The sequence below is a fragment of the Lissotriton vulgaris genome, chromosome 3_1 (genome assembly GCF_964263255.1).
Source record: "Lissotriton vulgaris chromosome 3_1, aLisVul1.2, whole genome shotgun sequence".
In the NCBI taxonomy this organism is placed as follows: Eukaryota; Metazoa; Chordata; class Amphibia; order Caudata; family Salamandridae; genus Lissotriton; species Lissotriton vulgaris.
The window spans coordinates 874,993,440-875,065,528 of NC_141689.1; positions in this window are offsets into that span (position 1 = coordinate 874,993,440).

Genomic DNA, 72,089 nt, shown 5'->3' on the forward strand with positions numbered 1-72,089 from the left:
AAGGAGGTCTGGACTCAGGGGTCCCCTCGATTCTGGTCTCTGGTTTGGGAAAAAGGGTAGCGGGACAGTCTTGTTACCAAAAAGGTGGAAATAGCTCTCAATCCTCGAGCTCGGCGTTCTAGATGATCGGGCCGCGGCGGAGCCAGCAGGTCCCGAGATGGACGAAGGAAACGACGGTCCGCGGCGGAGCCAGCAGGTCCCGATGAGATGATGGTTGCAAACGGTCCGCGGCCACGCCAGCAGGTCCCGACGACGATGAAGGATCGGAAGGTTACGAAGGTTGTGGCAGCGCCAGTAGGCAAGACAAAGGTGCACAAGGCAGAGCTACGGCAGCGCCGGTAGTCCGTCAAGGATGAGTTCTTCTTTGCGTCTCTCGACTCCAAGATACAACTGCCCTCCTGCTCTGGAGCTGCCCCAGTTATAGGGCTGATGTTCTTTGATGTCCGGACCCTCGCACCTGGAGGTCGGGAGGTCCGGGATGAGGGTGTCCCGACACCCAGCAGGGGGGTGGAGCCAGCGCCCGGGGAGGCGATGGCCGGGCGGCACTTGGCGGGGGAGAGCCATCGACACCTCTTTCTCCCATTGACTTGCCAAGTAGCCCGCTCACCTCCTGGGTGGATGGTGGTGCCGGGATGTCTGAGGCCTGGCTAGGCCCAGGGTTGAGGTCGATCGGGGGCCAGGCGGCCTCGTGGTGGAGTGTCCAAGATGGCGTCCCGGATGGGCGCGCGGGCCAGCAGTGGATCGGGCCCACGAGGTCGATATGTTCGAAGGCAGGGGTCCCTGAGGGGACGGAGGACGTGCAATGGTGGTGTGTGGTACTTGCGTGACCGGGCTCGGGCCTGGTCGGGCCGGGGGAGAGCGGCCCTTCATGTGGCCTGTCCAACATGCGTCCCCCCCAGCTGAAGGCGGGGAGAGTTACCCATCCTCTTGGGGACTCTCCTCGTCGAGGCGGAAAAACCGGGACAGGCCATCCGCGTTGGTGTGATCTGGCCCAGGCCGGTGTTCAACAGTGAAGTCCATCCCTTGTAGGGAGATGGACCAACGTAGTAACTTCGGGTTTTCCCCCCGCATCTGCATCAGCCACTGCAGGGGTCGGTGGTCGGTCTGCACCCGAAAGTGTGTGCCAAAGAGGTAGGGCCGGAGCTTCTTGAGGGCCCATACCACAGCGAAGGCCTCCCTCTCTATGGTGCTCCATCGTTGTTCTTGTGGTAGGAGTCGTCTGCTGATGAAGGCCACTGGCTGATCCAGGCCTTCGGTGTTCACTTGAGACAGGACTGCCCCAATGCCATGGTCGGAGGCATCCGTCTGGACGACGAACTCCCTGCTGTAGTCGGGGGCCTGGAGCACAGGGGCGGAACACATGGCGGCTTTCAATTGTTCGAATGCTGTTTGACAATCTGCGGTCCAGTTGACTTTCTTGGGTTGATTTTTGGACGTGAGTTCTGTGAGGGGCCCCACTATAGTACCATAGTCTTTCACAAACCTTCGGTAATAGCCCGTGAGGCCCAGGAAGGCTCGTACCCGATCTGGCACGCGGTAGGCCCGGTGGCGGATAGGGGGGCTGTCCCCCGTGTCCACATCGTGCACACACCAGGAAGTGACACCTGGGGTGAGGGAGAACAGGCTGGCGAACTGTGATAGGAGGACTCGACACTCCTGGCGTTGCTCTCGGGTGAGGGCCTCTGAGAGTCGGACCCCATCCACGGAGCCGTCTTTCTCCCGAGTCCGTAGGAGGTCAGGGAGGGGCTCGGAGTCTTCTTCAGCCCCATTGTCTGTGGCCATCAGGAGGCTGAGTTCGGAACGCACAAAGTGGGGCTTCAGTCTGTTAGCGTGGAGGACCCGGAGGGGGTTCCGGGAAGATTCCATGTCGATGAGATAGGTGGCAGGACCCTTGCGCTCGACTACTTTGAAGGGCCCCGTCCACTTGTCTTGCAGGGCGCAGGGTTCGGTGGGGGACATCACCCAGACCTGTTGCCCAGGTTCAAATTCGATGGAGGAGGCATTCCGGTCATACCACTTTTTCATGTCCTCTTGACTGGCCTCTAGGTTGGCTTTTGCCAGCTCTCTGAACCGCCGGGTCTGGTTGCGGAGGGTTAGGAGGTACCGGAAGACATCTGGTGGGTTCTTGAGAGGGGGCATCTCCCAGCCTTCCTTGACTAGGCTGAGCGGCCCCCGTACTGGGTGTCCATACAGCAGTTCAAACGGGCTGAAGCCCAGGGACTTCTGGGGGACCTCTCGATATGCGAAGAGGAGGCACGGCAGCAGCACATCCCACTGGCGACGGAGGGGCTCTTCCAACCCCCGATCATCCCTTTGAGCGTGCGGTTGAACCGCTCAACGAGTCCGTTTCCTTGAGGGTGATAGGGGGTCGTGAATCGGTAGGTAACCCCGCACTGTTGCCAGAGGGACTTCATATATTTAGAAATAAAGTTCGTGCCTCTGTCGCTGACGACTTCTCGGGGGAAGCCCACACGGGAGAAGATCCCCATTAGAGCCCGGCCGACTACCGGGGCTGTCACAGTTCGCAGGGGGACAGCCTCGGGGTAGCGGGTGGCGTGGTCCACTAGCACCAGGATGAATCGATGGCCTTGTTTTGTACGCGGGTCCAGGGGCCCCACGATGTCGATCCCGACCCTCTCGAACGGGGTGGTGACCACGGGAAAAGGTTGCAGGGGGGCTTTTAGTTTGCGGCCGCTCTTTCCACTGGCTTGGCACGTGGGGCAAGATCGGCAATGCTGGTGTACATCGTTCCTCATTTTGGGCCAGAAGAAGTGGGTCACCAGACGACTGTAGGTTTTATCTTGACCCAGGTGTCCCGTCAGGGGGACGTCGTGGGCCAGGTTTAGCAGAAAGTCTCTAAAACGGAGGGGCACCACTAGTACTCGGCTGGCCCCCAGCTCCGCGATTCTTTGCTCACTGTACAGCAGATCATTGTCCCAGTAGATCCAGTGTGTTCCGGAGGTATCCCCTGCGCTTTGGGCGAGTGCTTGCTGGCGGAGTCCCTCGAGGGAGGGACAGGTCTTCTGTTCTTGGCGAAATTGTTCTTGCGTGGGCCCCCCCTCTTGAGGCCACTGGTCGAGGTTAGCGAGGTTTGGAGGTTGAGCTGGTTCTGGGGGGACGTCATGGTCAGTGGTTTCGGCCGGGGCGACCGGAGGCGGCGGCGCCGGCCATTCGGGTTCCTCTGGGCGGGGGTTGGCACGGGCGGCCATGGACCGGGTGGTGACACACGCCCAGTCCGGGACGCCTAACATCCCCAGGTGTTCTCTTCGTTCTACGGCTGCCCACGGAGAGCTTTCAAGGTCATTCCCCAGGAGGCAGTCTACGGGGGCATCGTCTCGGACCGTTACCTTCAACATGCCGGTGACCCCTCCCCATTCGAAGGGGACGCAGGCCATCCGGCACAGACTTTCCGAGTTATCGGCGGAACGTACAGGGCAGAGAATGTTTGGTAGATACTGTTCTGGGGTCACCAGGTGACAGCGGACGGCTGTTACACTGGCCCCGGTGTCACGAAGGGCTTCGGCCCGGCGTCCATTGATGCTCACCCATTGGCTGTACTTCTGGGTGTTAGCGGGTAGGGGGACCCGCGGGACCATGTCTTTCCCCCCTAAGCAGGCTAGAGCCATGGCAGCTGGCTCCCATTCTTGATGTTCCTGTTCATATTCCTCTTGTTCCTCTGAGATCTGTTCCTCCCCCAGAGCAGCAGCGGCTACTTGGCGGGGTCTTGGGCTCTGGTACTGGGGGCAGTTTGGGTCGTTTGCATAGTGGCCGACTCGTTGGCATCGATGGCACGTAACATTGGCTCGGTATCCCGGTCGCGCCGGGGTGCTGCCCCGGTTGGCCGGGGGGGTGGTGCTGGTAGCGGGGGCGACCGGGGCGTTGTCTCTTCCTCGTCCTTGGCCCCCTCCTCCTCCTCGGGGACGGTGCTGACCATTGTTGTTCCGGTTCTGTTCGTAGGACCCATTCCGGCCCACTCTGGTGATTTCCCACCGGTCAGCTTCGGCTGCGAGCTGCCGGGGATCCGTTAACTTGCTGTCGAGGAGGTGCTGGCGGAGTTCAATGAAGCAATTGTTCGACAGGTGCTCCCATACCATAAGATTGAACAGTTGTTCGTAGGTTGTGACCTTGCTTCCTTTGATCCAGCCCTCGAAGGCTCGGCTAAAATAGTTTACATAGTCCACCCAAGTTGTACCCGGGATGCGGGTGCAGTCTCGGAACCTCTGACGGTACATCTCGGGTGTGAGGCCATAGCGAGTGAGGAGTGCAGCTTCCATATGGTCATAGGAGGTCATCTGGTGGTCCGGGAGCTGTAGCAGGGCGTCGCGGCCCTCATTGAGGAATCTCCCCCATAGACCGGCTCCCCAATCGCTTCTATCGATCCGGTGTGCAGTCATAGCGATTTCATAGGCCTTAAACCATTGCTGGATGTCGTCCTCTCGGAAGTATTCTCGAACGACATCCTTGGGGATGTGTACCTTTTTCTCTGTTGCCCCTGGGGTGTGGGGTTGCTCGGACACCCCTACTTCTTTATTCTGCTTGCGTAGGTCGATCTCAGCTAGTTTTCGCTCGTGTTCATATGCCAGTCTCTTTTCCTCGAGCTCCCTTTGTCTCTGTTTCTCCTCTCTTTCTTCTCGGAGACGCAGGTGCTCTAAGTTGATTTTTTGTTCGGCCAACTTAAGTTCAATGTCCATTTTGAGCCGGGCCATTTCCAGCTCGTGTAGTCTGGTTTTTTCTCGTTCCTGGATCTCGTCTTGCGAGAGACCCGTTCTTCGCTCTTCAGGGGCCGTGGTGGTTTTTGCTGCGATGCTTTGATCAGGGGTTCCGGCAGCCCCGGTTTCTGCCCAAGATTCCAGGGCATGCTTAAAATCGTCTTTGGTACTTAGTCCGGTGGTAGCGATACCTAGTTCGATGCAGAATTGTTTTAGTTCACGATGGCTGTACTCGTCCAATTTCTCCATCTGGAATTTCTCGGTTGCTCCGCTTTCTTTAGTCGTCATCGTGATTTCGTCGTGGGGTAAGCTACTCTCTGTACGATTATGCGGTGATTCGGATCGCGCCGCTGGCCACCAATGTTAGACGGACCGGGAGGGTCGGCCGAGGATAAGGGGAGAGGTCTCCGGGGAGAGCCGTCTCCAGCGATCGTACAGACAAGTAACTTCCCCCCCACAGACGGACACCACACAAGGGTAAAGTTCAACGAGACTTTATAGGCAATTCTCTAAGTACGATGGAATGGTACAAGGAGGTCTGGACTCAGGGGTCCCCTCGATTCTGGTCTCTGGTTTGGGAAAAAGGGTAGCGGGACAGTCTTGTTACCAAAAAGGTGGAAATAGCTCTCAATCCTCGAGCTCGGCGTTCTAGATGATCGGGCCGCGGCGGAGCCAGCAGGTCCCGAGATGGACGAAGGAAACGACGGTCCGCGGCGGAGCCAGCAGGTCCCGATGAGATGATGGTTGCAAACGGTCCGCGGCCACGCCAGCAGGTCCCGACGACGATGAAGGATCGGAAGGTTACGAAGGTTGTGGCAGCGCCAGTAGGCAAGACAAAGGTGCACAAGGCAGAGCTACGGCAGCGCCGGTAGTCCGTCAAGGATGAGTTCTTCTTTGCGTCTCTCGACTCCAAGATACAACTGCCCTCCTGCTCTGGAGCTGCCCCAGTTATAGGGCTGATGTTCTTTGATGTCCGGACCCTCGCACCTGGAGGTCGGGAGGTCCGGGATGAGGGTGTCCCGACACCCAGCAGGGGGGTGGAGCCAGCGCCCGGGGAGGCGATGGCCGGGCGGCACTTGGCGGGGGAGAGCCATCGACACCTCTTTCTCCCATTGACTTGCCAAGTAGCCCGCTCACCTCCTGGGTGGATGGTGGTGCCGGGATGTCTGAGGCCTGGCTAGGCCCAGGGTTGAGGTCGATCGGGGGCCAGGCGGCCTCGTGGTGGAGTGTCCAAGATGGCGTCCCGGATGGGCGCGCGGGCCAGCAGTGGATCAGGCCCACGAGGTCGATATGTTCGAAGGCAGGGGTCCCTGAGGGGACGGAGGACGTGCAATGGTGGTGTGTGGTACTTGCGTGACCGGGCTCGGGCCTGGTCGGGCCGGGGGAGAGCGGCCCTTCATGTGGCCTGTCCAACACAGGTCACGAAGAGCTTTAAGATACATCACCCTACCGCAGGAGGAGATTTGGCCTTGCCGAATCTTAAAGCTTATTGGTGGGCTGCAATACTTAAATATAGCAGGGCACTTCTGATCCCAAACAAGGGGACCGTTCAAGAGAGGGGGGGTCCCAACTCCACAGGAACTTATCCTCGGTAAAGAAACGGGAGAACATCTGTGGCGATTGACTTACGATTGCCATTTTAAAAAAAGTTAGATTCAAAACCCTATAAGGAATCTACATTGCATGGAATCATGCACGTAAACTTCTCGGGATTGGAAGGTTCTCTTATTATACAACTTTTCATACTAATATTAATCTCCCAAAGATCTTCACAGACACATGTACGAAAAGATGGGTCAGATCGGGCATTGCGCAATTTGGATCATTCCATAACTCAACAGGTTTTAGGTCATTCAAAAGATAAAAAATGAATTTGGTCTAGAAAACCGAGATTTCTTCAAATACTTACAAATAAGAGATTTTATAACTAAAAAGGGGGCGGTAGAGCTGCATTTCAGAGAATCCAGACAATTGAATCAGTCGTCCAAAATACTATAGTCAAAATTGGGGAAATATATAATAATTTAATTGCTGGATTACCTGATGACCTGGATGGCAGAATAAATTAGATATACCGGAGAGCTCAATCCAGAGGGCATTCAAACTCTCCCAAACACTATTAATGTCAACCAAATTGCAAGCCCAGTTTTATAAAACCTATTTTCAATTGAATTATACCCCTAACAGAATAGCGAAATGTAGTACAGGCAAAGGGGCACATTGCCCACGATGCGCGATACCGGAAGCAGATTTAATAGACATGTTAGCTACATGTGAGAGACTTAGACCCATTAGAAGGGAAATCTCAACCTTTCTGACAGGAATCTTTGAAACAAGAATAGAGATCTCAACTACGGAAATAATGCTAGGGGCAGACGGGGATACTCGACCTGAAAAAATGAAAGGACTTTTGTTTGTTTCAATGGCAGTGCTAAGAATTTGCCTGGCATGGGTCTGGCTAGATCCTCAGCCACCAACATTCCAGCAATGGTGGGCACGACTGCTAGCAACATATAGCATAGAGATGGCTATTTACAGCAGGAAGGGAAGGAATAAGAAAAGGAAGGGATTAGAAATATGGAGTCCCTTTACACGATGGATAGAATGTCCTGATTAACCAATTCTCTTATGATACTGTTATAAATATGATTGAATCATCTTTGAATATGTATATCACTATGTTTGCACCTGTCATTGTATGTATATATAATTAAATTGAAAATGCCTGTATGGGGGAGGGGTGAGGGGGAGGAGGGGTTGACCGGGTAAAAAGTGAAAACACCTCAATAAAGAACTGTTTAAAAAAAAAAAACCTGCACCCTCACAATTCATTGTGGCCTTATTTTGGATACTACTGCTTTAATAACACAAAGAGAGAGGGCCTGAGGGGGTTTAGAGACCTGCAGGGGCCGACTCCCTCAAACTAGAAGCAACAAATCACAACAAGGCCCCTGGGTCTAAACAAAAAGGTAGAGAAGTAGGGTGCTGGAATATTCCTGCTACAGGCGGATTTCCCTCACCCACCTGTAAGTGGCATGCTTCATCATAGGGAACCCTCCTCGCAATGGGAACCTGGTCGCAATGCGGGCTACAACCCCCTCTCTGAAAGGGAGAAGCTCAGGGATGTCTTCCGTGTTTCAAAAGAGGTCTCCTAAAACCAATAGATCAGCAGGGTGTGGTGAGGGTGAAAAAGAAAGATAGATGTGTGTGAGATAAAAATAACTGTAGTAAGTAGGCACTTCACAATGTAGTTACTTGAAGCAGAAGATGCATTTCTTACAGGTGCCGTACAGCAACCAGCAGAGGGAAACATCTGACAGCAACTGACAGGACAATTACAAGTCACTATAAACTTTCCAGAATAGAACCACTTAGCTCCCTGGCACGAGCGAGCTACCACGTAAAGGCTATGAAGAGGAGACCACTACATTATTCTCCTCCTTATACAACAAAAATAAAAAACAAGACAAAAAATAAATAAAATAAATAAAAAAACAAGAACAAAAACCAGAAAGGCAAAATAGGATACATTATGAAAATGTAGCGAAATCTGGCAGGAACAAAATGCTGCCTATTGCTCTTACGTAACACAGTAGGAAAATGGTCTGCAGAGGAAGAATTTTGATCTTCGTTGAGGGGTTTAATTTGCAAATTTTCACCACCAGAATTTCTTACAATTCTTGACAAATTCCACCACTGTTTGTTGTTTACGCTAACAGCATTGCCTTGAACTTTGTCTATGACCAAGGGGTCAGAGAACTTCAAATTTCCTTTTTTTCTGTACACAGGAAACTTCCCATGTACAACATCACCAGCAGTAAAAGAATGAGGAACCAATCTTTTCCTAAGATCAAAATATGTTTTTTGCTTAATTTGAGCTAGAGAGACATTTTCTTCCACAATATCATCTACATCAATAACAGAGCCCATCTTCACCCACTTGAACATCCAACCAGGACAAATTTTTGAACATGGTTTCCTACCCCGCAAAAGTTCAAAAGGAGAAACCTTGGTAGATGAGGGGGGTATGGTACGATAGAACAATAGTATAGATCTAACAGCATTCTGGACATTGCATTTGCCTGCCAAAGTCCACTGCACACATTTGTTTGTGGATGATAACGGGAGCTTCTGGAACGGGCTATACCACCTTGTTTCAAAAACACATCACATTATTGACTCACAAAATGTACACCATTGTCACTAACAATGGTGGAAGGAAACCCTTCACGTAAAAGATGATCTTTAAGAAAATCAATTACACTCTTCGAATTAGGTCCGCTAATAAAATGCACCTCAGGCCATTTTGAGTAATAATCAATTGCCACAATAGCAAAGCTCGAGGAAGCAGGCAGAATATTGAACAGACCAACCAGGTCAATACCAATTTTCTCCCATGGCCTGTTAGGCAACTCAATAGGTTGTAGAGGTGGAGTTCTGATATTAAAACTCTTTTCTACACCAGAACACACTACACAATCAACCACATACAAATCAACGTCTTTATCCTCTGAGACCACCAAAAATACTCTTGTAACCTCCTTTTAGTAAGGGTCTTTCCCAAATGTCCCTCATGTGCTCCTTTTACCAAACGTAACCTCAAAACATCTGGAGGAACCAACCTGTCACCATGCACCAACAAACCATCTTCCACAGAGAGTTCCACAGAGACCTTCACAAAAGTCTGCAAAGCATAGGAAACATTTATCTCTCTAGGCCAACCATCTTTTACATACTTAATAACGCAAGAGAGTAAATTGTCCTTAGCAAGTTCATCTCTCCATTCCTTTTCACTAACCACACACATGTCATTCAGAACTAAACTTGTAACAAAACATTATTCTTCATCCAATTCCCAAGCATCATCAACAGGAAATCTACAGAAATAGTCAGCTCTCCCATTTTTGTCACCTGGGATATACGATACCTTAAAATCATATTGTAACAGCTTTGTAGACAAACAAGCTATTCTCGGAGTGTGTTCTTTGAGCCTTTCTCCTGATAGAATAGAGACAATTTATTTATTTATTTATTTAGAACGTTTTATAACAAAGAGAAGTACATGGGCATGGTTAAACAGATAAATCAATAGGTCAATTAGTACAAATAGGTGGCAACTAAGCCCAACATGAGTACAAAGTAGTACAAATAGGTGGCTACAAAGCCAAACATGTGAGTAATAGGACAGTTAATACAAATAATCAAAAGGGTCAGACATGTAGTATAGATCGGTGCAGAGTACTAACAGTGATCAAGATAGTAGTTCAGGTGTATTTAGCCATGAGGATAGCTTTTACTTCATTTTAGGACTATGATCAGTGTCCAACCTTGTCTTTGGGAGCTGGCTGTCAACAATAGCCTTGACTAGACCAGGCCTAGGTTCAACACCCTGTTCGGATAAAGCATGACCCAAATATTAAAACCTTTGACCTTAAACAGACGCTTTTCATTCTTCAGAACGACTCTAACCTCAAGGACATGAAACAGGGCCTCATCATGAGAGTCACTTGAATCACCATATATCAATAAGTCATCTTGGAAGACAACAACACAATTAATACCTTTAAGCATAGAAGACATAATTTTTTGAATGACAGCGCCGCAGAGGCCAACCCAAAGGTCATACGACAATATTGGAAAGAAACAATAGGTGACACAAATGCTGTGAGATGTCTTGAAGAAGGATCAAGGACAACCTGGTGGTAAGCCGATGCCAGATCTAACTTGCTGAACCACTTAGAACCACAAATCATGGTCAACATATCGGAGATCTTGGTAACAGGATGAGAGTCCACTAAAATGTTTTTATTTAGACTGCGTAAGTCCACACAAACGCAAAGATCTCCATTGTTCTTCTTTGTGAGGACCAAAGGGGCCAACTAAAGTACAGATTCAATAGGTTCTATGATTCCTTTTTCACACAAACCATTTAGTTCTTGTTCCAATTGGTCCCTGACACTGAACTGTACATTCCTTAGCCTGTGCTTAACAGAAATAGCACCATCCTTAACTCTTATGACATGAGGGAAGCCTTTAATCTTGCCTAGTTTCTTGCCAAAAAGAAGGATAATGCTCAGACATTATATCAACGAAATCATCAGAGTCAACCACCGAAACTTGATCTTTGGTACCAGGTCGAAGTACCATTTTAAACAAACCCTGATGGAACCACCCCAGAATTGACAACCCTTTGTTTGCCACATAAACTTTCCCATGTATTCTTCTTCCCCTGAATTCCATAGACTCTTCAAAAAATCCAGCCAATTCAATTCTCCTCCCTTCATATGAAACAAGGGACCTATCTGGTGGCATCAAAATCAAAGAGCGACCCCCCCAAACCTAAACAAACAATTCTTGAGTTACCATTGTTATTCTTACTCCAGAATCAACTAACAAACTCACAATCTTGCCCCCCATGTTTACATCTACAAAAGGGTCGACACACTCAGAAATGTCCCCTTCAGTGTCATTCATGTCACCCACAACAACAACCATATCCTTGAGGTCATCTTGTATGTTACTGTAATTCACATCTCTACTCTCAGCAATAGACACATTCGCAACAGATGAAGTAACTTGTTTAACTTCAGAGACACCACGCTTCCCACTTTGACATATTTTAGCAAAATGTTCCATTTTACCACAAACTCTGCAAACAACATTCTTTGCAGGACAAGGTTGACTAGACCTAAAATGTGGAAAATTTCCACAACAGGAGCAAATATTGCTTTGTCTAAATTGTTTGTTCTCCAAACGTGAAGTAATATTACGCTTATTGTCCTTTGTGCAGGCCACCCTTACAGATTTATTTGTTACAACTTTTTCATCTTGTTCCTTCACTGAAACTTTAGAAAGCTCAATGCACTTTGCCGTACGTATAGTCTCATCAAGAGTGGGATTGCCCATCGACAGCAATTTCTGTTGAATGTTCTTGTCTGAACATTTACAAATATATTGATCTCTAATCAATTGTTCTGAGAATGCCTGAAATTGACAGTCCGCACTCAACTTCCGCAATGCAGATATAAAAGTTTCAACATCTTTACCAGGTCTTTGCTCACGCTTAAAAAACGTATCTCTGATAACTACAATGCTACACACCAAACTGAAGGAGTCCAAGGGCGAGTTAAGCACACAGCAGTGGAACATTAAAAGGATTGAGCCTGTAGGCAGTAGCCTTTCACCACTATGAGGGTAGTACTTTGGGCACCCCTCCCGCAGTGACATCTTAAGGATTTTGGTGCCCAGGGTAAGTATTATTTTGGGGGCCCCTGCTGGAAACAACTTTAAATTTCATTACCCATTTTTTTCTCATCCAAAGCCGATGCTGCTAAAAATATAGAATTATATGTTAATGTTTAACATACAAAAATGCACATAATTGAGCTAAAGAGAAAGATCACTTTCCTGGGAGGGTGGGGGCCCTGGGCAATTGTCTACTTTGCCCATGCCTTTAAACGCCCCTGCCCTCCTGGTCGAACCGCAATCCTTGAGACAGGCCTATGTCATGGCTTACCCACATGATTCGTGTTTGCCTATGACAACACCAATCATCATTAGGGATCCAGACATCAGTACAGTTGGGGACTCAGAGGACTCTTCCCTCACTTTTTTCACTATTTGTGATTTCATTGGTTGAGGAATTTACACAAATGACCCTTTGCAAAATTAAGAATATTGTCTACTTTTCATAAATATATAGCTTTTTGGGCTCACCCCGTGAGTTTGCTACCTATTTCTCCAATATTTGCGAGACAGAAATTTTCAAAAACTGTGGTGCAAAAAAAGTCACTCCACCGGTTTCTGAAAATTGAGAAGAAATCAGTGTTAGCACGGTAAACGTTGATTCCTTTTTTTTTTTTTTAAGAAAACACACTTTCTTGTACATTAACTGTTTCCCATTTTTTGTTAAAAAAAATATAAATATTGCCACATTTTGGCTGTATTCTCATGCCTCTCTAGCAGAAGCCACAACATTTGGTTAACTTAACAATCCCCAACATGTGAGGAAAATAAACGCAAATTTGACCTTCATGTCTTTGCTGAAAAACTATTACAAAGCCTTAAATAGATATTGTGCCGAAATAATGGTTCAACTCGGGGGATTGTAGAAGAGGATGGGAAAACTTCAGCACTTAAGGGGTTAACCATAGTAACTTCTCTATCATGTGAAACAGTCGCTTCTGACAAGTGTAGTAATAGAAAGTGGACAAATCGTTCATGAGAATGTGGCATTAAAGAATCATTTCTGCTAGAAGACCACATGTAGCATATGTTCTATGTATACAGTGTTGGCCCTTAAGCTGGCTTCCATTAAAGACAGACTAAAGACAGTATGTGCTAGGCCGTAGTTTGAGGCGCTTGTATTTCTGTGAATTGAGACCCATCAACATCTGGCTACTATACGTATCTAATATGATGTGAGACTCTGCAGGTCGAAGATCTTTCACATACCACACTGCCAAACTGCAGACTGAGTAAAAGTGCCATTTAATTTGGAAATTGAATCGCTGGATGCCATTCAGAAAAACATTCTTACATTCTTTGAGGTGTGTCCCATAAGCAAACATATGGCTTCCATTTTTGCACTATAGTAAATGTAGAACATAGCCATTAAGATTCCACCTGACCTAACTACAGAAGTAGAACACTAATCACAGGATGTATGTGGCCACATAAATAGTACAATGTTTTTCAAATTGCTAATTTTCTTCTTTACTGATGACACACACCAGATATGAATGACTTTAAGAGTGCCATATTGAGCGAGGCTGGTGTCCTTTAAATCTTATTCCACACTCTTCCCTTCTAGGAATAAACAAGCATTTACAATGCAATAGGTCTCGCAATGACATTCTTTTGAGCTATTGGCATTGAAAATGATATTGCTTTTTTCCCTTTGTGAAGCATTAATCAAGTAATGCTATTGCAAATGACAATGTCTTTTACCCCCTGTTGAACCCTGCAAAGCTCATCAGCATGTGCCCATCATAAAAGGGAATATCTGACAATCGCATCTTAAACATTTTGCAATAATTCTACAGTTTCACTGCGGTTCTAAATTAAATTGTAAAATAAAATTGATATTCTCATAATATTAGCACATTGAATGCATTTAAATAAGATGTTATTCTTATATTTCTCAGGTCGCCTTGAGGAAATGGGACAGCGTGAATGGCATATGATCGGGGGGGGCATTAAGAAACCTCCAGTGATCAGACCAACCAATAGGTGAGAAAGAAGGGGGCAGGGAAGAGCGATATAAAGACAGATGTCAGAGGAAATGGACAGACCGACAGACAGGATGACTGGAGATAACAAGTAATATCCCGAACTGTCGCCTTCGGGAGGGGAGGGGGACCCCTCGAGGCAGGTTTCTCTCACATTCCAATTCACTATTTTCAGCTCATCTGTGCCACCATATGCGAAAAGTAACCATTTTCAGATCCACAGTGACCGCACAACAAAGAGTCCAGCCCAAAGGGCTGGCAGTGCCTCTTTCAAGCAACCCTGACCCAACTAATCATGAGGCCAGACATCACCGGTCCACAGAAAACATCTTAAAACACCCAACTTCAACAACAAAAACACTGTTACCTAAACAGAAAATTCACGCTAATAATTGAAAACATATGGCAATTCTAGTATGTTTTAACATCTAATCTTTTACCCTTCCCACTCACAAGGCATGGCAGCCACCCACTAACCACCCAAGCATGCAGCACTTGTTTCAGCCTCGCTGGGCTCACCTTGAGGTGGAGGTGAGATCGTGCACCGTAGGGCGCTCTTTGGACTCTCTTGTCAACCTCCCTGCGGTGGCCATGGCCTTCAACAACAAAATCTATGACTGAACAGTGATGCCTATCCTGTGCCTACACTCCACCCTACGGGCTTCTAAATCAGTTCCAGCTCTGATCAAACCAACTGTAAAGATGGGGGTGAGTAATGAAAGTGCCAACTGAGAAGTCAGACCCAGCAGACTATACCATCCAATCAAAGGGGGTTGGAAAGTATCATAATCTGGCACAAAATGTGGACCTCTCGCAAGCCTCACTGGATCGAAGCAAATCTCCCACAGTTCCACAGAAACCCAAAAAGGCATTTTTCATGAGCAATAAGGCAGAGCGACTATGACACTGATCGCCTGGAGGGGCCAGAAACACCTGAAGCTCCTATTGTGCCATTTTTTTATGTAGCACATGTGGAGATTAACAGCCTGATTCATGAAGTGAAATTGCGCCCGCAATCGCTGCGAAAACGCAAATGCGGGCGCAATTTCCGTAATCGGCATTCAACACCAAAATAGCGAATTCGCTAACACATATTAGCGAATTCGCTAATATATTCGCAGAATCCCTGCCGCTGAGCATTAGCGAATCGGAAATAGCGACACACCACGGAATCTGCGAAAATAATAGCGAATTCGCAAAAAAAAATCGCTATCGGCATTCAAGAAAATTCGCAATTAGCGAAAAACCCAAAAATCGCTATTTGCACGGCGCAAAATAAGGACAACTCAAAGCAGGTGGTAACCATGAAAGCCATTGAAAAACAACTTTCAAAAAAACGTTGTCCTATCACCAACAGGTACTGGCCTGACCAAACACACATAAGGACCATCAGCAGCAGCAGCATTAGGAGTCCCACAATGCCAGGAATGTACATGGTGGTGAGGCGTCGCAGGCTACAGCGATTAGCACGGAGGAGACGCAGGATCCAGGACAGGATATTCCGCCAGCGGGTCACCTTGCTGGGCCAAACCAGGGAGCAGATATATGCGAAATATAGGCTGAATGGGGAAATGATAATGCAGCTAATACAGGACCTTGACCCCCTGATGCAGCACCCAACAAGCCGTACCAATGCTGTGCCTACACATGTGCAGGTATTGTGTAGCCTGCACCTCCTGGCCTCCGGAAGTTTCCAGGGGGTAGTAGCAGCTGCTGGGGGAATATCCCAGCCCACCATGTCACGCTGCCTACACACTTTTGTTGACGCCATGCTCACCCAGCTACACCGTCACATCAAATTCCCCGCCAGCCAACAGGAATTGGACATGACAAAGCTACAATTCTACAATGTAGCACATTTTCCACATGTGCTCGGATGTATAGACTGTACCCACGTCGCCATCTGCCCACCAGCTGGCATGGAGTATATGTTCCGCAATAGAAAGTGCTACCACTCCCTCAACATCCAGATGGTCTGCAATGCCAAGACATACATCACTGACATCGTCGCACGGTACCCAGGGAGTACCCATGACTCCTTCATTTTCCGGCACAGCGGACTCCACACACGACTGGTCAGGGGAGAGTTTGGTGAAGGACACCTACTTGGTAAGTACACTTTGATTGAAAAGTCACATTGCAAAGATGTAACAGCGCAGCACAGGCAATCACCATCTGCTCCTCTCATTCAGGTGACAGTGGCTACGCCCTCCGTGAATACCTCCTGACCCCATACCTCAACCCTGCAACACCCCAGCAACGGCGCTACAATATTGCACACATACGGACAAGGAATTGCATAGAAAGGACATTTGGCCTGCTCAAGAGCAGGTTCCGCATACTGCACAAGACAGGTGGGGCCATGTATTACAGTCCTGAAAAGTGCTGCCGCATAGTGGCTGTCTGCGCAATACTACATAACATTGCAACCAAGCGCCGGATACCTGTTGACATCTCTGGCAGTGAATCTGAGGGGGACAACCGGCCACCTGCACATGCGCGCCATGCACAAGGGGAGAACCCAGCAGAAGGGCACAGACGTCGCAACCACATCACAGTGAACAGTTTCTAGTACAACCACTGCCATCACCCCACAAATCAACAATGCATGCAAAATGTAATGATGACACAACGCTAATGTGTGTAGGAAAATAAATGTATTTGTTAAATTCACAAAATGAAATATAAGGTTCTGTGCCAAATTGCAAAATAAAAGTATGTGTTAAATTCACAAAATGAAATATAAGGTTCTGTGCCAAATTGCAAAATAAAAGTACGTGTTAAATTCACAAAATGAAATATAAGGTTCAGTGCCAAATTAGTCCAACAAACAGTATTACGCCATACTGCTGTGCATGGCAGGCTTGACCTCAGCCTGTGGCAGTGGTGAAGTACAGTTCTCTAGGTGTGCCTAGAGCGTGCTCCTCCATAACGCCTCTGAGGGGCTTCCTCCTCCGGGGCTTCAGGCAATGGGGGGGTCCTGGTGCTGCGGGTGGGTAGTGGGGCCTGTGAGGCTGATTGTGAGCTCAGGCTGGACGCCCCCTCACTCGCATCATCACCCCCCACAACAGATGGAATAGGTGGAGGGTGAAGAGCCACGACGGCCGTGGTGAGGGTCTCCAGCACCCTCGTCATGTCCACACTGCACTGGATGATAGTGTGCTGCTGCGTCAGACAGCGCCGCGCCAAAAGGGATGTCGCATTTGCCGACACATAGCTTGCCCTGCTGTACGTGCCAAGCTGGGTCAATAGTTGGCGGTGGTGCCGGCGTTGGCCACCGCGCATTCTATACATGGCACGGGTGTTGGCCTCCACGGCTGCAGCAATGCGGGCCATTCCATCTCCCACACCGGCCAGGTCGGCCCTCATGCCTTCAATGTGGGTAGCAACAGATGCCACGTTGCGGCCAATGTTGTGTAGTTGGAGCTGAATTGCTCCCTGCTGCTGAGCCTGGCGCTGGTGTATGCGCAGCATCCGTCTCTCGATGCTGAGCCGCGCCAGTCCATCAGCATTGGCCCGCCTGGTAGCAGCTGTGGAGCGCTGGCATGATCTGCCACGCCTGCCCTGCTGGCCTGATTGTGAGGCTGGCGGCTGAGTGGACAGTGGCGCAGCCCCGGATGTTGAGGCGACAGCTGCTGGGGGTAAGGCCGCCGGTGTTGCAGGTGGGCTAGTCGCAGGGGGTGTGCCTGCTGGTGTGGCAGTAGCAGTTGATGCAGGGGCCACAGGAGTGACTGACCTGGCTGCGGCTCTGGGAGGAGCAGCGGTGGCAGGAGGCACAATGGGGGCTGCCATGGCAGCGGATGTGGGCGCTGCACCAGTTGCAGGTGGGACGCTGCTGGTGGTAGTTGCTGGTGATGCAGCGGCAGGGGCTGGTGCCTGGGTAGGTGTTTGCACCTCCACCTCCGGGACGCCCTTGTCGATCTCCAGCCTGTCACTGTCACTGGTATCTCCACCTGTGGGGGTAAGTGGTGGACCATTAGTTGCATGCATCTGGCAGACGTGCAGTTGCTACATGCATGCTGGGTGACATTCCCTGAATGGCAGTGGCTTTATGTGCATTGGGACCTGACTGGCTGCATTGTGGTACTACAACATTGTGGCCAGACTACATCTCCCACAATGCTTCAGGACATTCCTTGATGTGCAACTATGACATGCCTATGGGACATTGGGGGAGCCTATTTGATCATGGACATCCATAGGGGGCAGGGTCGCAGTCGCATGCCACTTACCTTGGGTGTCTTGTGTGGGGCGGGATGAGTCCAGTGTAGTGAAACCCACACAGGCCTCCCTCTCCAGGGTGTTCTCAACCTGGTCCTCCAGGGCGGTGTTTGGTGGTACCGTTGGTCCTCCTCCTCCTGTGCCCGAGGACTCCCCAAGGCGCGCCGCCACCTTCTCCTCGGCACGGCCTCGGAGGTCGTACCACCGCTTTTTAAGTTCTTCCAGGGACCTGGCCGCCACTCCCACCGAGTTCACTGCTGAGGCTATCCCCTGCCATATGCGCCTCTTCTCCATTTCTGGGACCCTCCGCGAATTGGCATCGAACAGTTGGTCGTGGTTAGCTACAACACCCTCGATAAGGTGCTCCAGCTCCTGCTCGGAGAATTTGAGCTTTCGCTTTCTCCCAGACGAGCTGCTGGTCCCAGGTGCAGCTTCCTCAGCCATGGTATGGGTTGTGGATCTGTGGATCACTCTCCTAGCCAAGATGTGCTGCAGCTCTCCTATGTGCTCCCTGTCTCTGTGCCTCAATGTGCAAAATGGTGCTGGGAACCGGCAGCTTCCTGGTTGTGATGTCATCACTGGGCTCGAAATGCGACTTCCCGTTTTCCCGATCTCGCGAGTTTTTGATCTCGCAAATAGCGATATCGCTATTTGCGAGATCGCAGTCCAGCCGCGGGTAGGCCGAAATTGCGATTAATCTGCGATTAATCGCAATTTCAATCGGATCGCTATCGGATTTTGCGATCGCGTGCGAATCGCTTTTTTTATCGCAATTATTCATGAATTCGGATTTGCGATTTCTGAATAGCGAATCGCTATTTTTCGCTATTTCAGAATCGCAAATGCCGATTTTCATGAATATTGCGGTAAGTTATTAGCCCAGAATCACAGGATGTGGGATCCAGGTCGAGACTCGAGCCTGGTTTCCTAGTACCAAAGTCGGCAGCTCTGACCGTTACACCACATCCTTCACAATACTAGAAGAAGCTGAGTCAGTGCTTGGGTGCCCGAGGGTTTAGGCGCTACAGTGGTATCGATATTAAATACAAAATATCTCCCTTACACCTGCCCCATCCTCTTCTTCTTCCTCCGACAGCGCGCATTACCTGGCTCACAGTTTGTCGCCGGCAGTGATCCTTCTGGGTCATACCTTCCTCAAGCGCTCAGCGCTCCAAGCTCCCGACCTTCTTCACAGAGGTGGTAGTGGTATCGGAATTTAAAATACAGAAAAAGAATTGCGGATTAATGAAGCTTCATACACTTAATATCTGGATAGACATACAACTTGTAAAGAGACTAGGGGGCTGGTTTAGAGGAGAGACCGCACCCCATAAATGTACTTTCGACTCATATTCCACATCCCAGCAACGTCTTCTGATGTATGGCATGTACAAGTGTCTTTTTTCAGGCAAAGCGCATGCCTAAAATTGGGCAAAGTTGCAAGCAGTGTGGCTACTGAAAACCAACGCTCGCCATTGCGGGGAGGCAGGGGGCCATCTGTTTTCACTCAGCTGCGTGTTTATATTTGCATTGCGCTTTCACTTTAAGTGAAACCGCCATGCAAAAATAAACATGGGGTTGAGTGAAAATAGATGGCCCCCATAAAGATAAGAAATTGCTTTGCAACAGCAGCAAAGCAGACGACCCTGTCCGGATCAGCCGTACTAAAAGGTGAAAGGCCGTCACCAAAAAAACCTCATTTCCAATGGCTGGCCTCTGTTTAGAATAAACGGTGATGCCAGCTAATGAAAATGAGGGGCGGGGCTTCAAGTCCCCTTCTCAAATCTACTATCTCACTATAGGTTTCGCCAAGCGGGCAGCGCATGCGCTGCAATGCTAGGCGAGACCTAAAAATGTGGCCACTCTTGGCTGTCTGCATACTAGACTAGACTGAAATCTGAGGGGATCAAATTCAGCAATCCACTGTGATCGTTCTTGCTGGCAGTAAAAGAGTAAACTCAATTAGGTTTTTATCCCAAATCCTTTGATGTTGATCTTAATAAACATGGATTTTGTGTGACACAGTCTTCCAAATATGTGCCTATTTTAAATTTTTAACCGTATAATTAATTGCTTAACTTTTCCCATCTCAAAGCTAAAGCTGTCTGTTTTATAGTTAAGAGACTAATGTACATCATATTTTAATGTCAATGGTTTAGTACTGGGTCCTAAATTGGTCAGAACTTTAGACCCTGTGAGGTGTATTTGAAGCAATTAAATAGTGTTACTATTAGTGTTGCCATTATCAACCTAACCTACTAAAATGTGTTGCATTTATTGACAGTTGTGCAGTTTGTAAATGTTTTGAGTTGCATGGGCAATTATTCAAATTCTCATTGAAGGCGATATATGAAAGACGGTTGAGATAACCTAATGCTATAGAGAGAAAGTTGGATCACTGAAGGCATGGGGATATAAAGAAGACCAGTCTGCAAGATTTAATCTTTCCTCTATTTGCTAGACCAAAAGGAGCATTTGATGCAAGGCCAATGAAGGCCAGTGGAAGGAAAGAAGGATGTGGGCAGCTGATGGCCCACACAGAGACAGCATAAGGGTGAGAAATAGAGGAGGTTCAATGCCCCAGATACAACAAACACTGGCTTGTATTAAACTGATAAAAAATATATTTTTGCAACAAATATCTCACCGCTTTCTTGATGTGTTTAATTTTGCATTACAGATTCTATTTTATTCTTCATGCTTGCAAACATGCTCTCTCTTTCATAAGAAAGAGCTGTGTTACAATCCTTCAAGTAGTTTGTGTGAAAGGCGATGGTGTGAACATGTATTAAAAGGTCAAAAGCACCTCTTGCTATAAATGATAAGGACATTGCAAGCCACCTTTAAGTTCCATAACCTTGTAAAGGAACTTGGCCTTTGGCGTCGCTCCTCTATATGGTTATGCAACTCCTTGGTGATTTTCAATAGCCTTATACAGCAGGGGGTACCTTATCCTGTATATTATTTACAAACATGTAACCATGCCGTTAGGTCCAGCTTAGATCCTAGGTGTTGAATGCAGCTGGACTGTGCCTATTTTCGCTTTAGTTATGGTACTATGTTTTGTGCATGTTGGTATGTAGTGAATACCACAAAGACTAAATTAGATAGTGAGGGCTTCACAGTACCCACAGTCCCAATGACTAGTAAAGTATTTTCGGATGAGCTAATAATAGAGCTCACAGATGCATGGATAGTGAGTCTGAAAAATTGAGAATTTGGAAGGAAGCCTTACTAAAGTGACCCAGGTTGCCACCTTATCCATTTTAAACAAGTAATAGAATCTAGATTTATTGAAACATAACCAGGAGCCAAATGGGCACATGTGACTTACTGCCTGAATGCCCAGTACGGAATCTTGCAGGTTACTACTGTAAACCCCATGTCCCAGCTGGAACCTCCACTGTCAAAGTGTAAACATATTGAGATGTTAAATGATGAATGAGAGGGGTCGAGATGCCCCAAAATCATGTTCATCCAAGGTTGACAATGCCCCAACCGCCAGACAGGAAAGAATGCTTTAAGGTCATAGCTAGCTGCTAATGACCCTAGGGGTCACTGGTGAAAGAGAAGGAGAATGAATTGTAGATTTCCAAATGTAAAATCCGTCCTGATTTACAAAAATGTGCACCCAGAATCTCAGAGGACATGACATTAATTAATTTTGATATTTGGTTTCCTCACACAATGTAATAACGTTTTAGTCATTCATAAACATATTTCTAGAGACATGCCACATTTATCTGAGTGTCTCACTTACACATTACTGAATATGGTGGGACTATGGAAAGTGTGGGGAAGTGCTCCAGGAAGTGTTTCCCAAGATATTTTGTGAATGGGTGCCATTTATGTCACTTGGAGAGTTGGAGAGCGGGCGCAGGTCACAACTGGACAGGAATAGCATTCACGTGTGCACTATGTTTCGGCATACACTCTGCATAAGTCAGTAGCAGGGGGATGTTGGAGACATGTTAAAACATGATACAACAAGCACACCCCTACGTTTATGTTCACACTGTATAGTTTGCAAAATGAATACCCTTTTAAATCAGCCCATCAAGTTTTTTTCCACAATTTTAGAGGGGGTTCACCTTTCGGGAAGATAAAAATCAGATTTTTTTTATGTTTGATACATTTGCTGAAGTAAAAACCGCATTGCTTTTTGAGTGAAGCAAGATAGTTTTTCGCTAAAAACATTTTATTGCAGCTGAACAATTAAAGTAATTAATTTTTTTAAAGGAAAGCGTGAAGAGACTGCGTGTAACCAAAGAAATGAAGCAAGAAAAAAACAGAAAATGATGCGATGTAGGAAAACAGCAATTAGACAGATAGACAGTCCGACGGAAGGACGGATAGATAGATAGATAGATAGATAGATAGATAGATAGATAGATAGATAGATAGATAGATAGATAGATAGATAGATAGATAGATAGATAAAGAGAGAGAGATAGATAGATAGATAGATAGATAGATAGATAGATAGATAGATAGATAGATAGATAGAGAGAGAGAGAGAGAGACAGACAGACAGACAGACAGACAGACAGACAGACCGACCGACCGACCGACCGACCGACCGATCGATCGATCGATCGATCGATCGATCGATAGATAGACAGACAGACAGACAGACAGACAGACAGACAGACAGACAGACAGACAGACAGACAGACAGACAGATAGATAGATAGATAGATAGATAGATAGATAGATAGATAGATAGATAGATAGATAGATAGATAGATAGATAGATAGATAGATAGATAGATTGTTTTGCCCTCATATCAAACCGCAAGGAAGGCAAGTGAAAACAACGCTTTCGATGTTTTTAACGTTCCCATGAAGTCATAGCCCATAATTAACCTCCTGCCTCTGGATGGGAGAGGGCTTGAATTACAATTATTCCTTGACAGATTACCTCAAATCAACCCCAAGGGAAACTGATTAGCACGACTGAAGACATCTGCAGATCTATCTCTGGGCCTGCAATTATAAACATAGTATTATGGGCTGTCACTGGACACCATTTTCAGTTGCACCACTGAATTGAAAACCTGCATCCGTGGGAGCCCCTTTGTCTGTGGCTCCTGCACATTTGGGTCCCAGCAGCAGCAGCGCGGCCAACAGCTCCTGGGAAGCGACGGGCTGGAGAGGGTCGGGTTACCGCACTTTCTTTGGCCGCCATTTATATGAAAAGTGAGCCACCGGCTTGCGTTAATAATCGCTCGTGCGCTATTATTTCCCTAATTATTTGCAAATGCAGCAGATATATGGGTTGGTATTTCATTTAGTGAGATTTATGAGGTACAATGGAAAGGTATGATGGCGGAACGCCATGTGCAGGTAATTAGTTTGGGCTCTACCCCTGCTTACTGTAAAATCGCAACATGCTGTCAAAGCCCATTCTCCGATCCTTTTATCAGCGCCGGGCAAGGGCTTACATTAAATGGGAAGCAGATTTGCAGGTGCTAAAACTGCTATTTTACCAGCGGGGAACAGTCTACCTTTTGTTCTGTGGAATGGCACGCTGTGGTTATGTCGCTAAATTGGAGGCAATCACACCAAGCGGCTCTCCGACTTTTGCAGCTGAGGAAAATAGAATTCGAAAAGCGCGCAATTAAAGCTAGCACACCATATAAAATGGCGGGACGTATACTGCCGTGATCACTGAACACGTAAAATTATTCTAGGCTTTCTTTCTTTTTTCCCAGTAAAAGTGGATGGCGCGAACGTCACACCATCGTCGCAAAATCTTGCTCTCTCCCTAAAATAGGAGGTAGGCGTTCACATTGACACCTCCCCTCACCCCCACCCCAAGGTGTGCTTCAGGCACTGCATTACAGAAGGCCTCTGAAGGCACACACATTCAAGGGTCGAGAATTGCTTTGGTATGCGTGGGGAGCCAACAGAGAGAAAGTTCCTGTCTGAACAAGACATAGGGGAACCTTCAGGCAATGCCACTAAATACAATTCGAATGACACCCTGGGCTAAATTAGTTTTATGATATGAGTAGAAATGCAACACAAGAAACGGTGGGGGCGGGGTTGTAGAGGGAGCGAGGAATGGGTGAATGAAATGAAGTAACCTAAAAGAAAGGGAGGGAAAAAGATGGAAGGTGAGTAATTAATTAAATTCAGGTACTAAGATGCTGTTCTCTGATGACGATAGAAGGCTCATGTCCTAAGGTATCTATAACTTGCACCCCTGCCATAAACAGTTTTGTCGTCAATAATTTTACTGCAAGCATTGCAGTGATATTATCAATGATGTCATAGAAGATGTCACGAGTGATGTAAGAGGCGGGGTAATTAGCAGTGTGTTGCGAGGGGGCGAGTGATAGTTACCTTAGGGAGCGATTTATAGTTACTTGAGATAACTATAACCAGGGTGATTAACTGGCATGGGTACTAATTCAGGACAGAGGGTCAAAATTCAGGACAAAAATTCAGGACCAAACTTCGGGACAAAAGGTAAGTTTTACAGATACATCAGAGGAGGTCACTCAATAGTACATAAGTAAGTACATTGACAACCACTTAAGTACAAGTCAAAATAAGTTTATATTAGGTTGAGCCAATCATGCACTTTGTGTTTTTTGGTATGCAGGCAGCTTTGAGCAACTGTGCAGGTCTTAATGTGGTATTTCATATAAACATAATCTATTTATGTAATTACTGCACTGGGCTGTCCGGTCCGAAATTTTGTTTACAGTTCATGGTCCTGAGCGGGCATGTTTGGTGAGAGAAGTGGTTGGGAAGAACTGCTTGGATGGACTTTGTTTCTAGCATCTCATATTTGAGTGCCATTGTGAGATGTAAATCAGCATGCATAGTATGTAGCTAATTGGGACCTGCAGTGCTGGACTAGAGTGCAGTCCTCTGAGTGACCAGCTTTATGAGTCAGATCGCTTCAGGTATTCCATGTCTGTTCAGCTGGTGATGATTGGTTTAAGGGATGCTACAGTACTGAGTGATGGATAAGGCCCATAGCGGACAGGTCTTGTGTGAGGGTAACAGTATTAAGCAGGAAAAGGGAGTTATTAACCAGACTGCATGAGCTATAATAGGCTGCAGATTGCTGAGTGTTCCAGTATTTTTGTGGCCAGAACGGTTAGATGGGAGTTGACATTACTATATAATGCCCTGGCTAGTCATATATCAGCCCTTCTTATTTTACCTGTATATGGGAAATAGTATACTGATTGAGCCATTAATTTCTGTGATTCTGCAGATTCTCACTGCTGCACAGCAGTGTGCTACAGACTAACAACTGTATATGTTGTTAAGTTAATATTGTAGTTCAGAAGGGGACACCGTCTTTTACTACAGAACATTTGCTATTGAAATGGAAGCAATGGGCAACATGCAGTTTTACTGATAAAACGATATAGCGCATAAACAATAATATGTGGAAATGTGGTTTCAACAAATTTGTATCATTTAAGCATCACCAAGTAAAGTGTCTTGATGTTTTTGATCATATTAAAACTCTGTCTCCAGCACACTTCTGAATTATAAACAAGTGGTCCATTTGTGGTTTCTTAACTGCTGATATGTTTTGAAACATTTGCACAGTTCATTTACAGATTTTTAAAAGTCACTGTCTGTTACAAACAAACTGACAGCTTACAGCCTTTGTTTTCACACCCCCAAATACATTTGAGAAAACATGGTGCATTCTACAACACATTTATCATGTATTAGTATTTGTATTAGCTTCTAAAGCACAGTAAATGGTGACCTTACTGTGCCCCAGGATACCACAGTCTTTGTTGGGGCTCTTCAATCATTCCCTCACTATCACAAACAGTGCCTCTCATCTCTCCTTAGACCCTCTCTCACATGTATTTCATTAATTTTAATAGCGCTTCTCATACCAGGATAAGATGTTGGAGCATGTTACATCACACACACACATACAGACACAATGAATCATGCTTGTGTAAATCAGTGTATAGAAAATGTTACATAAGGCAAAGGGGACTGGAAGGTGTAGGATTCATGTGTCATCCATGCTGGTAGGCACGTTTTAAGAGTGCTTGGTCTGGAGAAGCAAAAACTAAGGCTTGAGAACATAATACAGTGGTTAGGGTTGACTTTAATGATAAGAATTTAGTTCTACCCAAACAAGCCCCTTTTTAGCAACATCAGGATAACGAAAGACTGGGAAAAAACATAACTTTCGAACCTGTACCATGCAGCTTGCATGCAGCTCTTTGATGGCATTTCATAGCTCACTGTGCTAAGCTATGAATCTAATTTACGAACAGCACAGTAACAAAATAATCTCTGTGACAAAAGCAGTAACCCACTAAGTTCTGCACATAAAATTCTGATATTTGATATGCATGGTACACATTCTTTGCAATATGCATATTAACCCTCCGTGCTACCTTAGATGAATCAAAACTGCCACTAGACATAACTCCCATCTCACTCCAGCAGGTACATTAGTCATCAGAGTTATCTGGATACTTTTATTGTTGCCTGAAAACCGCTGGATATACAGGTAACTTTGCAGTGATTTTAAAACTGCTGACTGCTATAACCCCCCCCCCTCCCTTACGGCCTCCCAGGAAAACGCCCAATGCCCGGAACTGCCAATACCGCCTTGCTACCACCCTCCTATAGTGCCCCTCATCTTCACATAGTCCCTCTCTCATGTGTATTTAATTTATTTTATAGTGCTACTCATCCCAAGTATGTAGGGCAGGGTGTCTGAGTGCATTACATCACACACATATTATAAAGAGACAATGACTCATATAAATATGAAAGTCAATGTAAAAGAAATGTTACTTAAGATAATGAGGGCTACACAGTGTAAGAGTCAGATGTCTTCCATATTGGTAAGTAGTGGCGTAGCCTGGGTGGGGCCACAGGAGCGGTTGCCAAGTGCGCAATATTCTATAGGGTGCAAAATGCTCAAAGAAAATAAATTTGTGTTGGAAGGGACTCAGGAGTCATGTCGGCCAATTGTCTGCAAGTGCAGATTATGTTGTCTTGCCCACACTTCCCTGCAGAAGGGCTACATCAAGTCATGCCCTCACACATCTATTGCAGCTTCAAGGCAGGTGGGGGGCACTCACACTGTCTCTGGGCGGCATCGGGAGCAGTGCCGGCCAGCGGAACGTCTCATATGGTACCACAGCGCCGTACAAGGAATTTGTTTTCTGCTTTTTGGCAGACAGAAGTAGCACTTTGAGCCTGAGTTCTGCACTTGCTGGTTGACACCATGTGTCGGTTTAGGAAAACAGGTTGAGTCACCCGGGGGTGTGGCACCCAGAGTGGGGAGTTTGCGATGTGCCGCTGCATGCCAGGAAGCTCCGATGTGCTGCTGCACGCTGGGAGGCAGCGGCCCCGGCCCCCATGGAGTTCTTTATTTTCCACCCCCTTGCCCGCAGTACTTCCCCTAAGAGAAACTGTTGCTTGTCATCCTGTAGAGTCTGTTTCACATGAATGCTGTTTGTTTCCTGGAGAGTGAATGTGTGAGTCCCGGTGAGAGCAGAGAAAGCAAGAGGAAGGCGAGGGCAGCCTACGTGTGTAACTTCACAGTGTGAGTACAGTCCCAGCATTACACTCTGTGGGCAATGGGCAATGCTGGGCTGGTGACCCCATAGTCCTGGCTGAACACTCAGCCTTATGAAAACAAAATACTCCTTCTCCTGAGTTTGGCAAATGATTAGTAATACTAGACTTCCCTGGGGGCTGTTTGCATCAGTGGGAGGGATTAAAGTATTGCGTAGGTTACCAAATTTACAACTTAATATGTATCAGGCCAAAAGATAGCATGAAAACATTGCATACACAAAAATTAAAAGTTTAATTCATTTATTCAAATAATTCAAAAATAATAACATGTTATTTCATAAAAACAATCTTGCGCACATTCGTTTTTGCTGTTAGTCAGCTATATTAAAAAAAACTCCAATGTAAAAAAAAATGCTGTTAAGCATTGTTGCACAAGTCTACATGTACATCATATTTATTTAGACATAAGGAACAAACTGTCGACGCTGTGTTTCGGTGCCTCAAATAATCTTGCACCTTCTTCAGGACTTGTTCATTTAAATCATATCTATAAAAAACATATCACAATACATTTCATTAGGTCCAATATTTAATCTAACAATTGCACATTGATTCATTAACATTTTGGCTAGTATCCTAATATTTGGTAACCCCGCCATTTTGTAATCTGGATCTATTACCTACGTCCTCTGTATTACTAAATTCCTACATCTTAGTATTACTCAGAGGGAAGACATAACTAGCGTGGTATATTTTTATCGCTAGGATGCGGTGTCATCAATTTACTTTTGTCGGACACAAGTGGGCTGTGTATAAAGGTAAAAAAGGGCTGGGAGATTTTCGTCCCTTCTTTATTATAGAGTCCCACCCATAGGTACCTCTATATTCTTACCCAGGTTTGTATTTTCTTCCTGGCACTACCTTGTCGCTCCTTTGAGCAGGTTCTCTTCCGTTCTTGTGTTCTCCTAAGAAAGTTTTTGTTTGCTTTCCTCTTTCTTATTCTTGGAGAAAATGCGCCTTATTTTTAGTTTCACTGTTTTTTGGGCTCTTTTCTCCATTTTGACATAATCTTATTTTTTACCTTATGTATCAGTTTCGTTGGTACTCCACCCAGGTTGATTAAAAATGGACCAACTTCAATCCTATCAAAACAGAAAAACATCTCTTTTTGTAAGGAGTTGCCTTTCTATCACCTTTCTACGGTTATTCTCCACTGTCTCATAGCCTTCTATCCCTGTTTGTCTTAAAAGAAAGGGCTTACCGGTGCTATTATCTTGGTGTCTTAAAGGGTTGGAAGGACGCCTCTGGGAGCTACCCGTCGCTGTTCTTCTCACCACTTTGTCTACAAGATAATTTCCGTTTTAGACTCTCTGGGCTTTAGTTTCCTTCTAATTGTCCTTACCCTCTGTCATAAAGATCTTACCTTCTTGGCGAAAAGACCTGCTTTAAACTTGATTTCTTCCTTCTTTTTTCTTTAGTGTGAAATCAAGGGTCACTTTGTTGGGCTTTCATAAATTAGCTGCCAACTCTAGAAAAGCAACAAACAGTGTCTAAATCTACTGTTGAAGCAGTGTTGTATGCCTGCTTCCCATATCAATTTAGGTAACAGACCCCTCTCTTTCTTACTTGTTTTTGGTAGCTGAGCTGCGTGGCGTCCTCCTCCTTCCCGGGCTGTTTGGTAATGATTTCCTCTCTCAGTGTGCCTGGTATAAGTACTCTCACTAATTGGCTAATTGCTCGCACCTGGTCGCCCTATTAAGTTCAAGGGGTGTGTACTTAGGAGTTTGATGTCCTCGGCGTGGTTGCCATCTTGTAACGGGTTAAGTACCCTTTCTTTATATTATTGAATCACCTATTGATTATTTATTGGGCTGGCTTTAGATCATATCTCATTGGCCATTATTTATCGTATTATTTATTTTCCATTAGGACTCAGATGTGAGAAAACGAAGATATGTACCGTCAGTTCTTCAAATTCTCACTACTGTTTGTTTTGCACTCGGCTCGAGTGCGTCAATTTGTATTGGCCTCTTGGTTGCTCTATTGTGGACATTCAGATTCAATTCCTCATTTTGTTCACCATTTCTGTGCCTTCAATCTTGTTCACCATTTCTATGCCTTTATTCCTGATGTTAAGAGTCTGCCGAAAATTTTAAGTAGCCGCCATTTTGAATTGGGAAACTATTGGACTGTTTATTTAATAGTTTTACAGTATTCTCACGATCTCTGATCTTGTTTGCTACGATTTATTATCGACAGCACTCAATTTATGTGTGTTCCCCTTTATTGGCTATTTCAAGATTTAACCCCTTCCATGCTCATGACGGAACGGTTCCGTCATGAGCGTAAGTTGGCCTGTGCTTATGACGGAACCGTTCCGTCATGGTTCCATAGGCCCAATGGAACGTTCAGCACCGCAGCAAAATTCGCGCAGCACAGAAGGGATTAAAAGACCCGTAGGTCACATTTAATTCACGATCATTCATGTTTTGTGGCCGTTATAATATTATCCTTATTCTTCACATTATCAATAGTTTCCCAGTTAATTCCCCATTCTTGTGCCTCTGGTTCTAATTTTGGACGTTCCAATCGGCGTTTACCGAACTTGTTAATTTGAATTGGGCAATTGTCGTATTGTTTATGTAGTATGCTTTGCCGTGTTTTTTTTATTGTTAACATCTACCATTAAGTTATCATTAGTCCTCCTGATGTTTCGAAGGACAAGTATCTTATATATGTTATTTCTCTTCTATAAATCGAATAATAAAAGGGAATTTACTCCTTTATTATTAAGGAATTTCCTACTTTATTAAAACGCGATTTAATACTCTATTGTCCTATGGATTTTCTCTCCTTTATTTCTAGAGGACAATGGAAGGGAATTTTTCCTCTATTGCTATCAAACGGAATTTCATATTTGAATTGTCCTACCTTGATGATAGATCCTAGAGGTGGAATTTTATACTCTATTGTTTCAATCTTTATTCTATCATGTTACCCCCTTCTGCTGTCAGTTTACTTTTGCTAGCTTATTCACCCACTGTTTTGCTGTCTGTTTCGTGTCTGCTTTTGTATTGGAACTAATTTACTTCTTTGTCTCTAATTCCCCCAAAGACATTCTTTATATGTTCAGACCTGAGGGTATCACTATTACAGGATTATTGGAGAATGGACTTCACTGGTAGTACCATGTTCTCTTCCCATCTGTTCTACCCATCATTTAGTTTTTAGACTATACATTATAAGATTCTCTCCCATTCCTCTTTATTATTCAGTCCTGTTTTGTAAGTGCTGAACCTGGCCATGTAATATTGTTCCCTTTTCTTACGTTTTTTGGTTAGGTCTCCACCTCTTTTGTTCAGACTTACAACTCCTAGAATGCACCATCTCAGGTCATCAACCTGGTGGCCCTTTTCGATCCAATGCATTACCAGCGGGGCTGTTGCCTTCTTTGTGCGGATGGCTGACTTGTGCTCATTAATCCTCACTCTTATTTCCCGTTGTGTTTCACCTATATATGCCATTTCACACGGGCATTTAATCATATAGATGACATTTTGAGTTCTGCAATTATAAAGGGCTTTGTGGGTGTGTATTATGCTTCCATAGTTTATGTTGGGGCCTGGTATTATTAGAGGGCAGTTTTTGCAATTACTGCAGGCAAAATTACCCGTTGGTGTCGTGCCATCTATGGTCCTAATAGAGTTCCTTTTGCTCCTATTTGGGTAAGTTTGAACCAAGCAATTTCTAACTGTTCTGTTCCTTCTAAAGGCGAAAATAGGTTTGAGCATAGGAACTTCACCGGGTTCGTTGATCAGTTTCCAATTACTGTTAATGCAGTTTTTTAATTTATTGGATATGCAGGAAAAGTCACAAAAACAATGGGTTTGACATCATTTTCTTGTTTGGTTTTGGGTTCAAATAAGCTTTCCCTATTGTAGTACTTGGCTCGTTTGTAAGCTTTTTTTACCATTGCCTTAGGGTACCCTCTTTCTAGGAATTTCTTAGTTAAGGTCTTTGCATGTTTGTCATATTCCTTTTTTGTTGTGCAGTTACGACGCACTCTTAAAAATTGTCCAAATGGTATATTATTTTTTTGGGCAGCAGGATGATGGCTTGTGAAATGGAGCATGGTGTTACGATCTGATGGTTTTGTAAATAACTTCACCGCCAGGAAGCCCTCCACGTTTTTTATTTTGATATCCAGGAAATCACATGCCTCATTACTGTATGAAGAGGTAAATTTCAAATTGTCATCTACTAAGTTGAGCCAAGTGATGAATTTTATAGGTCTCCTTCATTTCCTTACCAGATGAAAAATATATAATCTATAAATCGGGACCATTTTGAAATGTTTTCATAAAAGGGCGCTAATGAATTGAATATATGTTTGTTTTCAAAGTCTGCCACGTACAGGCATGCCAGGCTAGGAGCACAGGTAGCCCCCATGCTGGTCCCTTTTGTTTGCCTATACATGTTTTTTTTTAATAGAAAAATATTGTTCTTAAGGATCAGTTCTACACATTATATAATAAATATTGAGTGTTCTGATAATTCCTTGTCCTCATTTCCCAACATCTTTTTAATCACCTTTATGGTGTCATTTTGGGGAATATTGGTGTGAAGCCCTTCTATGTCAAGCGTTACTAACCATTGAGTGCAACTTTTACAACGCAAGTCATTACAACGACTTGCGCTGGGGGGGCACTCTAGGATAGGGAATAGTTTTAATTTACTATCCAACACCTTCCCTACTATCCACGGGGACTGGAGTTGGAATAGTAAATTAAACTATTCACTATCCAGCGTCCACCAACGCAAGTCGTTGTAAAGACTTGCGTTGTAAAAGTTGCATCGTAAAGGCATGCGTTGTAAAAGCATGCGTTGTAACAACATACATCCATGTACTAAACACACCCTTGGCCTACATGGTGTGAACATGTAATGCTGTGCAGCTCTCATGTGTATGTGTGTGCGTTCTGTAATATGTGTGTGCCTATGAGTGGTACAATACATGGAGGCCTATGAGTCCTATATTCGAAGCCGAGGGTATTGAGAAGATAGAGGTGGAGGAGAAATTCCAGACAGATTTGTGGATTGTCTGCATCCCAGAGAGCTGCGTGGGACACACACACTGGAGGATGGGAGGCCCAGGCTCTCTTATACACTTCAAAGGTGTTTGATTCTGAAAATGTCACTGGTCATTAGGGGCTGGGCACATCTCAGGAATAAGATGGGGTTGATAAGGAAATCTTAAATAATAGGTCTAAGGGCCTATTTAAACTTTGGATAGGTGTATATCAATGAGGTTGAATTAAAAGTGGGAATCTTTAGCAGCTACCATGGCTTGTGCTATGAGGCTATCAAGAGTCGAATGGCTCCTGCTGTGACAGACTTCTGCTGAACAAAGGACAAACAGAGGAATCAGCACTCTAGTGTGGGCAAAGACACTAAATCACATCTGTACCTGAATAGATTATAAATAGGGGAGCTAGCGCCTTCCAAAATTGTCTAACTGGAGAGTACATCACTGCAGAGAAGCTCACTACATCTTCTGCCTGTTGTGACCAGGACTGAAAACTGACGTCTGCTAGTCCCCCTGCTGGGAGAGGGGGCAATACCCAGGGGAATCAAGACCACTCGCCTTGAACTTGGAGCAGCAGTATCTGCCTGCCGACTGAGACCAGGAGATCCTTTGAGGTGGAGGAGGTTGCCTGGAGGGGTGAAGTCAAGTGGGGATCCTGTTGAGTGGCTCACTGAAGCAGAAGGTGATATTTGGATCCTTATTGAGGATTGTTGCACCAATTGGGCCACGCACGTGCTGTGTTTGCAACACCGCTACACTAGTTGGGGGCCATAGTGAAGATAAGGACCGTTGTCCTGGTGCATCATTATAATAAGATGCGAGCCATCACCCTGTGCAGTGCTGTGGCCTGAATGGGCAGTTGCTTTGAGTTTGCTCTTCACAACCCCTGTATGACAGATGAGGCACATTGTGAATATAGCAATAGCAAGTTGCTTGATACCGAGGGTTAAGAACACATTTCAGAATTATTATGAAATATTTCTGCAATGAGTCAAGGCCACAAGAACTTAACAACATGACAGTAAGTGTAAGTGTGAAAAAGTTTTGCCCCCTGATTGCCAACTTACGTTTCCAGGTCTTATACTTTCCAAACAAGGAAGGAGCATAAAGTGTATCTTAGTCACAGTATGAACATCACAGATTGGCCCAGTGAAGCAAGCATAGATGACCTGACAACTAACATAAATGAATACTTAATGAGCATTACAGTTTATGAACAAGCAGCATGTGGCCCCAGGGCCGCACTTTGAGGAAAACGTCTCTAGAGGATCTATGAGTGCCTACCCCATACAGAGGAGAAGCTACAATTGGAAGAGAAGGAGTCTCTAGCTTCTGTTCTATTTTAGGTGACTGAGTTGGAAAAAGAGGAAGTTATTTTCAAGGAAAATCCCTATGCCATGTTTCTCCTGAGGATAGAAGCTTTGTAAAGTGCCACAAACCGTTTGTGTATGGTATTACAGGGTTTTGTGATGGCTACTGTCATACAGAGGTGCCAATGCATTTGTTTAGTAAGCCATTATTTTCTTTTAGGAAAACCATGAATTATCATGAGTGAGGCATACATATATAAATAAAAGTGCCTGTTATGTATTGTTAACCTTTTGATCATTGCAACAGAAAAAATGAATAAACTATTATTAGTAACTGAATTATCATTTGGTTTTCCTTTATAGTGGCACGTTGCTAACTTCCATCCATACTAAGCTGACCTCTGTAGGTGTTACTGTGGTTCAGACTTCCCAGCCACCAACCCAGCTGTGCACTGTGAAGTCTGGAAGCTCCTCTGAAGTAATGGCCTAATACATTTATTGATCTTTCATGCGGGTATCTGCATCCGGATTTTATTCACTCACCTGGTGTTGTGAATAGTCTTTTGAGTTGTTATCTTGTATTGTCTGAATTACCTCAGGTGTTACCTTCTTTTTTTTATTACTTTGTTACACGAGTAGTGGTTCACAGCTGATGGATACTCATGAAGATGATGTTTGTGTGTCTTTTCCCTGCTCATTCCCTCTGCAGCTCATGTCTTCCTGAAGGCAGTTTCTGCTTTTGCATTTATTTGACTTCTTGGTCAATGACTAGTGTCCTTAAAGGGTGGGCACTTTGCATCTTCTGTGCCCCACTTTCTTGGAGTTACGTTTGCGTGTTTGGAGGTGGCACTGGTTGGGTGGTCATAATGATCAGCGCTGCATTCAGTTCAGTTAGATACTCTTTGCTATTTGGTCTATTGCAAAGTGCTGTGCTGATGTCTTCATAGGCAGCTCATGGTGTTGTGATGTATGGTGAGCAACATATCATTTGTATCCTTTGAAATCCCACCTTCCTAGTGCCAGCCTGTGGAGGAAGCATTCAGGAATCAGCATGGGTACAAACATGGAGAATGTAATGTGAACATAGGTGTACTATAAACATTGAGGAGGTTCTGCAGGTGTTGACTGAAGAATCCAGACATATCTCTGCATAACAGCCTGGCCGTTGGTTTGGGTACCCAATTGAACCTTTTCCTGTGGGTGGATTCTGCATCTGTACTTTTGTTTTTCTATTTGCGAAGTTGAATAAATTAGGAATAGTACATCTATACCTTCCTTTATGCATGCACCTTTTGATACTTTGTCACTCGATATTCTATCCTCAATATTTTTGTATGTTGACATTCTTCGTGTCGATATTGAGCAGTATAATTGTGTGTAACAATGTGACCGATAGAATGTATACTTACCTCAAATGGGTGCTTCCACTGGTACAATAGTTGCTCTGTGCATATGCCCCTGCTGTATGCTTCTTTGTATTTCTTAGGTCTCTCCCTTTTTAGTAAGTAATACACTGAACATATGCCACTTCCCAATGTATTTCATATCAGGCAGTTTATGTGTGTGTACTCCAGTGCATTGAATGAATGAATAGAAGCTTTATTCGATTTTGTTTCTTAAAATCATGAAAGCATACAAAAAATAACAGTAATTAAAAATAAATATGTACATTCAACAAAAACAAAAACATAACTTCACATTCAAAAAAGACATAGCCCCAGCATCAGGATTCGGCGGTGAGACATATTTTTCAAGGGGTTTATCCCTCTCTTGAATAAAGATACACGAGTTTGTCCTTTAAAGTGAGTGAGCTCAAAAGTTGCGGCAATTGTGCAATGAAACACATCTGTTGGCAACAGGGAAACTAGTACCACTGGGTACCTGGACTTCCCCACCCAGCGGGTGGTGGTAGGCTATTGTTGTTCCTAATCGGGGGATATTTGGCATACAGGGATAGAAATCATGTAAGTCCCAAGTCTGTATTGGACCATCCCCCTCTAGGGCTGGACAAGATCTTAAATATGGTGCGATGTTCCGATTCCTGAATCTGACCAGAACCAAGTCCCCTGAAATGTTTTTTGGTAGAGGGCCCAACCAGCCCACCCTTCTCACACTCAGGATTCCGCCGTCTTTGACCGGTGGTAGGGGTCTATTCCTTCCCAACCAGAATATAACTTTGTTCATTAGGTCCAGCTGGCTTTCAGCTTTTCCCAGCGCAAGTGGTGGCACTCCTGTGAGGACGGACACATATGGCGCTGCTTGTGGCGGGAGGTGTATGTTTGGTGCATTGCGTACTGACTTGGCCTCTGGGGGGCCTTGATATAACAGGTTTGGAAGGAGCTTTGAAAGTAGATGAACCTGGAATTATAGGGGATAATGGAGTGACTTGCTTGCTTTTAAGGATGGCAGAGAGCTTAGCTGATGGGAAAGTGGTGGTTGGCTGGGATCCGTTCGAGTTTACAGGATTATCGATGGGTTTCAGGATGGCCGTGATTTTGTTCTCGAGACCCAAGAGCCTTTCCCCTATAGCATTGATTTGTTCTGTTAGTGGGGAAATGATGGTTTTAACAAGTTGTTCAATCTGAGTCAGAAGAGAGATCTGGGAATAAGATATTGGTTCGTCCAGTTTGACATCAGTCTCCATGGTGGTAGGGAGATTATGAACGGACATCACGGGGGTTACAGTTGGTATATGAGGTTTTGATTGAGTCTTTTCGGCCTTGTCCTCGGTGTTATCTCTATTGACAGGTAGTAACCAGGAAAGTACAGAGGCTTGTGTGTTGACTTTGTTCAATAAAGAGGGGGTTTCCTGTAAACTGCCTTTAGTATTTGTAGTGCGGGTGTCTTTGGCGAAGAAGGGTGAGTCCACACTGACATATTTTGTTTTACATAGTCTATTTAGCTCACCCCACGGCGACAGAATCTGCATTCTTGGGGAGTTTAGTGGAGGAGATAGTGTACTAGATGGGGAGTAACAGGGGCAGATTATGTCTGTAACATACACAGTTGGCCGGGAGCTTGTGGCGAGCATTTGGTGCGTTTGCCCCGGATGACACCCCTGCGCAGCTGGGCTTGTTCCCCCCTTACAGGGCATGATCACAATGGCAGTAATGATGTTACGATCAAATGTTAAATTAAAGTATGTACACTATACCTCCTTTTGCAGAAATAACAAGGGGGGTGGCCCGTCCCGTCCTATCGGTCCACGGAGGGCCACAGAGGGCCCGCCCTTTGCCCGGGCTTGGCCCCGGGCGCTCCCGCGCGCGATTCGCGGGGCGAGAGGTGCTCCTTCCAGTTTAAGCGCCTCCGGGCGCGTCAATTTCCTCCCTTTTTTCAGGCTGGCGGCTGGGAAATGTAGTTTTTGCCCGGACTCCACGCTAGACAGCGCGGCCCGGCAAACAGAGTCCCGTGTCCGTGTGTGCCCAGGTGCAGGGTTAAGGCCGTTGCCCTCACGGCGCGGTGTTCAGCTGGGCTGATGTGGACCCCCGGAGCTCTCGGCGCTCCTTCCAGTTTAAGCGCCTCCGGGCACGTCAATTTCCTCCCTTTGGCAGGCGGGCAGCTGGGAAATGTAGTTTTTGCCCGGACTCCGCGCTAGACAGCGCGGCCCGGCAAACAGAGTCCCGTGTCCGTGTGTGCCCAGGTGCAGGGTGCAGGGTTAAGGCCGTTGCCCTCACGGCGCGGTGTTCAGCTGGGCTGATGTGGACCCCCGGAGGTCTCGGCGCTCCTTCCAGTTTAAGCGCCTCCGGGCGCGTCAATTTCCTCACTTTGGCAGGCGGGCAGCTGGGAAATGTAGTTTTTGCCCAGACTCCGCGCTAGATAGCGCGGCCCGGCAAACAGAGTCCAGTGTCCGTGTGTGCCCAGGTGCAGGGTGCAGGGTTAAGGCCGTTGCCCTCACGGCGCGGTGTTCAGCTGGGCTGATTGGACCCCCGGCGCGCCTTCCGCTCCAGTGCATTACATTTTAAACATTGTAGTTTTTATTTTTTTGGGACAGAACGAGTCCTGATATGATGGTGACCATGTTTGGTTTTGTTAAAAGAGACAGAATATGGTTTGGATGTTTCCTGGGTGATGCTATTGTGGTGCGTACTTGTGCAATAAATCTGATACTTTATTGCAAAGGGGCCGTCTCTGTCAGAATATTATACGGAGTATGTGCTTTTTTGTATACTTTATTGAAGCTAATCAATACAGCAAATTTTGCAAGCTGTTAGGATGTTCATTTTTGAGATGACACAGTTAATTTATTTCAACTACATGCCGTACTTGATCAACTCTATGCTATGCTTGTGGCACAATAGAGTGTTCTATCCTTGTGTCTAGACCTACATTCCATTGCTTACTGACAACTAATATTCACTGTAAGTTCTTTCGAAATATGGAACCTATTTGCACCTAGCTGACATGCAATAAAGGGTTAATAAGGATCACAACTCATTGAATAATACAGAACCAGGACTGTTCTTCTTGAAGACATTTCCTTTACCAATCTGTCATTGCTCAAATCTTTTCTGAAGGAAATCTCTAAGAAAAAGCTTGGAATTTTTGATCCATGTGATATATGATAGGTTTTAACTTCATCAGGGTTTAAGTCTGCAAAACCAATGGAGAAATGCCCTTTAGATGTAATACATTTATGACCACGAGGCACATTATTGAAATGAGTTGTGCCTTCTGCCATGTGACAGGCAGAACTACCACTGGCTGGAAGGTGCTGCCCATTATGTCCTGCGCTGTAGTGTAGGTTCAGTAGGCGGGCAGCAGAGTGCGGCCAAATTTGCATGGAAAAACCCCTCATGAAAATAAAGTTCTGCTCCAATCCACCTCCAACAAGAATGCTGGATCTCTATCAAGGGTTCATCAGGGAAAGATGTGTACTGCTCAGAAGTAGGTCACAGACCAGCATTTCAGTAATCTAAACTGAGCACATGGGTTGGTCTTGCAGATATATGATGGTGTGTGTAGGAGTCTTAGGCTACCCTTGCCATCCTTGGGAACCAGGAGCAGAGAGGACTACCCAATGCAGAAATAAAACATGGTCCATCTCTGGCCATAGTTCAAAAGGAATTGTGAGCGGAAAAGAGTGGATGGGAAAATGCCTCCTCCCTCCATTTATAATCCTTATCTAGGCGGTTGGGCAATACGTTCTATGATTTGTTTTAGCTTAGATATTACCACCTGGGTCCGTATTACACATTATCAGTGTTTGTGTCTGGCACACCTTTCAAAAGGTGGGCCGGACACAAACAGTGATTATGCACCCCATTATGGTGTATGTGCTTATCCCAGGGGAGCTGCAAAGTCGCGCTGCCCCCAGGGCAGCGCATTCATGTGAAAACACGGAGCAGCCGCTCAGTGTTTTTACAGTGCAGGCATTTAGAGATCCCCTTGCAGGCGGGTGCAGTCAGTGACTGCACTCGCCTGCAAGGGGATGTCTAGGATGTCCATGGACCCCCTTTACCCCCTGCATAGGGCTGCTGTCAGGAGGCGCACTGACAGTGCACCACCTTTTAAATGGCGTACTGTTGGTGCACCTCCTGAGGGCTTCTTTGACTTTGCACCCACGTCTGTTATATGGCGTGAGTGCAAAGTCAAATGAATTCCCTCATTTGCATAGGGCACGCCCCAATAAAAATGAGGGAACACCCTCTGATGATAGTGCTGGCGCTTTAATTGCTCCAGCGCTATCGGTATTATAGAAGGGGACTCACAAGTACAAAGTGCCCTGGGGGCGCGCAAAGCGGGCACAAACACCTGTTGCGCCCCTGGGGCACAATCTGTAATACAGCCCCTGGAGTACACAATTACCAACTGCTCAGGCTGACAGTGTTAGGTCCGTGATGAGGACCCTCATATTTAAGTGAAACCTTGACAAACCTCATAGGGGTGTCACAACATCTTCATCCTCCCACCAGTCCATGCAGATTTCTTTTATTGTCAGGCATCTCCAAACAAACCCCATGGAACTGCTACTTCTCCCATTTTATGCCTGTTTTATATGTGGAGTGTTCTGGCAGAAATATGTAAGCCACAATGCTCCGTTTTCTCCAGCGCAAATTTATAAAAGAGGACTGTGTTAGAACTGTCATACATTTTAAAATCAAATTTGCACTGTAAGCAATTGGACCACAGACATTGAGCAGACCAACCTGTTTCTCCATTTAGCAACGCTGCTCCTCCATGTTGCCTCCGCTTTGCCTCCAAAGACCTGCATATTAAAATGTACTTGACGCACTGCCGCTTCTTTTTTTCGCTCTGAAGTGGGCACATAATTTTCTGGTTTTGGAACACCAGAGAGTTTTGTCTCATGAATGAGTAATTTGGCATGAAAGAACTCAGGTAGAAAGACAAGCAGGTTAACAAACTGGCAGGCATGTTTACAACAAAGAGGGAGAGCGTGGGGTTAACCTCCTCGGATTAACGCAGCGCTCTGCCACATCAGAAACGCAGGGCTGCACCATATTTACAACAATATGGTGCAGGCCTGCGTTTCCCCCGGTGTTGGTGCTAAATTTAGCAGCCTAGCGCCACCACAGGCACCCTTGCACCATAGTGCAAGGTGTCTGCGTTGAGGGGAAGGGAGACCTTCCTGCACATAAACGATCTTTAAATGGCATTTTGTAACTTTTATGTGTGCTGCTTAATGCAGGGCCCAGTTATTTGCAGAGTCATGGTCTCCTCACATATGTTTGCAGTGTTTTCCTAGCCCAAATGTCTACATGTAGTTGCATGATTTACAATACGTTCCATACATGACTGACTTGGATTTCCAAAGAAAAAAAGTCGGGCAGAAGGAGGATAAACAAAACTAGGTCAGCCTCCAATCTATATCCAAAAGTCAGGAACCCACAGTGATGGGTCCAGAGACCTAGTTTGTGTGTATGGTTACTGCGTAATTCTGTCAGTATCTGCCATAAGAAGAAAGAAACATTTCTTTCTAGAGTCCCCTCACTCACCGGGGTTTCCCCACGGTGACATGCTTCATCATTGGGGCCATCCCAGTTCTCTACGAAAAGGAGCGTGCTGCGACTAGCGCACTACGCAGGAGCACTATATTTGTGAAAGGCTATGTGTGGTGTAAAGTGTTGTGGTGGTGGAGTGGTTGTGTGATTAAAAATACCGTGCTAGTGGGCCTCAACAATTTATTCTGCTCCTAGTTTGGTATATTAAAATGGGGTAACACTGTTATCTAACCTTGAATTGGGCTAGAACAGTGTTTTGTGGTCGACATGTTTCAAGCTCCCCAAGCTTTTCATCAGGACCAATACAGGGTCCAGCCCTGTATATACCACTCCTATATTTAAATAAATAGGATTGATTTGATATTTCTCTATTGCGCTGTTAATTTAAAACATGCGTTTTTATACATACGATTTGTATTTCAATGGCGTATATGTATTGGTGCTAAATTGCACTTCATGGTCTCAGGCGAGGGCGGGATCACCCGGTCGGGTGAGGATCGAGCAGGTAATACCGAGCGGTTTTGCCGATAAGGAACAATGTTTCCACGAGGTGATCCCGCCCTCGCCTGAGACCATGAAGTGCAATTTAGCACCAATACATATACGCCATTGAAATACAAATCGTATGTATAAAAACGCATGTTTTAAATTAACAGCGCAATAGAGAAATATCAAATCAATCCTATTTATTTAAATATAGGAGTGGTATATACATGGCTGGACCCTGTATTGGTCCTGATGAAAAGCTTGGGGAGCTTGAAACATGTCGACCACAAAACACTGTTCTAGCCCAATTCAAGGTTAGATAACAGTGTTACCCCATTTTAATATACCAAACTAGGAGCAGAATAAATTGTTGAGGCCCACTAGCACGGTATTTTTAATCACACAACCACTCCACCACCACAACACTTTACACCACACATAGCCTTTCACAAATATAGTGCTCCTGCGTAGTCCGCTAGTCGCAGCACGCTCCTTTTCGTAGAGAACTGGGATGGCCCCAATGATGAAGCATGTCACCGTGGGGAAACCCCGGTGAGTGAGGGGACTCTAGAAAGAAATTTTTCTTTCTTCTTATGGCAGATACTGACAGAATTACGCAGTAACCATACACACAAACTAGGTCTCTGGACCCATCACTGTGGGTTCCTGACTTTTGTGACTTGGATTTCCAACATCCATGTCCCTTGGGCTACTCGCATTTAGAGACACCCTGAAATGGAAACTCATATGGTCACACCAATGTGAATTTTTCAGAAGGCATTCTGAGTTCGTGGCTGCCTAAAATGATCGGAGCCCTGCTGAAAACCATGGGCCCAATTCATAAATATAAACTTAGACCTGAAGTCTAAGTTTAGACCTGAAGTCTAAGGGCCCAATTCACAAAGGTAAACTTAAACTTCAGGTGGGTGAGCACATTCACCCTCCACGCAGCATTGCTGCCTTCCATACTAAGGGCCCAATTCACAAAGGTAAACTTATACCTGAAGTTTATAATTAGACCTGAAATCTAAGTTTATCTTTTTAAATTGGGCCCTTAGACTTCACGTCTAAACCTAGACTGCAGGCCTATGTTTACCTTTGTGAATGGGCCTTAGTAGGAAAGGCAGAGATGCTGTTTGGAGTGTGCATGTGTTCACCCAAGCTGGAGGTGCATTCCTCTGAGAAACAGGCCAGCTCAGAGGCTTTGGTATGAAAATTCTAATAAGGAAGCTGTTGACAGGTGCAAAATAGAGACATAATCTGTTTGCTCATTTCTGTGTCCCCTCGGATATATAGAATACCTCTCAGTGTCTTAGAGAAGGTTTGCAATCCAGGAACGCTGTTGTGCATCCTTCATGGTTCGCACAGTGCAGGGTCTCTTAGGGGGCTACACGTCCCCATTCCGCTGTCCCACTAATATTAATATCTCTTTTAGGTGAATTAATTGTATTTAATTTTATAAGTGCTCAGATTATTTAGCACTGTAAGGTCACATTACTAATGACAGAATGTACGATATATAAACTTGTGAATTTAACATAAGAATATTATTTTTTTTGGTTATTAGTGCATTTCCATTTCGTAGTGGTACATTTCGTAGTATACAGATTATTACTATATGTATGGCATTTATTAGCCCATTTCCTTATCCAAATATGGGGCCCATAAAGCGCTATCTGATAAAGTCAAAGTCAAAGTCAAAAGAACTTTATTCGAATGTACATAGTAACATTCATAAAAGCACATTTAAAAAGACAATTTAACAGTTAATCCATACATTACTCAAAATCACAAAAAGTATCAGTTTACAGGCAGAATACACAGTATAAAAACTTTCAAATTTAAATAATTAAAAAAGGAACTCTCGACAAGAACACCAATTATCCCTCCATGCTTTTCCTAAATTTGATCGCAAGTTTTAAAAAACTTACATACAAACAAAGTGCAATCACTACTTAGTAGTTGGAGATAATAAAGTGGTGGTCGAATTTGTGCAAAGTTCAGCTTTTTGAGTATTGGTTTTAGGTATAATTTCCTCGGTATCAAATAAAAAGGGCAGATGAATAAAAAGTGTGCCAAATCTTGCAAAGACTTTATCGTTGATAAATCAGAACCACAACCGAGGCTAGTCATCAAATCAATACATTTAAATAACTTGAAATACATTAGGCTCCAAAGGGAAGACAGAGAATGGCTACGCTTTCAAACCACAAAGGTTTGTTAAAGATTAAAAATGTTTGCAAATTCAAAATCATCAAATTAGTGTAAATCAACAATCAATACATGGCTGCATTAATCAATATGAAGTGAAGTTCAAAGTTATATAAGTATAAGAACAAATTATTATAGAGTTGTCTTACAGGAAAGGATTAAGTAAATCAGTTATCCTATAAAGAGAGCTGTTAGGAAAGGGGCAAACGCATGTTCTCTGTGCATTCTGAAAACGTTCTGCGCTGCATTAGCTTAAATCACACAATTCTAACATTTGCTCCATCTACACATGGTTCCAATAAAATGCTCTAATCAGAACATATATATCTAGGATCATTAGTTTCTCCTGATCCTACACGGTGAAGTTTCTCTAAGTGCCCTTCAAGCTTTCAGTTATTTTAAGCAAATTAGATATATTGTATCAGTCTATAGTCTGCAGGTGTACTGTAGCAACTAATTAACACATTCTGCAGTTACCAAGTAAATCAAAATATTTCACATACAAAACTGAGCAAAGACAAATTTTGGTCAGTGATTGTGAGTTCAGCTTTAAGAATACGCATGAGACATGAAACAAGATGGCAACCAAGCATTAGTCATTTTAAAATGCAGGCCTATATTCACTTTGTCAATTTAAATATGAATACTTCATTGTTAATACCATTTGTGTTTTTTTCATATTAATATCAATATAATGTAAAACATTTAGGGACATATTTACAAGAAAATGTCGGAGCGCTGAGCTGGCCAAAGAATACAGCACACCCCTGTGTTTCCCCTAGTGCAAGAATAGCTTCATAGCGCCAGCACCCTGCTGCTATGTTGCAAGGGTGCCTGTGCTACAGGGACGATGGTTTATGTGCAGGAAGGGACACCTTACTCCACATAAACGATCAATAATGGTGATTTCCATCTTCTATGTGTGCTGCAGAATGCAGCTCACATGGAAAGAACAAACAACAAGGAGACATTAATAATTCTAACTCTTGGTATTCCATGGTTTTCAACTATTCCACTTAATATGAAAAACAAATCCATCAATCTATCTTCTGTTGACTTTGAGAATCACCACACATTACACCCACATTGCTTTCAAATCGCCCCTTACGGAAGTTGCTGACTTTTGAAGCTTATGCCGAGATTTAAATTTTTTGGAAATTTACTCTGTAGGACTTCAAGTTCCATATCTGTTCATTTCCTTTCCCTCGTTCTCGATTCAGGCAGAATCTTTTCTCCATGCATCTTGACCCATCCTTTTCAGTAAACAATTTTAGCCCTCTTATAAAAAGAAATCAGCATATCAAACACATTATAAAGAGTGGTATTGGGGTTAATATCTTCTTCAATAATCCATTACCAATATCACTAAACCACTCAGAAATTTTGGAAAATCCTTTCCCCGTTGCTTGCCAGGCACCTGTCTTCTTCAAATCCTTTACCTCATGAGCAATCTCTGATATATTAGTGACAAATATGTTAATTTTGTTACTTGTATCTGGTATGTATGTGGAGCATTGCTGAACATGTAGCAGGTGTTGCATGGTAACTTAAAAATGAAGAAAAAGACAGACTTCTCTTGGCAATGTTAAAACAGCTCTTTACTATTGTGGCAGGGACAGTAACAGTCTTCGCAGACGTAAACAGCTGGTCTCAATTTGCTACTTCACAGGCAGCTATTTTAATACACAGTTAAACAATGCTAGTTACAAAAATTCAAACAAAGAATTACTAAACAGTTAAACATTGGTACAAAAGGGGGTGGTGATGGACGGAGCATCTGAATCAATCAAACACTCACACCCAGTCAAAAGATCTGGGTTCAATCCATCACCGTTCTTTAGCACAGTCTGCCACCCCAGTTTAGACATGGCTATATGCAAATCAGTCTGACCCTGTGCCTCATGGGAACAGTCCAGCCCGAACTGCCAAGCCATGTCTTCCCTGGACTGGAAACAAGCTTCCAGGGACCGGTTTCTGGCATTCCAGCCGTCTTCAGCCCGGCTTGCTTGAATCCATGGCAAAGTGAGCAAGGGACTCACGTCTGAGCCTACCCTGCCACACTTATGGCGGCCAAAAGCGGTACAAAAGGGGGTGGTGATGAACAGAGCATCTGAATCAATCAAACACTCAAACCCAGTCAAAAGATCTGGGTTTAATGCATCACTGTTCTTAACCCACTCTGCCACCCCAGTTCAGACATGGCTATATGCAAATCAGTCTGACCCTTTGCCTCATGGGAACAGTCCAGCCCGAACTGCCAAGCCATGTCTTCCCTGGACCGGAAACAAGCTTCCGGGGACGGTTCTGGCATTCCAGCCGTCTTCAGCCCGGCTTGCTTGAATCCAGTGGCAAAGTGAGCAAGGGACTCACGTCTGAGCATACCCTGCTACACTTATGGTGACCAAAAGCGGTACAAAAGGGGGTGTTGATGGACGGAGCATCTGAATCAATCAAACACTCAAACCCAGTCAAAAGATCTGGGTTTAATCCATCACTGTTCTTAGTCCACTCTGCCACCCCAGTTCAGACATGGCTATATGCAAATCAGTCTGACCCTGTGCCTCATGGGAACAGTCCAGCCCGAACTGCTAAGCCATGTCTTCCCTGGACCGGAAACAAGCTTCCGGGGACCGGTTTCTGGCATTCCAACCGTCTTCAGCCTGGCTTGCTTGAATCCAGTGGCAAAGTGAGCAAGGGACTCACGTCTGAGCATACCCTGCCACACTTATGGCGGCCAAAAGCGGTACAAAAGGGGGTGGTGATGGACGAAGCATCTGAATCAATCAAACACTCACACACAGTCAAAAGATCTGGGTTTAATCCATCACCGTTCTTTAGCCCACTCTGCCACCCATGGATCTTGAGTGACAAGGGGTAAACCTCCATTAGGGGCTGTTGATTTCTTCCAAACTGATGAGCAACATTGTATGAAGGTGGTCAGGAATTTCTTTCTTTTTCTTCGTTTTCTATGATAGTATACATCCCTATGTTCACAATCACACTCTCCCTTCACTCCTGATGCTCCAAATTCCACCTTGTGTGCATCCAACTATGTACCTTATTCTTTGTTTGGTTTTGATATTTCACCCTCTCCTTCATATGTGCAGTACATTCCCATTCACTCAAGGCTTCATATCAGGGATTTATTTCATACAACATGAGCCTTAGGTTCTCATTTATTCTCACATTGAATGTGTCATATGGGGGACATAGCAGCAAGCACCATTTACTCGCTGTGACCTAATTCCATTGTTTGAACCAAATTCAAGTGTGTAAACCAGACTTGATAGGCATATAGTGTGCAGGTATGCCCTCAACAGAGGCCTCTTCACCCTTACAAACAGGAATTCTCCGACCATTTCTCAACATAGCTCTTACTTTCTTAAAGAATTTCATCCTTGCACTTTACACAAAGCAACACAAAATCTGCAAATTCCCAATTGAAATAACTAGCGGTTCCCAAACAAATCACAAACCAACACACAACAACACAAACATCCAATCCTAGCACTATGCCACTGAAGAAACCACTTTCAGCACAGCACCCAATGACGTAACAACCAATCCCAGTGCTGCTCACAACTGAACAACCAACCTCAGCATGGCACCTAATGGTGTATCTCGCAGCACCACACAGATGCTTGCACTTCACTCCAATCAACTTTGTAAAAGCTTAAATATCAAAAATATACAATAAATCTTATCTGTTTACCTAAAGACATATAGAACCAACAATCACTCTAGGGGAATAGGAAATATCATCCACTCGGTAGTGTGAAACACAAATTTAGTTCTCGACCAGCGAGAACCCACTCTGACTAAAGGCGTCTATTTGCAGAGGCCGCCGCATCCGCCCGTAGGGTGGGGGAGGCTTGAAGGCCGGCGCCATAACCCTCGTGGTGCCAAGAGCGGGGGTAAACTGGTTCTGGGCGCTTTGATGCGCCCAGGAACCAGCGGAAGCGGGGTGCGCACCAGCCACCCGACCGGAAGTAACCTGTTGACCTGAGCGCCCCCAAAGGGCGCCCAATGGTCAACCTGGCTTTATTTGAACCCCCCAATCAGGGGGTCTCACCTGAGGCCCGCAGGGAGGGCCCAGGAGGATTTAAGCGACGCCGCCGCCCAGCAAGAAGCACAACACCTTCGAGGAGCTGGGAGATCGGCGCGACAACAACAACGACTCGGCGAAGGACGAAGCTGAAGAAGGTGAGGCCACGGTTGAAAGACGCAAGCCTTGTCCCCGAAGACGCCTCGTGGAGTACGGCGCGCTTTGCCAGCTCCTCCGAAGCAACCAACAGGTAAAGGGGCAACAAGCTCAGAGCCCGGGGGTAGGCACACGCAGTTAGCTGTGCCCCAGCCGACGGCCTGACGCAGACGAACCAGAAAGCCACACGAAGTGCGCAGGCGATCACAACATGTCTGAGGGCCAGCCAGACGAGAGGTCAGAGGTACTGAAGAAGATCCGCGAGTTAGCGGCCATCCACGGCGACGACTGGCTGCACCCTCACTTGGGTAAAGGGAAAGAAAACAGACCGGTGGAACAGGCGGACGAAGAACTAGGGCCATCCGCACCGAAGAAACCGAAGAACATGCCGATGAAGAGATCATCCAAGAGGAACCCCCCGAGGAAGGTACGGCAGAAACCTCTTCCGGCGAGGCCGGAAGACATCGGCCAGGGCGAAACGACCAGCAAAAAGAAAACGGGTGAGCATATTAGCGACATCGTAAAGGAATGTTTAAAATCGCTGGCGCCGGGGTTACTTAGTGGCACAGGGCAAGGAGTGGCAGGGCCTAGGGAACAGCGCGCAGAGGAAGCGGCAGGTCTCACATGGCATATGGTCGATCCGGGGTGGGCCCGACAAACAAGAGTACAGGAGCAGGTAAGCTTGTCCGCTCAAGGTGAACAGATTTCCCCGCTACCCGGTTGGGGGTACGGCCCCGTGTCGGGAAGCCCACCCCCGAGCGGAGTAGTCAATGATAATTACATCAGGCCATCCCCTGGTCCAGCGTCCCTGACCACGAAGGCCACCGGCTTGGCATGTCTCATCCTGCTTGCGGTAAAGGAGAGGATATAGCGCAAGGAATTCATAGACATATTTTCACTGCTAGAAATTCAGTTGGAAGGGCTCGATCTAACCACGTATGACAGGAAGGAAGAGGATAGGAGAGAAAGGCGCGGGGCCAGAAAGGAGCGCAATTTCGAAAATTGGCTAGATGCGTTCAGAATCATGGCATGCATAATAGTTGAAAGGTTCCCCCATTGCGCCGCTGACCTGTGGCTATACGAGGCCAACATACATCTAGCACAGAGGCAATTCCCTGGGGATGCCTGGTTGGAATACGACAAAGGGTTTAGATTAAAGATGCAGAGGCACCCCGAAATGGAGTGGAACGAGGAGGATGTATCAGGGTTCATTCACAAGATGCTTACGGCTAAGGAAGCTAGGTCCTGGGCGGGTAAAAGCGACCAGCCCTTTCGGAGCTCATACCAAAAGGGGAAGAGCGGTAATTACCAGAGGCGGTCAAACGGGAGAGCGTACTCCCCAACTGCAACTAGGGCAATCTGTTGGAGATACGAAGCAGGGGACTGCTCATGGGGGTCCGCTTGTAAGTTTCAGCACGCATGCGCCACCTGCGGAGGCAAGCACGCATCCTCGGCGTGCAAGGGTACCAAACACGAATCGAAAAGGGAAAAGAGAGAAAAGAGCAAGAAGCGTTAGCCGCAACGCGGGAAAAAGGGGGGAACTGGTGGACGTTAGTAAGTGCCAGCTGGCCAGATCCCCTATAGATACACAACGGCTGCGCAGACTGGCGAACAAATACCCGAACAAAGATGATGCCAAGTTATTAGTGGAGGGCTTCGAGCAAGGCTTTGTTATCCCATTCCGAGGCCCGCTCCCCTCGGCGGGGGCGAACAATTTGAAGTCAGCGAGGTTACACCCCGAAGTGGTTAACGCCAAGATAGAAAAGGAACTGAACCTGGGCAGAGCTGAGGGCCCCCTCCCGAAGGAAGCACAAGAGGGCATAGTCATCTCACCGCTAGGCGTAGTTCCCAAGAAAGAAGAAGGGCAATTCAGGCTGATACACCACCGTTCGTTTCCGGAAGGCTCATCAGTGAATGACGGTATCGACCCCGAGGCTTGTTCAGTGGGCTACGCGTCAGTCGATGACGCAATTGAACTGGTGAAGGCGGCAGGTATAGGAGCCCTTATGGCGAAAGCGGATATTGAATCGGCGTTCCGCCTATTGCCGGTCCACCCTTCCAGTTTCCACCTACTGGGCTTCCAATGGGGCGAGGAGGTGTTTGTCGACAAAGCCATGCCCATGGGCTGCGCGATATCATGCGCATATTTCGAGCAGTTCGCCACTTTCTTGGAATGGGCGCTGCACGATCAACACCAGGAGGGGGGAAAACTGCACTACCTAGACGATTTCCTATTCACAGGCCCAGCAGGTTCCCCAGTTTGCGCGAGCACCTTGGCGGCCTTCGAGGATCTAGCCAGGTCCCTGGGGGTCCCTCTCGCAAAGGAAAAAACGACAAACCCGACCACGAGGCTTACGTTTCTGGGCATAGAACTAGATTCTATAGCAGGAACGGCCAGGCTGCCTCCAGACAAAGTGAAAGAGTTCCGCAGGGAAGTAGCGAAGCTGCGGGGTCGGAAGAAAGCCACCCTGAGGGAGATCCAGGGAGTGATTGGTAGACTTAACTTCGCGGCTCGGGTAATCCCGCCCGCCAGGGTATTTTCGAGGCGCCTAACAGGGCTAACGGCCGGTGTCACCCACAAGCACCACCACATCAGATTGAGTGCAGGCGTGAAAAAGGACCTGCTGGTGTGGGACGAGTTCCTACAAGATTTCAATGGGGTGCGGATGTGGAGAGAGGGGTGGGTAACGGCCGAACAGATAGCTCTTTACACGGACGCGGCCGGAAGCCTGGGTTTCGGCGCAGTCCTGGGAAACAGTTGGTGCGCCAGCCAGTGGCCGGAGGAGTGGCATGCGCAGGGGCTCACTAGGAACATCACGTTTCTCGAGCTGTTCCCGATAATCGTAGCACTGACCGTTTGGAGAAAGGAGATAAAGAATTTGAAACTCACGCTGTGGTCAGATAACATGGGAGTAGTGCAGGCCATTAACAGAGGCACAGCGAGATGCCCTGACATACTAAGGCTAATGCGACGGTTAATTAAATTGCAGCTGGAAGGGAACCTGGAGCTGAAGGCACGCCACGTGCCAGGGTCAGAGAACTCGGCAGCAGATGCACTCTCCCGGGCCCAGATGAAGCGGTTCAGGGAGCTGGTGCCCGGGGCAGACAGGGAGATGCCCCCCTTTCCACAGTCCCTCTGGGACCTAGAGGAGTAGACTTATCCTGGCTGGTAGGGCAGTCACTTACCGGGGAGGCTAACAGACGATACAGGACTTACGCAAACACGGTAATGAGTGTTGGGGGTCTAAAATTTCTGGAAGACGGGGCGAAAACTCGCACAGCAGTTGAGAAATTCATACAATGGGCATTCGACTCGAAGAAAACGAGATCATGGGCGCAGGCACATTTGTCCGCCATCGCCCATTTCGCCAGGCTCTATACAGGCGAGGACCCAACTACCTCGCCCTATTTAAAGGCGGCCCTAAAGGGCTGGAGAAAGGTTGAGGGCAGAAAGAAGGACGACAGGCGTCCCATCGACTCCGCCAAGCTGGGGCAGCTCCTAGGAGCCCTCACGGGTCTAATATCAGACAAATATGAGCTGCTACTGTTTAGGGCGGCATTCACCACGGCCTTCTTCGGAGCATTCCGAATCAGCGAGCTAGTGGCTCCCAGCAAGTCAGGCCCAGCGCAGCAATGCCTGCAGGCAAGAGACATTAAACCAATGGCTAGAGCGGTGGAATTAACGCTGAGGCAGTCCAAAACGGACAGGGCAAGGAAGGGGACGACGATACGTCTCCATTGCATCCCAGAGGCTGGGCTCTGTGCGGTATGCTGGCTGTTTAAGTACATGGGGACCCGACCAGCGGGAGAGGGTCCTCTCTTTATACATAAGGATGGGAAAAACCTGAGTAAGTTCCAGTTTACAGCTATAATGCGCCAGGGCCTTGGTAAAGCCGGGTATCGTGCGGCATCGTTTGCATCGCACTCATTCAGGATCGGCGCAGCGACCTCGGCAGCGCAGCATGGCATGCCCGAGGACAGGATCCAGACGGTGGGTAGATGGCGCTCCAAGGCGTACAAGTCGTACATACGCCCCCACCTGATATAAAAAAAAAAAAAGGAGAAAAAGAAAGATAAAAAAAAAAAAGGGAGAGAAAGCCCCGAGGGGGGGGGGGGAGAGGTGCTCACTTTGGGATGCCGCACGGCAGGGTGATAGTCCCCTCCTCGGAAGTACACACGGTGCACAGAAGGCCACCTAACAGAATGCTTTCTCTCAACAGGGGGACGCCCGCTGCTCGTCTGGGTGGTGGGACATTCATTCGTGTCCCGAATGGAGTCCTGGTGGCGAAGAGGGGGCCACAGCATAAGCAGGCCCAAGTCAACGTACATCCGCTGGATAGGGCAGCCGGGCATGAGATGGGAGCAGCTTCTGCCGACGCTGGACGGCCTCATGGCAGATTCGGCCTGGTTGCCCGACGTCCTGATCATCCACCTTGGGGGCAACGACCTGACCCGGCTAGGGCGAAAAGCAGTCGGGCAGGCCATCCAAAGAGATCTCACCAAGACGGCAGCGTGGCTGGGTCCCACAACGATAGTCTGGTCTGAGATGATCAGCAGGAAGTACTGGAGAGGTGCCGATTCCAACAAGGCCGTTGATAACGCAAGGAGGAAATTAAATGTTGCGATGCACAAGTTCTGCCTCGCCAATGGCCTGGAATCAATCCGGCACGGCCTCATCCACCCAGGCCGCCCTGAGCTATATGGGCAAGACGGGGTACACCTCTCCGAAAAGGGGATGGAGGTGTTTTGGGATAACTTGTGGAGTGCAATGACACTCGCAGGTTGCAATTAAAAAAAAAAAAAAAGAAAAAAAGGAAAAAAGGATGGAAAGAGGTGGGAGCCACGAACCAGGTGCAGGGGGGGAGCCGCAGTAAGACGTGAGCCTCCCTGCGGCGTGGCAGAAATCCTACACTGGTTGGCTAAGAAAACACACCGGCGGGCGGTGTGTAAGAGGATGGCCACTCACTTTGGGATGCCGCACGGCAGGGTGACGTGGCGGCAGAAAGGAGGGGAGTAACAGGAGGAGACGGCACTCGCGGCCCAGACCCGGCCGGACGGCAGGGCGTAAATGGTAGCGAGCTGGGGACCTAACTCCCGACAGGAAAGCTCCCCTCCGCAACACGCAAAGAGCGTGGGCAACCAACCACTGGAGCACCAATAGACTGGCAACAAACTGGTTTGGGTACAAGCCCCATTTTCGGACTAAGGAGGGCATAAAAAGACTGACACCTGTTATCACATGATGGTGTCATAATTTGTATATGGCAATTATGATTGATGTTTAATGTTCGTAAAATGGAAGATAGCTTGAAACCAGTTTGTGTTATTAATATGTCTTTGGTTATTAATAAACTGCGGCCAACAACGACCACTACTAATACCAGTTATTGTTGGCTGTTATTATTTCCCACCATTGGCAAACCCCAGAGTACGGGGGCCGGTAAGTATGTACGAAGAGGTCACCGCGGAATGGGCACATCCGAGGGTTATTGCAGAGGCCGCCGCATCCGCCCGTAGGGTGGGGGAGGCTTGAAGGCCGGCGCCATAACCCTCGTGGTGCCAAGAGCGGGGGTAAACTGGTTCTGGGCGCTTTGATGCGCCCAGGAACCAGCGGAAGCGGGGTGCGCACCAGCCACCCGACCGGAAGTAACCTGTTGACCTGAGCGCCCCCAAAGGGCGCCCAATGGTCAACCTGGCTTTATTTGAACCCCCCAATCAGGGGGTCTCACCTGAGGCCCGCAGGGAGGGCCCAGGAGGATTTAAGCGACGCCGCCGCCCAGCAAGAAGCACAACACCTTCGAGGAGCTGGGAGATCGGCGCGACAACAACAACGACTGAAGCCCACCCACCCACACCTAAAGAGCAGCAAAGTTGCAGTGCTGGATAGTGGAAGGGGCGTTAGCAGAAATCCTACACTGGTTGGCTAAGAAAACACACCGGCGGGCGGTGTGTAAGAGGATGGCCACTCACTTTGGGATGCCACACGGCAGGGTGACGTGGCGGCAGAAAGGAGGGGAGTAACAGGAGGAGACGGCACTCGCGGCCCAGACCCGGCCGGACGGCAGGGCGTAAATGGTAGCGAGCTGGGGACCTAACTCCCGACAGGAAAGCTCCCCTCCGCAACACGCAAAGAGCGTGGGCAACCAACCACTGGAGCACCAATAGACTGGCAACAAAATGGTTTGGGTACAAGCCCCATTTTCGAACTAAGGAGGGCATAAAAAGACTGACACCTGTTATCACATGATGGTGTCATAATTTGTATATGGCAATTATGATTGATGTTTAATGTTCGTAAAATGGAAGATAGCTTGAAACCAGTTTGTGTTATTAATATGTCTTTGGTTATTAATAAACTGCGGGCTACAACGACCACTACTAATACCAGTTATTGTTGGCTGTTATTATTTCCCACCATTGGCAAACCCCAGAGTACGGGGGCCGGTAAGTATGTACGAAGAGGTCACCGCGGAATGGGCACATCCGAGGGTTATTGGCACACACAGGATAAACCAACACATATTTCTGTTAGTCACAATAGAAGTTTAATAAGTCCTTGACTTTGTGTGGCAGATGGTGCCTCACAATCCAACACCTCAGCGTTATACCAAACTTCAACTCTTTGCAGCAAGCACATTATTCTTCATAAGCAAAAGCGATATTTGCAAAAAACACTTTAATTCTCAACTTTAATGCAGAGCCCTCTTGGACTCAAATTTCACATTATTACTAAAAACATGACAGATCATCCAAAAACCACATACACTGTGACGCTCTCCAACTCACAATTAAAATTGCATAAACCTACTTATATTCACACTCCTAGGAAACTGAAAATGCTTCGGGAATGCTGGAAAGCCATCAATAACCGGAATGTGATTGTGTCAGGGCAGATTTGAACTCTCAGGGGCACATTTTAAATCCTCCTAGCCTCAGTGGGAATCATCCTCTGCTGCCAATATTCGTTAGTGCTTTGTTTGTGCTACTTCTGGGACCATAAAGGAATCAGAGTTCACAACTGAGGCTAGTCACCAAACCAATACTTTTAGATAACATGAAGCAGATTCGGCTTCTCAAGGAAGACAGACTATAAAGGTTGATTAAAGATTAAAAAGGTTTCGAATTTAAAAATCATCAAGTTAGTGTCAATCAATAATCAATATATGAATACATTAATCAACTGAAAGTTCAAATCAATCAAAGTCAAATAAGTAAAAGAACAAATTCGTGTAAAGTTGTCTTAAAGAAAAAAGTTTAAGTAAATCTGTTTTTTCCATAAAGAGAGCACCCCAATCTGCTTTATGCCGTCCGAAAGGGGCAAAAGTCTCGTCTCTATGCGTTTTAGAATGTTCTGCACTGAACTAGCCTATATCACACAATTTTAATATTTGCTAAACCTACACATTGTCCCAAAATACTCCAATCAGGTTGAGGCACAAAGATATAATATAGGCTCATTAGTTTTTCTGGACCCAAAAAAAGAAGCTTCTCTAAGCATCCTTCAAACTTACAGGTATCTGCCAGCAACAAGATCATTGGACCAGCCTGTACTCTGCTGGTGTACTGCAGCAACCAATTAACACATTCTGCAGTTATCACATAAATGAAAACATTTCACGAGAGAAAGTAAGCAAAGACACATTGTGCTTATTAATTGTGAGTTCAGAGTCTCGTAGAAATAAGAATACACATGTGACATGAAACAAGATGGCAACCAAACATTGGCCATTTTTTAAATGTAGGCATGAATTAACTTTGGTCAATTTAAACATGAATAATATTCAGTTAATAGCATTTGCTTTTCTACATGTTAAAATCAATATGATGCAAAAGATTTCATAAAAAGAAATAACCTTTCAAATCTTTCTCTAAAAAGGGAATTTCCTGAAAGAGTAGCCCAGACTACATCTCCTTGCCATACAGCTGCCTCCTATGCTGAATTACAGAAGCAAATTAATTCTGTCCAGGAAAGGGAGCATAAATAGCATACACAGGATCATTCTTTGTGCTCAAAACTCTGCTGATTTGAGAAGCTCTTTCGAATCTTTGGGAAAAGGCAATCTCATAGAGACTGAGATGTTCAACTCATGCACCAAACTTGTAATTGTAGTGACTTTTCTTTTTTGGCACATAGAATGAAATGAGGTACCAGTGCACACTTTGGAAAATGTACTGTGAATTCAGGGATCAAATGGTGCTGGTTTGAAAAAACGGTATGGGACTTCCCGTTTTAGGAAGATGAGAGGCATAGGCATACTATCGTGTTAGTGGCGACACCTCACTGGAGATTTCCTAAAAAGGGATGGCTACCCTCACCCACTTCCAATGGCATGCTTCTTCATTAGGTACTTCCTCTGCGGGACTACCCTTTTGGCATACAGCAGGCCCTCTTGAGAGCTTTTAGTATGTTGATGAATGCAGTAGGAACACAGTTGATACCCACAGATATAAAACCTAATGCATTCCATTGCAGATGTTAAAGAAAGAGTGCATTCTTTTTTGTTATGGGGCCTCTAAAGGGAGGGACTTCTTGGGTTACAAATGCTTCAAGATGGACTTGAGTTAAACTTGTTTATTGCTGCCCCTGCGACAGAACCCTTACCCCACTCCTCTCCTTACCTGTTTCTGGGGCGCGACCTCCGTCTTCTCATCATGGGAGGTGGGGAAGGTAGCAAGACCTAGAACAGAAAGAAGATCTATTACAAGAGGGGAAGGGCAGAAACCAAAAATACATTAAAATGATGGGCTTATCCCAGCAGGGAATGAGGCATGGGACGGATAGCCTTATAAGACCAACCAATTGGACAGGGGAAAAACAAGGAAGTGAGGCCGGGAGGAAGAAGGAGAGGTGGGGAAGCCAAAAGCATAATACATAATGCATAATACATAATGGGGTCGCGCTAGAGAGACCAGCAATAGATAAAACAGTCTCCATAACGCAAGTATTATAAGAAGCCCATTCTTAACATCAGGAACAAAGCTAAGAGAAGAAAAGGCTGCTTATTTTCTTTTCCTTTTCCCTTTTATTTATGAGACTAATTTTTACGTATTTATTTATTTTATTTACTTACCTGAATACTCAAAGCATGAGCTGGGCCCCTCTTCTACCTCGGTGTCACTATAAAAAAAATAAGTATAGAGAATGTAACAGAGAAACAATTAGAGAGAAAGGATATTGTCATTCTCACCATACTCTTCGTATTTATTTCTGTGAGGGCTCTGGTTGTGATCGCACACCTCAGGACGCTGTGAAAGAGGAACAGATAGAAAGAAGTTAATGTTGCGCATGTCAAGACGGGAAATACCACCATTGCCCCCACCTGGGTCTGTAATTCCTTGTACAAGTTTTGACTACCTTGTATTTTCATTATCATATAAATACTCAATAAAAAGGCAACATTCACTGTACTACCAAGCATTTGAAGCAATATTTCTGCCCTTCCCTCCCACAACCCCTCTCAAGCATGGATAAGAAACAGTGGGGCATATTATCAAGACTCGGCGATAAAATTATCGCCGCTTTATCGGCAGGAAACTGCCGATAAAGTGGCGATAATGGGCTTGATAATATGCTCTATGGAATTTCAATCGAAGCTCATGTTAAATGTCCTTCAGATCTAACATGAGCTTCGATTGGAATTCCATATAGCATATTTTCAAGCCCATTATTGCCATTTTATTGGCAGTTTCCTGCTGCTAAAGCGGCGATAATTTTATCGCCGAGTCTTGATAATATGCCCCAGTGTTCTAAAAGTGTTGTGAAGTGCAAGCCTTTAGTGTAGTGCACAGGTTTCTGTCCCTAATGAAGCCATAGAAATGGTCAAGGGTGTTCGCCAGTACTGCTGATGCAGAGCCAGTCACTTGATCAGTTGTAGTGGTAGTCTTCTGCCACCTAACAAGACTGTGAATTGGCATTGTGTCACAATGTCCACAGCTATTCTTACTCCCAGGGCTAGGGCCATAGCTGGTATACGTGGATGTCTAACACAGTATGATCCTCTTGCCCTCGCTCGCCTATGCAGGACCTGCAATTAAATGGACAGCATGACAACACAGGTGGGGCAAGGGGACTGAGAAGAGAGAAGAGAAAATAAATGGTTGTCGAACTTCACCAATTGCTGTCAATGGTCTGTGAGTTCACTCATTATTCTTTCATCAAACAGATGTGGACTCCTGTCATTTCAAGATCCACTGTTCTCTACACTGCATTTAAAAGTTTAAAAACGTTTCTACTTCTAAAATATTCCTTAGGAAGCAAACCTTGAGTAAATAGAAATGTAGTACCTCTTTTTGATTACCTTTTTGATGACTTCTAAAATATTGTTTTGGAAGTAACACTTGAGTAAATAAAAATGTACCCCCTTTTTTCGATGCCCTTGTATATTCTAAGCCTTTAAAACAGAATTCTCTCAACCCTGCATGACGAATAGGAGTATAATTAAGGATCTCGGTTTCCCGTTTACTGATTTATACTGATAAATTCAGGCAGAAACCATTCTGTTCCGTGTCTGTATTTATTTATATAATGGGAAAGTATTGAAAATAACAAGCTGGTTTTATTTCTCATTGTTGGTTTGATAGAGAGGTGAATGGTTTGGGGCGCTTGTTCTTTGAGCCAGTAATATCTATCCATGCTTTAAGGTATGTGTGATAAAAGAAAATATCCTGAGAAATGTGTCAGTGCAATTAAAAACATCCCGTAGAAACTCAACTGCTGGTTACAGGCTTCTCAAAACAATTGCGCAGGGGGCTGAGTTTTAGCTGCAGTGAGCTGATTGTTACCTACATGTAAATTGCTTCAAATGCATTAAAATAGCTTGCTGGATAATGCACTTTACTGCAAAATTGTGTTTAGGTGTTTGTATGAGGTCAAAATTATTTCTGATTTTATGTTAAATATCTGTTGTAACATGAATTTAACACCAACAAACATAGGGACATTGTATCCTTGTGCTCCTTAGACTCTCCAAATATCCCTTAAAAAAAATAAACAAGTCAAAACTTTCTCATTGTGTACTTATTGCTGTGAAGCACCATTTCATAATGTGAAAAGCTTCTCTTCAAAAGACCCATCAGCTCTTCAGCTGAGTTAATTAACACTTTTGTATTCCACTGTCCTTTGAAGACTATGGTGATCTCCTGTCTTTTAACGCAGGGTTCTCTAAAGACGGTCCGGGAGAGCTTGATCCATGCCAGAATTTTTGCCTTTCACCATTTAGATAAATGGAGTTATCTTCAAAATCTGGCAACTTGAAGTTGGTGGCAATTTGTGATTCCTTAGGGACAATTTAGCTTCATACATTGCATTAAAGGAATCGCAAAATTTGCGATTCCTAAAATGCAATTACAAAATAAGGAATCCCAAATTTTGCGATTCCTTATTTTGCACCGTATTTTCATTCATACATCCCATTTAGCAAATTTGCATTCGCAAAGGTTGAAAATTCTGCGAATTTCGGCCTTTGCGAATGCAAATTTGTATGATACATATGGTCCTTTGTTCCTCACTGAGAGACAATGCTACAGTATTCATGCTGTGATGTGGTTGTGGTCTTACATGTCCTCTGTAAGGTGTGACACATATTGTTAGAATGTGGATTTAGGCCCAGATCCTTGTACTGGGGTGAATGTATGACATTGTTCTACATTCTGTCCATCAACTGTGTTTTTTGCAATTTTCACCCCGAGTGTGCTGGGTATACTCAGACGTGAGTCCCAGGCTCTCCACACCAGTGGAGTCAAGCTATCCAGGCTGATGAAGGCTGATAGCCAGAAACCGGTCCTTGGATGCTTGATTCCGGTCTGGGAAAGACATGGCTTGGTAGTTCGGACTGGACTGTTCCCATTAGGCACAGGGTCAGAGCTGATTTGCATATAGCCAGTGTCTAACCCAGGGTGGTGTGGAGTGCAAAAAAATGATGGATTTAGGCCCAGATCCTTGTACTGGGGTGAATGTATGACATTGTTCTACATTCTGTCCATCAACTGTGTTTTTTGCAAATTTCACCCCGAGTGTGCTGGGTATACTCAGACGTGAGTCCCAGGCTCTCCACACCACTGGAGTCAAGCTATCCAGGCTGATGAAGGCTGATAGCCAGAAACCTGTCCTTGGATTCTTGATTCCGGTCTGGGAAAGACATGGCTTGGTAGTTCGGACTGGACTGTTCCCATGAGGCACAGGGTCAGAGCTGATTTGCATATAGCCAGTGTCTTACCCAGGGTGGTGTGGAGCAACGTGGGGCAACGAAATTCGTTTTTTGTTTTTTTTCGGTACTTACCTCTAATGGTCCATATCCCACATTTTACAACCTCCCACCCTGACCCTACCCTGCCTGAGGTCACTGCCCCAGTATAACGCCCGGCACGGGCCGTGCCTGGCGATCCGAGATGGGCAGAGCGGGTCCCGAGGTCCGTGGCTGAGGGACCCGAGGGCCCGTGAACTCTCGAATAAGGAGCCTCGGAGAGGGAGTGCAGAGAGGGGAATCCGGGCCATGCAGTGTCCCTGCCTCAATAGGAGCAGCGCAGGGCCCTTGTGAGTACGGGCATTCCCCGGTGATAGGGTCAGGGGCTAGAGCGGAGCAGGGACATTGGGGGTGCGTCCTAGAGCCATAACTGCAGTTAGACATCGGATGCGCACACCATGATAGCCGCCAAGCTTCACTTCCCTGCACCTTTCCCAGCAGCGCTGTCCCGTTTCTTGTGGGACTTAACTCCCCAGACGGGGCTCAGATACGCCTGTGGACACCCCAGTTCTGCACCTGCACCCCAGTCTCTACACTCAGCCCGCCCGGGACAGCGGCGGGGATTGTCACAAACAAGGCCGCCATGTTGGGAAAAGCCCTCATCAGAACTTGTCTGGGTTGGATTCTGAGGGAATCTCAACTCCTAACCCTTGTCAGCCCTGACCCCAGTCACCCGCCCCCAGCTCACGCCTATGCTCTCTTTTTCTCACAATGACAGTAAAGCTGGGCCAGGACAAGGCCGCCAAGAGGCTGCTGGGCAAAAGGTGTGTGGCTGCAGTGCTGGTAGAGGAGCCCACAGAGGAGGAGGAGGCAGCTTCCCTGGACCCCCAGGAGGAGGGCGAGCAGGATCTTCAGCCATCCGTGCAGCCCTCCCCGGACCAGAGACACTTTCTGCGAGCAAGAGATGAAGGTGAGGGGCAGCGGCTGTGGAGGGCAGAGTAACAGCCTGCAGGGGGGGTAGGCAGGGTGCAGAGGGATGCTGCAGCTTGGGCTCAGTGAGTTGACGGGGTGCCGAGGAGTAGCCTGGTGTCCTCACCTGGTGACTGGACAGGGTGCAGGCGGTAGGAAGACACAGGCAGACACCGTGCATGGTAAGATAAGACATCCTGGTGTCCTGGTCCTTGTGCCTAACTGCACTGTAAATTGTAAATTGATACTTGTATAGCGCACTACTCACCCGCAAGGGTATCAAGGCGCTAGTACGAATATCGCTGTGGAACCCATCCTGGCTTTCCCTGTGAGGCATCCACTCCTGGGCACCCCCAAGGTGTAGGCCAGGCATCCTTAGCGTTGTGGGGGCCGTTGTGGAGATTTAGCAAGTTATTGCCCAGAGTTGCAGAGTGGGACTCCATGATTGGAATAGGCACCGGGCGAGAATTATCAGGTCCGTGGAAATTTGAGCCCAAGACCCACCGAGGCGGGGAATTGAACCCTGGTCCCGGGCTCGACCTCTGCATCAGGGTCTGCCGCTCTAATCATTGAGCCACACTTCTCCACTTGCATGTCCTGTGCAGTGGGCCAGTCTACAGCCAGCATGGGGGTGGTGAGTGCAAGGAGGTGTCATCACAGCCCGTGAGGTCCAGGGAGGGTGCCTGCCTACAGGGTGTCTTGATGGGGTGCAGGGATGTTATGTCACAGCTTCCAGGGTGTATGCATCATGGATGGAGGGCGGGTAAGCACATCGTATTGTTCTCTGGCGGGTACAGGGTCTTTGGATGGATTGAAAGCGGCACAGCCTAATGTTCCAGGAGCTTGTTTGGGTAGGATATACCCTAGGAACTAGTGTTTGGATTGTTATAGTGCTGACACACTTGGCGGTTGAAGGGATCCTGGAACTGAGGAGTACAGTTGGTTCAAGAGAGCTTTAGGGGTGCTTTGTAATTGGCACATCAGTTTTAGGGGCAAGACCGGAACGCGTAGTACGCACCCATGCTGTCTCTCGTTGCTACTTCACTCATCCTCCCCTGTGTCCACCACTCCTCCCCTTCCTAGTCATTGCTTGTTAATGCTTGTTTTACTTTGCTTAAGAATTCGAATATCATTTTTTGCCGTTTTATAACATGTTTTCAGTTGTGCAGTTTTAATGTCACCCTGTTATGCATTGCTTTAGAATGCAATGATATTGTTTTTGCTGTCTTATAACATGTTTTCAGTTGTGGAGTTATAATGTCAACCTGTTATGCTTTGGTTTAGAATGCAATGATTTTGTTTTTGCCGTCTTATAGCATGTGTCCAGTTATGCTGTTATAATGTCACCCTGTTATGCTATGCTATACTATTTTGTATGCTGCTGTGATGTTATGTGCTATGATGGTGTGTCATTTGTTATAGTGCTTTCTGATGCTGTTTAATAGAACTGGACTCTATGTTATGTCTCATAATGTTATATTATTGCATGTTATACGTCAATTACTAGGGAACATATGTATTTTTATTTTGCGTCTTGGGTATTTTGGGTCAGATTGTTTTCGACGAAAGGGGCAGCGCTAAAAAGCTGTGCGGTTTGCTAAAGCCACAATGACATTTAATTGCCCTGGTTGTGCTGAAGAAAGGAGAGGAAGTGTGTAAAAGAGTTCTAAGGGTGGGTTTTAGGGATAAGCAAATTAGATGTGACGTCAACAAGATGCTTGAGAAGCAATTGGCAAAGAAGCATTAAAAATGCAATAGGTCTCGCCTTTCATTAAGTTAAAGCCATTTGCTTTGCTACAGAATACCATTAGCAAAGCAAATGGTTTTAACTTAATTAAAGGCGAGACCTATTGCATTTTTAATGCTTGTTTTACTGAACCTATAGCTCAAGCCCTCGAAATGTATATTGCCAAGGCCCTAGGTTCTTCTTTGCATGCGGTGGAACTCTGGGGCTTCTCTAATAGTAACAATCTGATTGTCTCTGAGTGTAATGTCCACAGACACTTGGAAAGCTGTCAATACTACTATGTCAAAAGAATTTCTTGATTTTAAGTCCTTCTGTGGGCTAGAGCTTTTTTGCTATTCAATCACTGTACCAATTGATAGAGAGCGATATTTTCAATGTAGAGTTGGAGCACTGCCGTTGAGAAATTTCATATCCAAATATCTGGTTTTGGCACCTTTCGACTGCCCAAGGTGTACCCATCCATTTGAAACTGTTCCTCATCTTATTTTTGCATGCCCTGCATATGTATCAGGGGTGGCTTCAATGCTAAGGCAGAGGAGTGTTGCCTCACTGCTCCTAGAGCAGAGTGAAGTAAAAATAAAATGATAATACCAGAATGTTAGAATCATTTTATTTTTAATGTTCCTTTAAGCTCCATGTTAAGGCTGGGCTGCCTGGGCTCGTGTGACCCGGCATAGGGAAGAGTGGTGGCTGCACCATAAGTGCGAGTGACGGTTTGGCTGGCTGACTTGGGCCAGCCAAACTGTCATGCGCATTGTGCATGTTCTCCACCGGCTGTATTGGGCAGCCTGGGTGGAGAACATGCACAGCCTCTCAATCATTCTCTGAGCACCGAACCACTGCGCTCATAAAAATCACAACGATGTCGTAAGGCAGTGTTGGGATTGGCTGGGAGAGACTGGGAGCCTGTGTGCTTCCATTCAGAGAGAAGAGGACGGAGAAGAGGCGGTGGCTTTCACAGGTAAGTCTTTTTTTATTTTCTGACAACCCGTCACTCTACCAGCCGCCACTGACTGTACGTCCTTGCTTATTCTAGTTATCACAATTATATAATCAGTTGGGTCTGCACTGTCACTTTGCTTCCCTACGAATTCATAGATCTCACTGCCGGTCACTATTTGCTTGTGCAGACGCCAAGGTTTTGGGGGTTATATGGATGCTAAGGAGGAGCTTACTTTCCCATTATCAAAGCTGAGGTGGCCCTAGGCTTGGGCCTTTATGTAGATACCATCTTCATTGTTTAAAATGTATTTATAAGTTTAATTGCTACTTTTTAAGCTTAGGGTACTCTTTGCGACCCAAGTTTACTTAAAAAATATATAATAATCTTTTAATGACGAACAGATCTAGTTATGCCATTATTCTTCATTTCACTATCTGCACTTTTTATAATTATTTTTATTATGTATGTATTTATATTTTTGATGTACACTTTTATGGCTCTAGTTGCCGAAATAGTTACATTTGACTGACCTATAACAGCATGAGCATGTCAGGAACAATTATTCCATTGTAGGCAACTGACCACACCATGGCTACAATAGGCCTGTGTCGTAAGTCAGATAAAAGCAAGTTTCTATTCAATAAAACAATTATCTTGCTGCTAAGAGAGTATCCAAAGAGCAAAATATAATTTTGCCTGGGGTTCTAGAAATCCTAACACTCTAAAAAGTGGAAAAAATATTCAATTTTTTTACCACTTGCTACAGCTGCCCTATCCCAGACTCACCCATTTCCGGCACTCCTTGTCAGTGTCATTACATTTCATTTTACTATTTTTCATGTTCAGTAAATTAGCTACTTGCAATGTTTTAAAGACGGCAAGGATTGTGGGCCATAAGTGATCTTATGTTGGCTGAGTGTACTGAGCCTGTATAGTATTATTATACCAGTTGACTTTTTTAGGCAAGTTGGGATATGTCTTTGTGATAACTCTGCTACCCTGCAATGAGAACGCTGCTATCACCGGCCAAGCCCGTCAGCATGTAAGAGAATATCGTCAGAATATCATCTGATAGAAATATTGAGTCTCAAATATCACTTTACAAAAATATCATTCCAGTGGAGGTATAATAAAAAATTACACCAAGTGGGACGATATTTTTGTTCTAGATATCTATGCCTCGATATTTCTGTTAGACAATATTTCTCTCTACGATATTATTTAAGACGCCCTCAGCCTGTCTGTTTTGAACTTTAGCTGCTAATAAGTTGTAGAACAGAGACTTGTGAGTTCCAAAACTATGTTGTAAAGTATTAGAGCCAACAAATACATAACTGTCAGACATTTTGTTAGTAGAACTAGCATCTGCCATAACAGTTTTATTTAATTCTCCTAAGGGTATATTTCTATCTCTGCACTGGCCCACTACACAGTGGCGGCTTCTTCGCGCATGGGAAGGAATTTCGCCCCACTGCTCATAGAGCAGTGAAAAGGGGGGAATAAAACGATAATAACTAGGTTATTATCTTTTTATATTTGGTTGCTGCCGGCTGGTTTAGGGTGGGGGCGGGGCTGGTGGCTCAGGGTGGGAGGAGCAGTTTACTGTGCACCCTAAGTGTGCATGACTGTTTGACCATCCGTTTCGGCGAGCCAAGCAGTCATGCGCACTTTGCATATTCCTCACCAGGCTGTAATGGACAGCCTGGTGGGAAATATGCACAGGCTCCCTGTCACAAATCTGCATTGCAGCGTTGTGATTGGCTCAGGGGAGCCTGCATGCCAGATGCATCCAGCAGCTTTTCCCAGACTGGAGTCAGGAAGAGCAGAGAAGCAGAGTGTTTTTTAAAAATATTTTCATGTCCCCCAGTTCTCTACCAGCCGCCACTGCCACTTCAAAAAACGTGGTGCATAGCAAAGGCAGTCATTGGCTGCAAATGACCTACCTGGATCATAGATTCAGAATTAGCAAATATTTAATCTTGGAAATGGAATTAGAAGTTAGAGGAAATAAGCTGGACGTTCCAACAGTTAGGCAGAAGCAGCCATTTCGAATATACAGAAAACCTACAAAATTGTAACATGGTTGCTATTCTTGCTAAGTTTGTACACCTTCACTGAAAACTTGATTTAGAGAAGAGGAGTACAACAATTGCAATGACTTTGTGTCACAGTTGTCATCTGCACAAACAGTGCAATATCCATCAATTTAGGTCTCCCAAAAATAAGTGGAAATCATGTGTGCAACTCAACACACATGGGTAAGAGGTGGCCTTGAATGTGCTGATGTTGACATTAAACTAGTGTTCATGCCATGGGATCCGTATATGAACTTGCATGCATGTAAAAGGGGCTCGAGATGCTATCCTTTTGCAGCCATATAGCATGTGCATATGTAAAGCACATATTCACTCAGAAGGATATCTTGGAACTGAATGAAAGGTGCTATTGTTAGCCAACTTAAAAGCACTCTTTTTTAAAGCTTTGTGGAATGAAAGGCTTTGTGGATCCAGCACAATCTGAAGCTGTGGCCATAGATCAAACACTGGTCCCTTCAGTAGATGCATTAGTCCACTGAGCCAACAGACCATTTAAAATTCCAGTGAAGACAGCAGAGAGGTGCGTAGAAAAGAAAAATGTTGTATTGTAGCAGGAGTATGTGAGCTATATATATGCCTAAGCTAAAAGACCGCAATCGTCTGCCAGGATTGTAGACACACTAGCTACCACTAGAGAGGAAGTCCTTAATGCAATAACTAAAATACTCAAAAAGATTGCCCAAAAGTAAAGAACTGTAAAAAGTATGAATTTCCCACAGACTTTAAAACAACTGGAGATATTTTTCACTTTCTTTCTTATAATGTGAATGTCACTGAGACTGATTCAGAACAAGTGAATGCAGCTTTTGGGCAGAGGTTGCCAAAGGTATAGGAACAATTGTGGACACACAGAAACTGTCAGGATTGGCTTCAATGGCTAATGAGTCCTATGAAGAGGTTTCCTTGCATATTGCAATACACCCTCTAGCCTGAAGCTAAGGCTGAAAAGGGAATCTGTCCATGCTGTAGGAACTAATATATCCTGCAGGATAATTTAGTTCCCACTGCACACACTTTTGTACAAGACATTATAGGCATTTATTTTGTTGATTTGCCAAGTTTTCCTGGTGCCCTGAAGGCTGCTACTATTCTTTTTATGGTTCAACTGACAGCAACTTCTTTATGTTGGGGGTTTATGTTCTTCTTTCTTCACTATTCCTTTAGATTGTGAAATGTGATTCTTTTTTGCTTTCTTGTTTGAAGCAAAGCAGCTAAAATGGACAAGGCATGCCCAGGGGTTTACTGAGTTGCCCTCTATATTTTCTCAAGTCCTTAAGAAAGATTTTAAAATGTTGATTGTTTCTTGTAGTTCCATCCTTATTCAATACATAATGATACCACCAGATGATCCGCACCACCAAAAGGACATCGTTCAAAGAGCGGCTGGACAACAACACCCACAACAGCAAGGAACTCTTCAGCATCGTCAAAGAGCTCTCCAACCCCACTGCCAGCAACAACAACATCACACCGTCATAAGACCTCTGCAACTTCCTCGCCACATTCTTCCACCGCAAGATCGCAGATATAAACGACAGCTTCGGACCCCAGACTCCGCCTCCAGCCATCAAACCAACGACCCCCACCACCAGCATCAGCGCATTGGCCCCCATCAGCACTGAAGACACCACCCGCGTCATGAACACCATCTACTCCGGCTCCCCCTCCGACCCATGCCCTCATCATATCTTCAACAAAGCTGACACCATCATCGTACCCCACCTCCGGAACGTCATTAAAAGCTCCTTCACGTCAGCTACCTTCCCCGGAAAATGGAAACACGCAGAAATCAACGCCCTTCTGAAGAAACCAACAGCGGACCCCAAAGACCTCAAGAACTTCCGCCCCATCTCTCTCCACCCCTTCCCGGCTAAAGTAATCAAGGAGACCGTCAATAAAAAGCTGACCGCATTCCTCAAAGAAAACATCTTGCTCGACCTATCCCAGTCCCGATTTCGAGCCAACCACAGCACCGAGACCGCCCTCATCGCAGCCACCGATGACATCAGGACCCTGATGGACAACGGAGAGACAGTCACTCTCATCCTCCTGGACCTCTCGGCAGCCTTTGATACCATCTGCCACCGCACCCTAATAACCCACCTGTACAACACTGAGATCCAAGGAAAGGCCCTGGACTGGATCACATTGTTTCGCTCCGACATAACCCAGAGAGTCCGCCTACCTCCCTTCCGCTCCGAAGCCACCAAGATCATCTGCGGCGTACCCCAGGGCTCCTCACTTAGCCCAACCCTCTTCAATATCTACAATAGCCCCCTCGCCACCATCGCACGCAAACACAACATCAACATCATCTGCTACGCCGACGACACCCAACTGATACTCTCCCTCACCAAAGACCCTCTCACCGCCAAACCCAACTTCCAGGACGGAATGAAAGATATCGCAGAATGGATGAAGCACAGCTGTCTGAAGCTCAACTCGGAAAAGACGGAGGTCCTCATCCTCAGACAATCCCCATCCACCTGGGACGACTCCTGGTGGCCCACGACGCTGGGCACCGCACCGACACCCACGGACTACGCCAGCAACCTGGGCTTCATCCTGGACTCCTCCCTCACGATGACCAAGCAAGTCAACGCAGTCTCGTCCTCGTGTTTTAACACCCTGCGCATGCTCCGAAAGATCTTCCGGTGGATCCCAATTGAAACCACAAAGACGGTCACCCAGGCCCTCGTCACCAGCCGACTGGACTACGGGAACGCCCTATACGCTGGAACCACAGCCAAACTGCAGAAACGCCTTCAGCACATACAGAACGCCTCCACACGACTTATCCTCAACATCCCTCGCCACAGCCACATATCCACCCACCTGAGAAACCTGCACTGGCTCCCCGTCAGCAAGAGGATCACGTCCAGGCTGCTCAACCACGCACACAATGCGGTCCACAACATGTGCCCCGAATACCTCAACAACCGCCTCTCGTTCTACACCCCCACTGGCGAGCTCAGCTCCACCAGCCTCGCCCTCGCCACCATCCCAGGGATTCGCAGAACCACCACCGGTGGAAGATCGTTCTCCTACCTGGCAGCGAAGAAATGGAACTTCCTCCCCGCACACCTACGACTGACCTAGGACATCTTACCTTCAGGAAACACCTCAAGACCTGGTTATTCGAGCAGTAGCGCCCCCCACCGCCCCTCCCTTCAGCGCCTTGAGACCCTCACGGGTGAGTAGCGCGCTCTACAAATGTACTGATTGATTGATTGATTGATTGATTGATTGACATGTAGTCACCTCTGTTACTTTAGACCAGTGCAAATGGATTACATTATATTTCCTCTGAATAAGCTAATTGCCCAAACAGAAACTGCTCTTTTGCCTACCCTGTGTTCGATATTTAGGTCAGGATATTTCTCAGGAAAAAGGCATCTGTCCACAGATTACATAAAAGCTATTTGTAAGTTACAGAGACGTGTCACTGTGTCCAGAATGTGCACCCTTTTAGGTGTTACAGACTGTTTTGTCAATTAATTCTAAGAAAGTTTAACTTTGCAAAACCCCTTCAGGACCTGACTAACGAGATACTTCTGAGCCTGTTCCAGAGGCAGAAAATGATTGTGTCTCCTTTGAGACCCCATTATCCCCATCACCCACTTTGGGTATGCCTGATTATTCTAAGCCTTTCACACATTATTGTTATGAAAGAGAGGATTACTTTTATGTTTTTTTTAGTACAGCAACATGGTAATGAAGAGAAACCGATTGCTTAGTATTCCACTGTTAAGGGTACTGTGGTGCCTTCATTGCCTCCATGTTTGCATACAGAGGAGGCAGCTGTGGACCTATTTAAAAAAAACTAAAATATTGTATTGCTGTACCACCATGCTGTTGTTTGAGCTCCTGCAGATACAGAGGAGGTTTCTTACTTCTACAGGTACACCAACAAAGATTGGGTTTGTGTACAGTTTTTGTCAAGGCCCTTCTTCTCCCAAGGGAGGTAGCAATAGTTAAATGTGCTGCTCATCAAGACTCTCAGGTCTAAGTGTCCTTGCTGATCATGCTACTAAATTCTTTATGCATATATTACAAGACCATGCTGCGGTACAAAAAGATTCATACAAATACAACTTGCCCCCCTCACACTTCTTTTTGGCTTGATGATTTAAAGCACATAAATCAGGTCTACTTCTGAATATGTGGGTTTATTTAGTTTCACCCTTCACTTTTTGATTTCAAATACAAAAAATTCTTTTTTAGCATGTTTGAAAAAGACACGTAACATATAACACTGAATGACAAATATGCAAAAGTTACCAACACATTAATTACAAATCAAAGAATGAACAAAAAGATTAAACATATATGCACATGATTTTCCTATGGCGGCAGTTGTTCAAATCATCAAATTTGGAATGCCGATATTGAAAGATACTAATTTCTATTGTCTATAAAGTCATTGAAGGAAACAATTATTTTCTGTAAAGAAGGCCAACCAAAAACAAATAAATGAGTCCAAATCGCAATTAATCCTGTTTCTTTCTTGGCCTTCTTAATGCCGACGCGTTTCGAAACCGTTAAATGAATGAACGGAATCTCGTCAGGGCTTTGTCACTTCTGTATCTTAATATTCTGTGCAAAAAAAGGAGAGAGAGAACAACACCTTTGTTCTGTTGTTCTCACCCATTTAGAATCACTACACCTTTGTCTTTTAAAAAAAAAAATCTGGGGGGGCGTGGCCAAGATGGCGGCGGAGTAGGACGCCTTTTCGTGCCGCTCCGGCGCTGATCCAACATAGCAACTAATAGCACGACTTTGGGGGTACCCACGAGCCCCTACGGCGGCGGAGACGTTCGCCTAGCAGAGCGGCGGACGTTGGCGGGGTCCCCGGAGCGGTGTGACCCCCAGAGCGCCTGCGAGGACGTTCGCAGCCTGCGGCCTGTGAGACCCCGGGCTTTCCAACCATCGCGGCCCGGCGTGGTCGAGGGGCGGGGCCTTAGATCCGCCTGCAGGCGCTGGAGCAAACGGACGGCTGAGCGGACCGGAGTTGGACGAGGGAGGCTCTATCGGCGAGACCCGGCTCATACCCCGCCGCACCTGTGAGAGGATCCCTGGCCAAGTAGCGCCACTTGCACAACCAGTGGCCCACTGCTAACGCCGTCGACTGGTCCCCCACGTGGGTGGCGCCTGTGGCCTGCTTGAACTATCCGAGCCTAGGGCCTGCTTGCCGCACGGAGCCGGACGACAACGGGGCACGGGAGTGAATCTACCGCTCATTGGTGGCGGAGGATTGGAGGATCGAGGCGCCAGGTCGCTGGACCCCTGGAGCTCCCGCCTGGGATAAAAGAGACGCTCACAATCGAGTGCCTGGGGCGAGGTGCCCGGAAACGACTGGTGAAGGAAGGAACCGAGTGCTTGGCCCGCCTGCAGCCCCCGCTGCCTCCTCGGCCACGTGGAGTCGACGCGGGGCGTCATGTCCACAGTGCAGCGCAAACGAAACCAGGGAAAGGACAAGGCCTCCCAACAACCGGCCTCCCCTGGAGCAAGTGGGTCATCAAGGCAATCTGATGAAGACGCTCCGGTGACGAAGGCCTTCATGTCGGAGCTGTTTGCCTCCATCAAGGAGGACATATCGGAACTCAGGTCGCAGCTCGCCTCCGACCTGCGGGAGGTGCGGAGGGATGTGGACGGCATAGGCGAGAGGGTGGCGACCCTGGAGGACAGGGACTTGAGCGTCGCCACGGATGTTCACATGCTCCAGCAAGACATTATCCGCCTCACCGAGCAGAATTTGGACCTCCAACTGCATACGGAAGACCTTGAAAACCGCTCCCGTAGGAACAACATCCGTATACGGGCGGTGCCCTGGGACGGTGAGGCGGGAGACCTCCGGGGTTACGTGCAGGAGCTGTTCCTCCAGGTCCTAGATGAGGAGGACACGACGGAGATACGGATGGACAGAGTGCACCGGGTGGGCCTGCCGCGGCGAGGGGGGGGTCCTCCCCCCGACATACTGGTGTGCGTCCACGATTTCCAACTCAAGGAGAGAATACTACGGAAGGCCAGGACCATCGACTCATTGCAATTCCGTGGCCATAGTCCCCAGCTGTTCCAGGACTTAGCGGCCTCTACTTTACAGAAACGAAGGGACTTCCGTCCTATCACAGCATTCCTGAAAGAGAGGGGGATTGCCTACTCTTGGGGGCACCCTTTCAGAATAATTTTCAGATGGCCCAAGTAC